Source organism: Onthophagus taurus, chromosome 8, assembly GCF_036711975.1.
Source record: "Onthophagus taurus isolate NC chromosome 8, IU_Otau_3.0, whole genome shotgun sequence".
Classification (NCBI taxonomy): Eukaryota; Metazoa; Arthropoda; class Insecta; order Coleoptera; family Scarabaeidae; genus Onthophagus; species Onthophagus taurus.
In genome coordinates, this window is record NC_091973.1 from 15,070,131 (window position 1) to 15,142,219 (window position 72,089).

At 34.3% G+C, this 72,089-nt stretch overlaps 1 protein-coding gene and 3 long non-coding RNA genes across 10 annotated transcripts; 3 read left to right on the plus strand and 1 right to left on the minus strand.

Annotated features, from left to right (window-relative positions):
• Positions 1 to 29,553: 29,553 nt before the first annotated feature.
• On the plus strand, positions 29,554 to 30,646 carry LOC139431119 (uncharacterized). The gene is made up of 3 exons (XR_011641432.1): positions 29,554 to 30,001; positions 30,093 to 30,217; positions 30,580 to 30,646. It is a non-coding gene; the product is annotated as an uncharacterized lncRNA (long non-coding RNA).
• A 16,926-nt stretch (positions 30,647 to 47,572) lies between these two features.
• On the minus strand, positions 47,573 to 56,325 carry LOC111418015 (uncharacterized). 7 transcript variants are annotated; one of them, XR_011641402.1, is made up of 9 exons: positions 53,287 to 56,325; positions 52,351 to 53,230; positions 52,017 to 52,246; positions 51,064 to 51,962; positions 50,769 to 50,953; positions 49,853 to 50,454; positions 49,565 to 49,792; positions 49,134 to 49,491; positions 47,573 to 49,073 (listed from the first exon to the last, which is right to left on the minus strand). It is a non-coding gene; the product is annotated as an uncharacterized lncRNA (long non-coding RNA). The 7 variants fall into 7 exon arrangements; XR_011641403.1 differs by having other exon boundaries at positions 51,064 to 51,393; positions 51,650 to 51,962; positions 52,351 to 56,325; XR_011641405.1 differs by having other exon boundaries at positions 49,853 to 50,284; positions 50,338 to 50,454; positions 52,351 to 56,325.
• Positions 56,326 to 60,310: 3,985 nt separating this feature from the next.
• LOC111418018 (uncharacterized) lies at positions 60,311 to 60,715 on the plus strand. Its single transcript, XM_023050452.2, has one exon. The coding sequence runs from the start codon at positions 60,311 to 60,313 to the stop codon at positions 60,713 to 60,715; it is 405 nt and encodes a 134-aa protein (XP_022906220.2).
• A 4,931-nt stretch (positions 60,716 to 65,646) lies between these two features.
• LOC139431107 (uncharacterized) lies at positions 65,647 to 66,008 on the plus strand. The gene is made up of 2 exons (XR_011641407.1): positions 65,647 to 65,702; positions 65,761 to 66,008. It is a non-coding gene; the product is annotated as an uncharacterized lncRNA (long non-coding RNA).
• Positions 66,009 to 72,089: the final 6,081 nt, after the last annotated feature.

Below are 72,089 nucleotides of genomic sequence, written 5' to 3' on the forward strand. Positions count from 1 at the left end.
TAGATGGCACCATTTATTTCAAAATTTTTAAGTTGTAAACTCGTAGAGTTTAAAGAAGGCAATAGATGGCGCCATGTATTTCAAGTCCGTAAATCTGTAAATCCCAGAGTTACGTCCAGTTCTATCAGAACTTGCGTGACTTGCTTATTCAGCCATTTCAACATTTTTATTTACTTCATCAATCTTTTATCTGTGTCTTATTTAATTATTGTGTAGTTTTGCCTGTTTAGCGTTTGATTATTACATAGATTTGTTTAGTAGTTTATTTGTTTGTTGTCTTAGAATTAGTTAGTTTTTAAGGCCTAGTAGAGTTTTATAGTAGTAGAGTTTTATAGTAGCATTTAGTTGTAATGGATAGATAGCAATTGCTACATTTGCGGACGTTCGGTAGAGGAAGTGGTGAAATTATTTTCTTTTCCATTAAATATCAATAAGTAAATTTATAAATTTAAGTTAGATAGATTTTTTGTACTAAATGAAAATTTACTTTGATACTTTAGACAGCGATAATGGAATGAGTGTCTTGGTGTACCAGCAGAAAACACGTACTCTACACGTATGACAATTTGCAACAATCACTTTACAATGGAAAGCTTTATGTTGAATAAGACCCCCTTGACCTTAAAAAGAGATGCAAAGCCTTTAAGAGTGATTAGGAGTGTAAATTCCAATTTCTTACTTCTAATTGCTTCCATTTACATTTAGAATGAAATTTACAGTTCTAATTACATTTTCTTTATTCAGGAAGCACACATTGTAACGAGTGAATCGCTTAGACAGCCTGAACTGGAGCAAGATAATTTAACGGATTCTGTCATAGTAAGTTTTACTTTTATTTTCATTTTATCGGTAACATTGATAGGATACAATATTATGTTGAGAGCTGTCAGAAACAAATATTAATTAATTTCTGTGCTGGTTATTGTTATTTTTTAACTTTTTAACATTATCACTTTTTACTCAAGAAGGTTTTTTTACTTTGTAATGTATTTAATAATAATAATAATATATGTTTATTGATGATGCAACAAAAGTGCAACAAACCAAAAAAAAAAAATATCTGTAGCATAGAGGTAAACTGTCGTATGTCCATATTTGAGCAAATTTTAGATTATATCATTTTACCTCTCAAAAATCTTCAAATTTTGCTGTGGCAAATTATGGTATGTCCAACTCTGCTAGTTTTCCATATATTTACGTTAGAAACAGTAGCATCTCCTGTAATGCAATGAAGTAAACCATATTATGTCCTTTTGCGGTAGTATGCATGAGTGGCGTGTCTTATTTTCGTAATGGTAAACTGCCGTATCTCCAAGTGTGTGTAAATTTTTTTCTACGCTCGTTTAAAAATCAGGTTTAATAATGAGAAGAGGACAAAAAATTGTGAAAATGGCGTTGCAAGTGGCAAAAGATAGTGAAAGTAAATACGGTAAGCATAATATTTTGGATTCACAAATATAAACCAAGAATTTTTAAAAGTAAACAAAAATTTGAGGTTAGAAAGCATGAAAAATTAAAGAAACTTAAACAACTGCAACTGAATTAGAATTTCAAGAACAAATTAATATTGTATAGCGTTGAAATAGTTTTAATTCTATAACAATTAAAATAATAACAGAATAATAATTATTTAGATACTTTATGGAGATACTACTGTTTACCTTTACCAATAAACTTAATTTCAGAAACTATAACGGTTGACTCTCAAATTAAGAAAAACGCTGTTTCTAATAATATCAATCAGATCGAGCTGATGGGGGATAAGAGATATGGTAAGCTAATTTTGAAAAAAAAAATCAGTGAACCTTGAAGATAATTTGCCGCTTACTGAAGAAGCAGGTTGTACCTCCAATTCGGCAATATTAGACACTACTGAATTTGAATCTGAACCGGAGGATAATTTGACACTTACGTACTGGATCAAAAAATCAAATAATTCCTTCAATTGTCGGACTAACTCACTATGCATAGAAGTAGAAAAAGGTGAGTAGTAAAATTACAAAATAAAAATAAAATATTATATAATTTTATAGCTATTGCAACTTTATTCTTAAAACAAAATATTATATTGCAGAAGCTACTGACGATCAAAATGAAATGGAATATGAACCATTTGATGACAGCGATGCAGATCCTGACTACGTGTTAAGCGAGCAAGAATCGAATGCTGAAGTAGAACAAGACAAGGCTGAAAATTTTAAAGAAATCTTGAAGAAGGCTCCAACAAAAGAGAAAAGGAAACAAGTAAAAAATATCGACAAGTGGAAAGCAACCAATAGAACAAAGGAAACTTTATCTGGAGAGCAACATGTTTCTAAGACCGGAAATATTAGAAAAGAGAAATTTCTGAAACCAGCTTGCCGACCCTGTAAGAAAAAATGTTCAGAACAAATAAATGAATATGAACGAAAAGAAATATTTCGCAATTACTGGGATGAGCCGAAAACTTGGGATCTGAAAAGACAGTTCATACGGAGCCATGTAAAAAGTGAACCCATTAGGCGAGAAAGGCGAAAAGATTTTAGCAGGTCTGGCAAAAAACAAACAATTCGATATCATTTTGATACGAATGGGAGAAGAGTTGAAGTTTGCAAAGTGTTTTTTCTGAATACATTAGGGGTTTCAGAAACAGTAGTAAGGACGGCTCTAAGAAAAGGAACAACCGGAGGTTTTGTTCATCAGGATATGCGACGTAGGCATACACCTCCAAACAAACTTCAGGAAACCTAACTTGACCGAGTTAGAGCTCATATAACTTCGTTTCCAGTATATGAAAGTCGCTATACACGAGAAAAAAGTGCAAAAAAATATTTGGGAACTGAACTTAATACTAAAAAAATGTACGAACTTGTTGCGAGTGTATAATTTTTAGTTAATGTTATTCTCTTCTATTAATGTTATTCTCTTCTCTTAATGTTATTCTCTTCTCTTTATTTTAAAGTCAGTCATTTTCTTTTCTATTAATAAACCAAAATTGTGTAACATGATTCTTTTCCTTAGTTAGCAATATTGGTCGACAATCCTATCTTTCCTTTCTTTCTTTTATTCCTTGTCTCTATTTCGCAATTACGAATTTAGGTAATTTTAAGTTAGTTGTAAGCAAGTTGTTAATGTAATAAGAAGTAAGCACGTCAATAAACTGTGTAGCGTTAGTTCTGTCCATACTTTTAAAAAATCCTCGTCAGCATCCCAAAATCTACGTTGGGTAAACCATCCCCAACATATTTTGGTGTCAGGTGTGGGGTGTGCAAAATATAAGAGGTGATACTGTGTAAAGGAAGACACTGTATGCCATCTAAAATACAAATCGGAATTAAGAGGCATAGGTGATACCCCTATATTCTCCTACGGCATATGCGATGCAAAATTCTTCATTGGAAACGAAATCGTCCCTCATACAATTCATTTAGTCCCTGACGATTTCCCTATTACGTCTTACGGAATATTGGGAAAAGATTTTTTTATGAAATATAAAGCAAAAATCGACTACGAACGAAGACAGGTAGATTTTAAGATTTCCGTTCAAACTATCTTCCTACCTATGGTAGAAGTGGCATCGAATAATGTGGTAAAGTTACCGGCAAGAACTGAGTCGATAGTTCACGTCAAAACAAGTGCAACATCTGAATCTCTATGTCTTTCAAATTAAATTAAAAATGGATGTTTCATCGGAAACTGCATAATCAAACCAGAAAACGGTTATTGTTATGTTCCAATTGTAAACAGTAATGAACACGAAGTTCAAATTGGAAATCCTAATATTGAATTTATCGATCTTACTCATTTTGACATACTAAGTTTTAATTCCTCTGATACTACCTGCGAAAGGCTACAAATCTTAAAAAATTCTATTCGAACAGATCATATGACTCCTGAAGAATGTGAAAGCATTCTAAAAATCTGTAAACAATTTCATAGTATTTTTCTTTTAGAAGGTGATTCTCTTCCATATACGAGTGTAGTTAATCATTCTATACCGACTCAAGATGAAATTCCAGTAAATATTAGACCCTATCGATTGCCTCATCATCAACAAGAACAAATAAAAACGCAAATTGATTCCATGTTACAAAATAACATAATCACTGAATCCCAGTCACCATATAATTCTCCTCTTTTGGTAGTTCCTAAGAAGAATGATCTTCATGGTAATAAACAGTGGCGAGTAGTGGTTGATTTTCGAAAGCTGAATGAAAAAACAATATCCTCAGTTCATCCGTTACCAAACATCACCGAGATTTTGGATCAACTCGGAAATTCAAAATTTTTCAGTTCATTGGATTTGGCTTCTGGATATCACCAAGTGCGCATGTCACCTTCGGTTAAGCATAAAACCGCTTTTTCCACGGCATATGGCCATTATGAATTTAACCGTATGCCATTTGGACTCAAGGGAGCACCAGCTACTTTTCAAAAATTGATGAATTCTGTATTAGTAGGGTTACAAGGAATCAAATGTTTTGTATTCTTAGATGATATAATTATCTATGGGAAAACACTTCAAGAACACAACCAAAAATTAACTGAAGTATTCGAACGATTAAAAAAAAGTAATTTACGTTTAAAACCGGAAAAGTGTGAATTCCTGCGGCCAGAGTTAATTTATTTAGGCCATATAATAACCGAAAATGGTACATACCCGAATCCGACTAAAATTGATTGCGTTAAGAATTACCCTGTACCACAAAACTCCAAAGAAATAAAATCGTTTTTGGGATTAGCAGGTTATTATAGGCGTTACATACAAAATTTCGCTAAAATTTCTTTACCATTAACAGAATTGCTCAAGAAAAATGTTGAATTCAATTGGTCACCCTCTTGTCACCCTTACTACTGATGCCAGTAATTTTGCTGTGGGCGCAATTCTTTCCCAGGGAAAAATTGGGAAAGACTTACCTATAGCATATGCTTCTCGTACACTGGCTAGAGCAGAGAGAAATTACAGTACAACGGAACGTGAATTGTTGGCAATCTGTTGGGCTGTAAAGCATTTCAGGCCGTACCTTATTGGAAAAAAGTTTTGTGTCATTACCGATCATAAACCTTTAACGTGGTTATTTTCCGTAAAAGATCCAGGGAGCAGACTTTTAAAATTCAGGTTGAAACTGGAGGAATACGAGTATGAAATTATACATAAACCGGGGAAACAAAACACAAACGCCGATGCTCTTAGCCATATATATACTATCTTCTATATCGCTGACTAAGGCAGCAAAAGAGTGTAAACACTAGAGTGCAGATATATATATATCTGTCTTTGTCGTACCCCCGTCGACTCAAGAGACATGTGTGAACACGTGATGAGTACGCTTTTATCTTATTGGACGGTGAATTATAAATTAATAGCAGCTGATGACCTTGATGTTTATAAATCAACAAATAATCGTCTTTTATTTTGTTACCCTTTTGTAATCTAATCAAAAATAATTGGTATAACCCACAAGTCTGGTAAGTACATGGCGCAAACATAAACAAACAAGCAGCTAATTATTAATAATGAAAATTTTAAGATAGAATGTTATGTACTTTAAATAGTAAGTATATATTTTATATCTTTCATTAATGTAACAACTTCTTTAAATAGCGTGAGCCCACAAATTATGTTAAAAATTATATATTTTTTTTAATGAACAATCTACATAAAGTTGATATTTAATGCAATATTTAACCTCAATTTCACACAAAAGTACATATACTCTAATTTATTTGATGCATCAGTGATAATTTATAGTTAAAGTAAACCATCTATAATAATAATTGCATTTTAAAGCTGCATAAAATACGCGCGAAACACTTCACACTCTTTAAAATTTACGATTCGCGCTAGCGCTTTCACGACACCGGGGTACGACAAAGACAAAACATATATCATTCCGTCTTCTTTTGATGAAAACGCTCGCCACTCATTGCTTAGATAGGGAGTCAGCGATATAGAAGATAGTATATATATGCTCTTAGCCGTATTCCAACTCTTATTAATGCCATTACACGGAGTCAATCAAAACCCAACTACGAAGATTTTATTTCTAAATCAAATAACAGATTAATTTTAAACGAGAAAATAAAAGACAGTCATTAAAATATTGAATCCGCTTCTGCGTCTTGTGTACGGGTACATTTCATAACAACTAATCCTCGTGTAAACGGTATCATGTTCGAGAAAATGCAACTCGATGCAGAAACGATTGATAAGTTTAATTCTACAACTGTAGTACAACAATCCGTAACTCGAGTCAACATGAAGGATATTGAATTCCTATTAATAACGACAAAAGAAAAACTTACTAACGAGGAAATGTTTGATTCAGTCAAAATTCTTGCGGATTACGTTCAAAGAAATAATTTAATTAATTTAGCCTTGGTAAACTTCACTAAGTATCCACCTTATAATAATTTTAAAATCGATATCATACGATCAATGTTACGGTATATCTTTCAAACGATAACTAGCGTAACTTTAACAATTTATCACAATAATGTCAGTGACATCGGGACAGAGGAAGAGAAACTAATGATTTTTAAAGAATACCATACAAACCCTTTAGGAGGACATCAAGGTATCACAAAGACTTATAAACGCATTAGAAAACATTACCAATGCGGTAAATGTCAGCAAAATAATTCAGGTAAACATACGAGAATGCCTTTAGCGATAACAACAACATCTACTAAACCTTTTGAAAAGGTTTTCTTAGACATCATGGGTCCTTACCCGGAAACGGAAGCGCGAAACAAATATATTTTGACATTCGAAGATGATTTAACGAAATTTTGTGAAGCAATTCCCCTTCCAAATCAGGAAAGTTACACTATTGCGGAAGCATTTGTTACATCAATAATTTGTAAATTTGGCACGCCAAACTGCGTATTAACAGATCAAGGTGCAAATTTTTTAAGTTCAATATTTAAGGAGACATGTAAAATTTTAAAGATTACTAAAATCCAAACAACAGCATACCACCCACAGTCAAACGGCAGTCTCGAACGTTCGCACCGAAATTTAACAGAATATTTAAGAAATTTTGTTGACAAGGATAAAAACAACTGGGATACATGGCTTCCTTATGCATTATTTACATACAATACTTCCGTACATTCTGCTACGAATTTTACACCGTTTCATTTATTATTTGGTCATGAAGCAGAAATTCCCTCTTGCTTAAAGAAAATACCCGAAATATGTTACAATTACGATTTGTACCAAAATGAATTAAAAGCTAGATTGCAGCACTGTCATGAATTAGCGAGAGAAAATATGATAAAAAATAAAGAAATATCTAAAACACATTACGATAAATCAGTAAACCCATTGACGGTAAAATTAGGTGACAAAGTTTTGTTACGTAACGAAAAACGGAAAAATAAACTTGACAAATTATATAACGGTCCTTATAATGTCATCGAAATTAACTCTCCAGAAAAAAGTTAAAGTGCATAATAACAGATTAAAATTGTTTCAAACTATTAATCAAAGATAATCATTTCAAATGCTGATACTAATCCTAATCTCTATAGTGGTCGCCACGCCGGAGCAGGGATTTGAGATAAATCGAATAGAATCAAATCCTGGCCTCTATTTTGAATAAATACACGCCTTATCTCTTTACAACACTGTTTGGAAACTGTATAACTCAATAGATCTTAGAAGTTATAAAGAACTGTATCAACTAGTCACTGTTAGTTCCTTAAAAACCAATGAAATTTGTAATAGTAATAGAGAGGTACTTCCTGATCAATTTTGTTATACATTTACTTCTGTAATGAATGCGACTCTTGAAAGATTAAAACAGAATTATCTTCTTGTAGCTGACCTTTTAGCCACTTCTAATAATAATGTAAGAAACAAACGGGGTGCAGTTAATCTTATTGATAGAGCAGCCAAATTGCTTTTCGGTACATTGGATGCTGAAGACGGTGCTATGTTCAATAAAAAGATTAATTATTTAGAAGAAAATCAAAATAAACTCATTGAGTTATCAAAATATCAAGTGTCGACTTTCGAAAGTGCCATGAATGCCTTGAATACTACTAAGAATAATCCTATTTACCGGAAATTACAAACTAAACTAGAACATATTACAGATTATATCGAAAAAATATCAAATTCTGTTAATAATGCCACCGCAAAAATAAAGCTTTATCAAACTATTGACGAAAGTGTACTACTTTTCGATTTACTTGCAAATCATTTTAGTCAATATCAAGGTAATTTACTGGAAATGCTTATAAATGCGCATCAAGGAATTATCCACCCTTTGTTATTAAGTCCAGCAAAATTAGTTTCGGAACTACAGATAATTCAAAATTTAATTCTCATAGATTCGACTTTTCCAGTCACTCTCATTTTAGCAAATTCTCATGAATTGTACAAACTTTTGAAACTGTCAGTATATCGAAATGGAGAAATGATATATTTCATAGTGCGTGTACCATTAACCAACCGCGACGTTTATGATTTAGTAAAAGTGACAAGTCTCCCAGTGCGTTTAGATAAAGATTTATTTAGTTTTATTGTGCCGTCGAAATCGTATTTAGTAATAGATAATAATAAGCAACAATTTTTTCAAACTGATATAGATTATGTTAAGTCATGTATTACTTTAAATGAAAAATTACTTTGTGAACAAAAAGAACCTTTACATTTCGTAGCTGCCAGTGAGAACTGCGAAATATGAATTTATAGTAAAAATAAAATATCAGAATCATGCGACAAACGATTAATACATTTATTACACCCTTTATTCGTAAAAAATGAAGCTCCAAATTCTTGGATTTTTGCAGCCCCTAAGGCGACATCCCTACAAATAAATTGTAAATTTAGTAAATCGTCGATTGAATTAAATAACACAGGAATTTTAAATCTACAACCAAAATGTGTAGCTTATGCTGACAATGTAATTTTACAATCATTTAACGAAATTAAGCAAATTACAAATTTTATCACTCCTTTTATTCCAAAAATTAATATGACTGAAGCATTTTGGAAGTCAAAGATAAATTTTGCTAATGTTCCCAAGTACAATTATTCGTTAATGTCAAATAACTTAATAAGTTTAAGTAAATTTAGTGTTAGTTTAAGTCATTTAAAAGATAAGCAAAAAGAATTAGTTCCAAATGTTCACGATGTACATCATTATGTATCCATTTATGTATTATTGATAACTTTTATAATTGCTACCATTGTAATAATAGTATTGCGAAAATTAAAAAAAGAAAATCTGTAGACGTAGTACAGCCTACTCAAAATTCTGCCGAATCCGTATATACAATAGAAATTTGCAGCAACCCTTCCTACAAATTTCCTAATTAAGGGGGGACGTATTGCGAGTGTATAATTTTTAGTTAATGTTATTCTCTTCTATTAATGTTATTCTCTTCTCTTAATGTTATTCTCTTCTCTTAATGTTATTCTCTTCTCTTTATTTTAAAGTCAGTCATTTTCTTTTCTATTAATTAACCAAAATTGTGTAACATGATTCTTTTCCTTAGTTAGCAATATTGGTCGACAATCCTATCTTTCCTTTCTTTCTTTTATTCTTTGTCTCTATTTCGCAATTACGCATTTAGGTAATTTTAAGTTAGTTGTAAGCAAGTTGTTAATGTAATAAGAAGTAAGCACGTCAATAAACTGTGTAGCGTTAGTTCTGTCCATACTTTTAAAAAATCCTCGTCAGCATCCCAAAATCTACGTTGGGTAAACCATCCCCAACAAACTCTACAAGCGAAAGTGTCTTGAAGATGGTACTCCAAAAAATGAAGTAGTCAAGCATTGGGCTTACAAACGCGTTTTTGATAGAGAGTTTAATTTAGGTTTTAAGAAACCCTCTAATGACACATGTGATGCTGGTGATAGTTTCATTTCAAAACTAAAGGACGATTCTCTGGACCAAAACAACAAGGAAGATGTTCAGCAGGCGTACCGTGATCATCTTGAAGAAGCCGAGAGACGCTACCTCGAAAAAAGGAATGACAAACTCATGAGCAGAAGCACCAACAAAACAAAAGTAATAATGTTGGACTTGCAAAAATGCTTACCTACACCGTATCTGTCAAATTGTCAAAGTTTCTACTTGTTAAAATTGTGGACACTCAATCTGACAATATATGATGCTACAGAAAAAAAATCATACTGTGTAACTTGGGACGAGTCAAAAGCTGGAAGAGGCGGAAACGAAATAGCCTCGGCGTTATTGAAATGGGCTGCTAGTGTTCTTTCTGGAAGTGAGTTAGAACATTTGATAATATGGTCCGATAACTGCCCAAGCCAAAACAGAAACATAATGGTGTTAATCAGTTACTTTAGGCTTTTAAATGTATGCCCTTCTCTAAGAACTGTTACTCATAAATTTTTATTGCGTGGACATACCCACATGGAAGCCGACCATACTCATGCATTAATTGAAAGAACCGTCAAAAAACAACCACCAATGCAAATTGTGACTCCTTGGGATTGGGAGCAGCTGATTCGAAGTTCTGGTGCGACAGTCTTTAGTATGGAAGTAGAGGATTTTAAAAATTTTGCTGCATTATATAGCTTTCCAGGGGCTCCCTTTAAAAATAAAAAAATAAATACCAATAAGGAAAACTTTCTGATATCTACCGTTGTTTGGATGGAAGCACGTGCTGAGACACCATCAAATATTTTCTACAAAACAAAATTGGAAGAAGAAACTTTCAAGATAGTGAATTTTTCCAGCTCCGTTAGACAGCGTTTAACATTACCTGCTTGCTTACCTACAATACGAGACACTCCAAAAGGTGTAAGCAAAAAAAAAAAGGAACATTTGGTCACCTTACTCAAGTGGGTCCCGACCACCTTTCATTCTTATTATCAAAATATACCTACAGCTTCAACTAACGATGATGATGAAGGATGAACTTCACGTTGTCGATTTTTTTAATGAATTTTTTCTTGCTGTTGTACTTTCTAAAGTTTTTTTTAAGTTTAATATAATACTTTGCAACACAAAATGAGTAATAAGTTTTTTGAGGGTTTGTTTTTTAATCGAGGTAAACAACCTTATGTCCACTAAATCATATTTTATGACTAGTGCATAAAAGTGTACATTAAGTACATGATTGTGTAGCCCAGATAATATTTAGATTAAGTTCAAAAGGTCTGTTTTGTATAAGCTTTTGTAAACTTGTAAACTTCATTCATTCATGCAAAAAATCTTTAAAATTGATTTTCTCAGCTTTTCATAAATTGGACATACGACAGTTTACCTCTATGCTACAGATATACATATAAGTAAATAAAATCATGAACACTATAAAATTATCAACAAAACCGCCGGATTTGTGTATAAAATAACACTTTATATATTTATAGGAGTTAAATATAACTAAAGATGCTGCATACCTTCCTCCGCTACAAATCCAACAACAGAGTCAGTATTTAAGAAGAGCCAGTCTAGTGCAACAAAAAAAAAAATCACTGCGACGAATTTTAAAGAACAAAGAAAAACAGATCCGGAGACTTAAAAAGAATTATGAAAATAAAACTACATTACTGAGAGATATGTTAAGCACACCAGAATCTTTTACTCAGGTTTTTAAAGGTAATAGTATTTACTTTCCAATTATTTTATCACGAATTGAGGCAACATGTTTAAGTCTTAGTTGTGATCATAGTTAAAGTAATGTAATCGTGATTATGATAAATGACGAACTAAGAACTTAAAATTATGACTAAGACTAATACATGTTACATGAATCTAACATAATACAAGCTGAGTTAAGTAAATGTGTTGTCAAATTTTAAACACAACATATTTAAACAAAATGCAAGCAACTTTTCCACTGTAATTGTTTGTACAGATAAGAAAATTTCCTTCAGAATGCAGGTCAGGACGCTTCAGCTTTCAGACATTGCTGTTTACTTAAATAAATAGTTTGTTATTTTTTATCAGTTGTCTTTTATAACTTATCATGTTTAATAAAATTCCTGATTAAATCCAATTTTTGCAAATAAATTAAACAATTAAATTTGATTCATCTTTAATTTGCATTGTTATTTAATGGAATTAAGTGAATTAATCTATCTGTAATCCTCAAACTTTAGTATCTCGCTCTTTGGTTTTTATTTAGAGAACATTTTTGTTCAAAATACACTCAAAATGTTTTGCATCTTTCAATTAGACTATGTTTAAATAATCATAACATTTTTGATACAGGTATGTCTAATACTGCTGCCTAATTATTTATTTCGCAAATAAAATGCGGTAAACGCTCTGGTCATGGACGTAGATGGACACTTGACGATAAGATTATGTGTTTGGCTATATATAAGAAGAGCCCTAAGTGTTACAAATTTCTATAACGCTTGTTTGCACTCCCATCACAACGTACACTTATGTCATTGTTAGATAAAATTCCATTCAACGTTGGAATTAACGACCACATTTTTGCACATTTGGGTGCTTGCTTGGCAAAATTACCAGAAAATGAAAGGCTTTGCTCATTGGTTTTTGATGAAATGGCTCTTAAAGAACATTTGCAATACAATAGCAAAACGGATTCTCTAGAAGGAGTTGAAGATTATGGCAGCGAAAGAAGTGAAAATGTAGCCAATTATGTTATTGTATTTATGGCTCAGGGGATAATTAAACCATGGAAACAACCACTGACCTTTTATTTCAGTCAAGAGGGCGTTGATTCGAGCAGACTAAAAGTTTGATTGAAAGAAGTAATATTTAATATGTTTAAACATAAAATCCCCATTATGGCTACAATATGCGACCTTGGAACTGCAAATGTAAGAGCTCTTAAAGACCTAGGATCAACAATTTCAACTCCATTTTTTATTTATGAAGGGAGGACTATTCACAATATCTTTGATGTACCCCATTTATTAAAAAGCACACGAAATTTATTCAAAAAGTACAATATACAGTTACCATCATCAGAAGTACTGCCCTCAATGTCATCAGATGCAGAAAGTTTGCAAGCTAGATGGTCTGATATCCAAAAAGCGTATGAAGTAGACACTCATACACCTCTAGTTTTTCGAAGTCTTTACAAATTAAAGGATTATTACTTTTCACCTTTACAGCACAATGCTATGAAAGTTAAAATTGCAGCACAGACACTCAGCAGAAGCAGTTCAGTATATATTTACCAGTTAGTTCAAAAAGGTAACATTATAAACAAATGTGACACATTTTATTACTTGCTTGTTTGTTTCAGACATACTTCTAGTACGAGCAATGGCAACAGCATGTTTTATTGCATTAATAGATGAATTATTTGATAGTTGTAATGGGAGTGCAATAACTGCCCCTGACGGCAAGCCGTATAATCCTAGGCAAAGTGTATGGAAACCACCTACTCAGTTAGGATGGCTACACACCTTAAAAGCATTTGGCAACATTTGGAAAGATTTACAATCTGCTGGTCTTGAATCATTTCGTCCAAGGTACCTAAACCAAGATGGGTTAGAAAATTTCTTTGGTTCCATCAGATCCAGTTGTGGATATAATGAAAATCCTACTGTAACTCAGTTCATAGGCGCATTTAAAACACAAGTGGTGAATGGTTTGGCAAAAGGAAATTTAAAAGGAACTAATTGCGAGGAAGACAGCCTTGAGCTTTTGAGCAATTTTAAAGAATTTTTAGAAACACCAACACCACAGCCAATTAAGGAAGAAGAACCTACAACAACTTCCGTTAATGAATTAACAATGCAAGCCCTGCCTCAAGAAGTATTAACTACAAATGACATTCAAGACTTAATTTGCATATGTATCAGGATATATTGTGAAGCGAATTTTCAAATCCTTCAATTGCGATGTGTGCAAACAGAGACTTCGAACCAGTTTCTGAAGAAGGTTGCAACATGGCATCCGAAACGTCAAACCTTTTATTAAAAGACGCACGGCAAAACCCGAAAGTTTCTAGTGTTAGTTCTAGTTTTAGTTCTAATCTTAGTTTAATTCACACCGGCCGTGAAAGCCTTCGTACTTATGTGCATGTCTATTTTAACATCTGATGACTTGGAACCATTTAATGCTTTTATTTCGGCCAAGGAACTCTCTGACGATACTAAACGATTATTTTATCCATCCGAATCTTTAGTAGTTACAGTAGGTCTTGCAATCACAGAAGTAGAACGTATATTAACAACATACAGGAAATGCAAGAACATAACGAATATTGGTAAAGGAATAATTAATGAAAAGGTCGATTTCTCATTCTTAAATAAATGTCTTGAACACGCAGTATATATCAGAGCCGCAATTATAACCAGCGTGTGTAGAATAGGTTCGTAAATATCTAAAATACAATACCCAATAGTGTTAATAAAATTTGTTAATACCATTATTTTGTTTTTACAGGTGTACCTTGGTATTGTACGAGGGCAGTACGAGATATGAAAAGTGCTAAGAGGCAGGGCACAAACCGACAGAGGTCGACGTTTCAACATATATAAATTTAATTTTAGTATAAGTTTAATTTTTAAGATAATTTTTAAGTTCCGCTTTGTCTTATTTGTCATATTATCATGGTCTTGATCGCTCTGTTATAATTTATTTTGTTTGCTGAAATATTGTTCCTTTTCGCTTTGTTTTGATTCTCGTCTTGGTCGCTCTGTTACTTTGTTCTGCTCGCTAAAATATTGTTCCTTTTGGTTTGTTTTAATTCTGGTCTTGGTCGCTTTGTTACTTGATTCTACTCGCTGAAATATTGTTCCTTTTCGCTTTGTTTTAATTCTCGTCTTGGTCGCTCTGTTACTTTGTTCTGCTCGCTAAAATATGGTTCCTTTTGGTTTGTTTTAATTCTGGTCTTGGTCGCTTTGTTACTTTATTCTACTCGCTGAAATATTGTTCCTTTTCGCTTTGTTTTAATTCTCGTCTTGGTCGCTCTGTTACTTTGTTCTGCTCGCTAAAATATTGTTCCTTTTGGTTTGTTTTAATTCTGGTCTTGGTCGCTTTGTTACTTTATTCTGCTCGCTGAAATATTGTTCCTTTTCGCTTTGTTTTAATTCTCGTCTTGGTTGCTCTGTTACTTTGTTCTGCTCGCTAAAATATTGTTCCTTTTGGTTTGTTTTAATTCTGGTCTTGGTCGCTTTGTTACTTTATTCTGCTCGCTAAAATATTGTTCCTTTTGGTTTGTTTTAATTCTGGTCTTGGTCGCTTTGTTACTTTATTCTGCTCGCTAAAATATTGTTCCTTTTGGTTTGTTTTAATTCTGGTCTTGGTCGCTTTGTTACTTGATTCTACTCGCTGAAATATTGTTCCTTTTCGCTTTGTTTTAATTCTCGTCTTGGTCGCTCTGTTACTTTGTTCTGCTCGCTAAAATATGGTTCCTTTTGGTTTGTTTTAATTCTGGTCTTGGTCGCTTTGTTACTTTATTCTACTCGCTGAAATATTGTTCCTTTTCGCTTTGTTTTAATTCTCGTCTTGGTCGCTCTGTTACTTTGTTCTGCTCGCTAAAATATTGTTCCTTTTGGTTTGTTTTAATTCTGGTCTTGGTCGCTTTGTTACTTTATTCTGCTCGCTGAAATATTGTTCCTTTTCGCTTTGTTTTAATTCTCGTCTTGGTTGCTCTGTTACTTTGTTCTGCTCGCTAAAATATTGTTCCTTTTGGTTTGTTTTAATTCTGGTCTTGGTCGCTTTGTTACTTTATTCTGCTCGCTAAAATATTGTTCCTTTTGGTTTGTTTTAATTCTGGTCTTGGTCGCTTTGTTACTTTATTCTGCTCGCTGAAATATTGTTCCTTTTCGCTTTGTTTTAATTCTCGTCTTGGTCGCTCTGTTACTTTGTTCTGCTCGCTAAAATATTGTTCCTTTTGAAACAATATTAAAAAATTGTAAAGAGTAATGAGATTTATATTTAAACGAGCATTCAAATTCCCGCTCGTATTTATCGATCCACTACACTACCGCCATCTAGATCGATTCAATTTATGTGAGAGAGAAAATACCATACGAAGTTTTGATTAGTTAAACAAGGATAGATAGGAGTGCCACTTTTATTAGCCGGAGTCCGGCCTCTGTATACTCTGTGTGTCTCTGGGTAGTATTGTTTGAGCGTTGGTGGATGTGTATTCGCTTTTATAAACAATGAGTAGTTACGAGCGTGAGCAAGAGAGTCTGAAACAATTGTGGGAAGAAATGTTATCGGCTGAAGAAGATAATGATGGAGATTTTTCACCTGATGTTAGTGAATATGAACAAGAAAGTGCATCATCTTCTGATAGCGATACCGATTATTGTCCAAAACCTAAAAAGCGTACATGTAGGCAATTTCAAACTGTGAACTACTATTTACTATTACCTACTATTTCTATTTCAAGAACAGTACATGAAACATTGGTGGAACCGCAACCATTTACATCTGTAATGGAAAGTAAAGTATTTGTAGTTGGCGAATATTGCACAATAATTAATCAAGTCAATAAACTCAAAAAAACGCACGAGTAGGCATACTTGTGCGAGGAGTGCGATATTCGCCAATTCAACAAATAAATTGTGATTGTTATATTGGTAATTAGAAGTAAGCTAAACTTAGACCTGTAATGTAGTCGTCGTAAGAATAAATAAAGAAAGTAAAGAAAAAAAGTTATTTTAAATAAATTACACTCCAAACCCATAAAGAAATCATACAGAAATGAAAAGAAGAGTTTAAACATTACATGGCGATCCTGCCAGTTCAATTATAAATTGGCATTAGAAAAAAAAAACAGATTAGGATAAAAAGTCAACGAAACAGTATAAAAAGTAAAATGAAAAAAAATTAAATTATCAACATACATACATACAATGGGGTACAATCAGTCAAAAGAAGAGAAGGAAGTCATTATAACTCAAGCCGGTAACAGCGGAGGTACCACGACCACAACCCCTGGGACAACATTTACAATGTGGGAAATAGGAGTTTTCCTTGTGGGATTGCTGCTCATCATTATACTTGGTCGTTTTGTGTGGATAAAATGCAACAAGAGGATGGAGAAGAAAATTCGAAGAGAGATCACCAGGAGCCAGGAACTAATGGAACTCAACGTTCGTAGAGATTAACTCGTGAATTTGGGTGCCGAGTGGTCTTTGTAACGGTCAGTAAACAATTGTTTATTATTTTATGGATATTTTAAAAGAAATTAAGAATTTATTAGATGATGTTAAGGCATTTAAAGTTAATAGAATTAAAGATAATCAAGATAAGCGTAATAATAAAGAATTAATAAATCGTCGAATTAGTCAAGTAGCTGGTTTTAGTTCAAGGTTAGATAATTTAAAATGTTTAGCTATAAAGGATGTTCAAAAGATAGACATAGTTTCTGAAATTAAGAATTATAATAAAGCAATAGAATTATTACTTGAGGAAATTAGAAAAATTCTTAACGAGAGGTTAGAAAATATTGAAACCAATATGGGAGAATCATTTTGTTTAAAAACTGCTGGTAGCCTTCTTCCAGTTACGAATGGAGAAGAAAATACCACTAAAGCGTTAATTGATTCAATGATGTTGTATTCAGAAATGTTGAAACCCGAGCATACAAAATTTTTAATTAAATTCGTATTGAAAACGCGTCTTTCAGAAAACGCAAAAATAAGACTCAATAAAAGTTATGATTCTTTAGAGGCACTTGCTGAAGACCTTAGAATTATCACTCAGAAATCAGCAGCCGTTCTCTCAAACCAACTTCACCAAATTCGGCAATTAGAAAAGTCAATTGATGATTTTGGAAGCGAAGTAGAACAATTACTTAGCGAGTTAACTTCAGCTCAAGCGGGAAGCGATGATACTTTGTTGAAATCATTGCGGAGTATAAATGAACAAATCGCTATTAATTCTTTTTGTAACGGCATAAGAAGTCACGATGTTCGAATGATTGTCAAAGCTCGTCATTGTGCTACTTTGAAAGAGGCAATTAATACCGCTAAAGATGAGGAAAAAAGTAAACCTTCAACATCAAATGTTTTTCATTTTAATAATCGAGGAAATTTTCGAGGAAATGGTAACTATGCGAGTAGAAATCGCCCAAATTTTCGTAAACCATTTAATTTCAATTATAGAGGGTTTAACAATAGGTCAAAAGTAGATTATCATCAAACCTACCAAACCAATCGCGATCAAAACTCTGTGCGATCAAGACCTTATAACAATCGGGGTAATTATAATACTTCTCGGGGTCGAGGTAATTTTCGAGGTCGCGGAAATTATCCTAGAAATGTATATGTCGCGGAAACCCCAGATAATAATGTAGATTCACCTGCTGAGAACAATCAAACCGAACCCGATCGATTTTTTCGTAACTATTTCTGATAATGTAATTTTAAGTATGAACGGTATGAACTACATTTGCATTTCATATAAAAATAAAAAACTAAATTTTCTCATTGACACTGGTGCCACTGTAAGTGTGATTTTTAAAGATATTTTAGAACCTTATGAAAAAATTGATTTTAACAAAAAGATTACAATTAATGGAATTGGTGGTTCCACTAAATCTTTAGGATCAGTTACTCTTAATATAGATATATTAAATAATAAACTTAAACATGAATTTTTGGTAATGAACAACTTTTGTAGAAATATGAATGGAATAATTGGTTCTGATTTTCTAGTAAAATATGCTGCAACTATAGATTTCGGAAAATTTTTAATGTTTATTTGGCATGATTCAAAACAAATTAGTATTCCATTAGAATCAATATATGAAAATTATACCACAATTCCTTCGCGTTGCGAAATAATAAAATATTGTTGGGTCCATGATCCTGATGATTGTGTTGTCTTACCTTGCAAAATTGCGGAAGGAGTTTTCACAGCTGGTGTTATTGCGAAACCTAAATCACACGTCATACCTGTTCGTATTTTAAACACAAACGATAATGATGTTAAAATTAGAAATTTTAGACCGTGCACTTCTAAATTAAATAATTTTGAATTATATTCTTTCGATTGCAATGAAATTACGTTAGATAGGGTTAACAAAGTATTAGATTTAATAGACGTTAAAGAATTAAACAAGGAAGAAAAGACGTCAATACAAAAAATTTGCGCAAAATACGCAGTCACTTTTCTATTAGAAAACGATCCCATAAGCGTGACAAACATTCTCAAAGAAAATATTCGATTAAAACAAAACGTACAACCAATATATGTTAAACCGTATCGGTTACCTCATAGCCAAAAGGTAGAAATCGACAAGCAAATTGATAAAATGTTGAACGAGGGTGTTATTGAGGAAACCAAATCAAGTTGGTCCTCACCTCTTTTAATCAAGTTAATTTAAAACTTAATCCGACAAAATGTAATTTTTTAAAAAAAGAAGTTTTGTATTTAGGACATTATATTTCTGCAGAAGGTATTCAACCAGATCCGAATAAAATCAGTGTAATAAGAAATTATCCGATTCCTAAGTCAGCAGACGAAACAAAACGATTCGTAGCGTTTGTTAACTATTACAGGAAATTTATTAAAAATTTTGCGAAAATCGTTACACCTTTAAACAGATTAGCTCGGAAGGCAGTCAAATTTGTTTGGGATGAAGATTGTCAATCGTCATTTGAAACACTTAAACAATATCTAATAAATCCACCCTTATTGCAATATCCGAACTTCTCCCCGGAAAATGAATTTATTCTAAGGACGGACGCTTCTGGTTATGCAATTGGGGCAGTTTTATGTAATTCTAACAATAAACCAATTGCATACGCCAGCAGAGCCCTAAACAAATCCTAAATTAATTATGCCACTATCGAAAAAGAACTTTTAGCTATTGTTTGGTCAGTGAAACATTTTCGTCCTTACCTTTTTGGACGTAAATTTCAAATATACACAGACCATCGACCATTAGTATATTTGTTTGGTATGAATAATCCGTCGTCTAGACTAACAAAATTTAGGTTGGTACTGGAGGAATTTGATTTCGAGGTGAATTTTGTGAAGGGAAAAGATAACGCACCTGCTGATGCTTTATCAAGAATTAAAATTGATTCAAACGATCTAAAAGAATTAGCAAATAATGTTTTTATAGTTACCAGAGCACAAAGTAAGAAAAATTGAAATTTGTCTACTCGTTTTAGAGGATCTTCAATTGATGAAAGCAATGACGGGACTGGCCATCCTAGCATTGTTGAAGTATTGAAACCGCCCCTCAATTCGGTAGAAATTCGAGAATTAAATAATAAAACGTACTTAAATAAAAACATAATTAAATTGGGTAATATATATTATGATATCAAAATAAAAGTAATTTATATTAAAAGTTGTCTATCAGCTTCTGCCCTAGACGCAGAGTTGAGACACTTGAATGATATTTGTAGAAAATACGTAATCCCAAAATTGTATGTGTATAAATGTGAACAAAATGAGAAATTAATTGCTCTATTTTCAAAAGCATCGATAAAGCTTCAACAATACAATATAAAAATTTGCGTTATTGCTAAAGCAGAAAGAATTAAATGTAAACAAACGCGTCAATTAATCCTTAACGATTTTCGTTTGCTTCCTACCGGAGGACATTCAGGAATTAATCGAATGTACGCTAACATCAAAAAATATTATTTTTGGGAAAATCTGAAAAATGATGTATCTAACTTCGTGAAGAGGTGTGATGATTGCCAAAGGTACAAGCATTCAAAACCTAATGTGGAACCTTTGTCAATCACCACTACTTCTTTGTCGGCGTTTCAAAAAATTTATTTGGATTTGGTGGGTCCACTTGTTCAGGATAACGATGATAATAGATACATCTTAACAATACAATGTGAACTCACTAAATTCGTAGAAGCTTACCCATTGATAAACAAGGAAGCCTTAACGGTAGCACAGTCTTTCGTAAATAATTTCATTTTAAAATTAGGCATTCCAACGGAAGAAGCAGAGCAGGGTCAAAACGTAGACACGGTGCAGGATATTATAGAGTACGAATTCGTACGCAGTTTTATGATGATTTTCAAAAAACTCCATATGAATTTTATCAAATGATGATTTCGGACATTGTTATAGATTTATTTGTAACACAGACAAACTTGTATGCCCAACAACAAATGAATCACCAAAATATTAAAAACAAATCGAGGACTAAAACTTGGAAAGATACAAATCCAAACGAAATGAAAAACTTCATTGGAATTGTAATGTGGATGGGGTTACTACAACTGCCAAATATTTCGTCATATTGGTCTACAGATGAAATATATCAGAATGCAGTACGCAAGGTCATGCCAAGAAATCGTTTTCAAATTTTATTGAAAATGTGGCACTTTGCTGATAACGATCATCCAAATGACAGTAGATTATATAAAATTTCAGGCCTACTGGAGAAACTCAAACATAATTTTCAAGCTCCAATTATACCAGCAGAATACATCTGTATTGACGAGACTTTAGTTCCATTTAAAGGTAGACTAAAATTTAAACAGTATATAAAAAACAAAAGGTAATAAATTTAATTAAAGTTCTTAAATTATGTCTAGAACGAGGATATCTATTTGATTTCAACGTTTATTGCGGCCAAGAAGTGAAACGTACAGAGAATTGTACGGTTCCCAGTCAAGTTGTTATGAACTTAACGAAAGGCTTACTGAACAGTGGTCGAACTTTAGTTGTTGACAATTACTATTCCTCTGTTGAACTAACCCACAAATTACTGAAACAAAAAACATTTACGATTGGGACACTCCGTAGCGATAGAAAGAACAACCCAAAAACTGTTATAACAAAAAAATTAAAAAAAGGAGAAACCATTGCAGAAGAATCCAACACAGGAATTTTCGAAAAATGAAAGGATAAAAGAGATCTTCTCATGATAAATACAAAATTTAAGCTAGAAATGCAGGAAATTCAAAAAAGGGGTACCACGATTCAGAAAGCAAAGACGGTAATAGAATATAATAAGTACAAGGCCTTTATAGACATTTCACGTAAGTTTAGCAATAAGTACCTAATTCAAATAAAACCCTACAGTATATTATTTTTAGACCAAATGAAGTCGTATAACTCTTCTTTGCGTCGAGGTGTGAAATGGTATAAGAAATTGGCGATTGAACTTGTCGTAGGAGCAACCCTCGTAAATTCTTATATCATGCATCAGAATATAACAAATGATAAGATGTCCATCACAAAATTTCGAGAGCAAGTTGTAAAAGGTAATCATGAAAATTTATTAATTTGTAACGTAACTAAAACGATTATACCCATTTTAGACCTCACAGGACGAAATGAAAGAGTACCATTAGCTAATCCTCCACGCTTAGTAAATCACATCCTTACCGAGACCGAAAACCGCCGAGTATGTGTAGCATGCTATGCTGATATGTCCTCCCGTGAAGGGCGCATTGTGGCGAAGAATCGGGGAAAAAGAACACGACTCCATTGCCAACAATGTTTAAAATATTATTGTATGTCATGTTTTTTCGATAAACATTCAGCTACAATTAGTAATTAACTGTAATAAAATTTAACACAATATCGCTTTATTAATTTTCTCATAAATATCAGTGTATCTACAAAAATATGTGCGCTAAACCAAAACCAACCGCACAGAAATAATGCCAAGAACGTCTCTAAACAGCATGTATGCATCGCATACACCCTGAGCGACATAGTATTTAATGAATTATCTAGTAAGTTACTCGTGACTATTAGAATGGGGTACAGCATTTGTCCCCCATGGCACTTTACGTGTTAAAAGTGTTCTTTATACTGTCTAGAATGAGAATCCATTGATAGAAAACATTTGCAGAATGTTTTTCTGCCTAAAAAATTGATTTTTGTAACACACCTCACCGGAAATTTCAAGATTTCTGTAACCACTTTTTGTTTCATTTTTTATCCATTGTACAGCCTGATTCGGAGTAAGCGTCTTATTTTTTTTTAGCCACACTATGGGTACTATTTTTGTCCAAATAAATAAATAAGGAGATGTTTATTACAAAATAAAGTTTATTAAATGTGTCTAGCGCTACTTGATATTTGGACAAAAATAACATCGAGTGTAAAACATTCATGCGCTACTAGATTAAAATGTGTGCTTTTTGATCGGGAAAGAAATGAATTTTTAAGAAAAACAAAATACTATCGTATAAAGAATGCTTTTAGGATCTCAATAATGAAAAAAAAATTTTAGCATTCCATTTAAAAAAAAAAGTTGACAGTCGCCATTTTGATATAATTCGTCCAATTGAAAATGTGATATCACCATGTAGAGAATGTCCTAAAATATATTAGTGCCAAATATTTTGAAAGTAGTACCCATAGTGTGGCTAAAAAAAAATAAGGCGCTTACTCTGAATCAGGCTGTATATGACATAAAACATAAAATATCAGTTTTCAACAACGCTATTGAAGTAGGCTTTCGGGTACCTGAATAAAGAATAGCATCACAAAAACTCATTTTCGTAGAAAACTTTACCCGACTTCTATCGAACAAAGGGGTAATTCCAAATATGCTAAAAAAGGTTGTGGGTGGTGGGAATGTTTGGTATACATTTTTGCACTTTTTACTTATCTGTATCACTTTGCTTTCTGCAAATTTCAACGGCGTAACTTGATAACGAGTAGTGTTTACGAAGTGTGTTTTTTATTATTGCAAATATAGTTGTCAAAAAAGGACAGCGAGGTAGTTCATATCGTGCAGTGACACGTTTAGTGCGTGGCAGAAAAGTTTCAAATCGTTATGTTTTGAAACGTCAATGTTGACGCAGCTTTTGGTTACCGTTTCATTGATTTTGTTTCTGTTTTTACTGCAATTTCGAACTTTGTTGTTTGTAAAGAGTGTGGAACACAAATTAAGTTTTTAGAAACAGCTCAACGTGGTTTGTGTTTCAAAGTGTCCGTTATATGTGATATGTGTTCGCCGCGTTATATATTATCGTCCCCTTTGATAGACAATCATGCCTATGATATCAATCGAAGATTAGTATTTGTTATGACACTACTTGGTATTTTAGCTGACATCTATGTGAATCATTATGAAACCAAAATTTTCACCGGTAAATACGATTTGTTTAATAAAGACATCAAATTCTACTGTAGATATATCGATGACATTCTAATTGTTTATGAGGGTAACAGAGCAAATTTTCACGTACTTAGTAACATAATTAACAATTTATGCGCTCTAAACTTCACCACAGAACTCGAATCTAATTTGAAAATTAATTTCCTGGATTTAGAGATAAGAAAAAACAACCTAACCAATAAGCTTGAGTTTAACATCTTCAGACAACCTACATGTACTGACTCTATCATCCCTAAACGCTCACACAGTAGTACTCAACACAAGTATGCATCATTTAGATTTCCTTTCAATAGATTAATAAATATCCCATTAAATACCAATGACTACATATTGGAACTAAAGAAAATTCTAAAAATAGGTTTTAACAATGGTTATAATATGTGCGAAATGCAAAATATATATTTTAATGTCTACAATAGACAAGATCTACCCTCATTACAGATATCAAAATTGTTACATTACTTTGCCTTTTCACCCCTCGCTAATAGAATTAAAAAGAAACTTAAACAAATTAAACATTAATTTGGCCTTCACATCTAATAGCAAATTAGGTCAGCAGTTAATTAATACCAACCACAAATTTGACAATCTAGAGTTAAGTGGACTTTATAAAATTACCTGTGAAAATTGTACTAAATTCTATATAGGACAAACAGGGCGTAATTTAAAAACCATAGCCAAAGAACATTTATCAAGAATCTCTTCCACATTTTGTAAACATTTAAAAGATGAAAACCACAATTCTAGCATTAACAACATACATCTAATAAAAAGAATAAACAAATCTAGAGAGCTAGACCTAACTGAAGAGTTCCAGATTTTTAAGCATAAAAGACACAAAGAAGATCTAATTCTTAACGAAATTACAGAATTTAACAACAACAGATACTTTATAAATTTTATTTCTTCAAATGTATAACCTGTTTATTTGTTCCTTTCATAACTGGTCGTCGTTACGTTGAGTTGCTAGTGCTGTTAATTGTTTAGTGTCTTGATCTCTACAATATTTTCAAAGAAACAAGTAAGTTCACGCCATATTTGTTCTGGTTCATTTTGGTTGTGTTTCTCAATATATATTATTTTATTTTTATTTACAGCTCTGGATAGCTTCCCTGCCCTTTTTTAAATAATTGTGACTAATTACTGATGATATTGTCGAGATCCAGGAGACTGGATAGTGTACTTTCTTTAATAAATTTAAGACGGTAATTATTTTTATTATTTTTTGTTTAGCTTACAAATGAATGTTTTTCAATACAGTCGTGCCTGAAGACGAGATATTTTCTCGAAACATATGTAGCACCAATTTCATTTAATAAATAATTTTTCATCGTACTTATTCGAAAGTTTATTGTTATTAATGGTATTAGAATGTTTTGCGCATTTATGTGTTTAAGGCGCGTTCTCACGAGTCAAGTTTAGTTGATCGATTTTAGTTGATCAACAAAAGTTGAATAAAAACTGTAGTGAGAACCTTTCTTTCAATAGAGTTGATCAACTTTCTAGTTGATCAAGAAAAGTTTAATCCAGTCAAACTTTTGTCGTTCAAGTGAGGAGTCATCACAAATTGCTTTCAAGTTGAAACTTGTCTTGAAACGTGTGAACTACGCTTGCACAGGCCGCGTCACACGTGCTTGTGTTATTTTTGATATAAGATATTATTTAAAATTACCAATAATAAAATAGTTTAAAAGAATGAGTCTCAAGTGGTCTGAAAGTGTTATGATGAAATTTTTAGAACTATATCATAAGCATGATTGTCTTTGGAACCACCGAACGGATAAATATAAAAATAAAGATGCACGACAAAATACTTTGGGTTCTATTGTCAAGGAAATGGAAATTTCTGGTCTTACTATTGCTGATCTGAAGAACAAAATCAAGACTATTAGAACGATGTATAAAAAAGAACATTCATTGGTTTGCAAATCAATAAAAAGTGGAATGGGAACAGAGGAACTGTACGTGCCAAAATTATTTTGGTATAAAAGAGCAGATATATTTCTAAACGGTGTTACAAATACAAGAGTCACTTCATCAAATTTAGTAAGTATACTTTTCATTCTTTATTTTTTTTACATTAACTATTAATTATTCATCGTCGGGTATTATATTCAGTTGCCAGGGCACAGCACCATGTCCGGAAAAATATTCGGCATATTCATCACGCACATGAGACGCTAATGTTGTGTAGTTGCGACTTCCTAAATTAACTTGCAAATCAACTAAACCATTGGCTTCAGTACTTTGTATTCTCCAAGAACCTAGTATAATTTGCCTGGTGTTCAGATCCTCATTATCATAAGAGCCTGTTGGTGTATATTTTTCACCAGAACTCATTTTTAGCCAATTATGTAATGCTAAAGCTGCTTTAACAATTGCGTCCACATTGGTAATTCTAACCGCTATAGGTCGTTCAAAGACTCTGAATCTAGAAACCAAAATTCCAAATGCATTTTCAACAATGCGACGAGCTCTTGATAAGCGATAGTTGAATATTTTTTGTTTTCTAGATAGATTAGTACTTCTTCCAAATGGTTTTAAAATGTAGGTTCTTAAGGGGAAAGCATTGTCAGCTACAAATACTCCACCTTTTGGAAAATTCAACTTATTCCTAATATCTATGCTGCATTGAAAGAAGATTTTGCAAAAACGGCAGCATCATTTGCTCGTCCATTTGTGCCTATATCGAAATAGCGAAAACAATAGTTTGCGTCAACGCACGCAAACAAAATTAAGCTATATGTGCCTTTGTAATTAAAATACTCTGATCCACTGTGAGGGGCATTTCGTATCACGATATGTTTTCCATCTAACGCACCACAATAGTTAGGAAAATTCCATCGAAAGTAGTATTCCCTTTGAATTGTCTTCCATTCATCCTCATTTTGTGGCACCTGTAACAAAAAAAAAATATTTTTTCATGTTGCTGCATATTTAATACATGTTTTAATAATATGAAGTATATTAATATAATTGAAAGAGTTATCCATGTTGCAAGAATAATGATCAAATAAAAACTATATAAAAACTTCTAACTTGCGTTTATTTATATAAAGCCGTACTAGTTTCGGGTTACCCCATCATCAGCGACAATTATAAAGAGTACGAAAAATAAGATAACAATCAAAAAGTGATAAATATAATAGAGTGATGTTAACTCGATAAAAAATATATTTTTTTTTTTTTAGTATAAAATAAATTTTTGTTGAAATAAAAGTTAGAAATTAAGTTAAAAATAAGACGTTCAAAAAATTTATTTAAAGAAACGCGAAAAAACCTTAAACTAATCTTAAATCGAACTATATAACAAAATTAATCTAAACTTAGAGGCAAGAAACAATCAAAATGGAAAACTTTTTATGGAAAAAGTTTTTTAAATTTAAATAGAGTTGACCACGTGGAAAATGAGGAAAAGTGAAAAAAATCAAAAAACTGAAAAATACTTACAGTCAATGAAGCTATAAAAGGTGCAGACTGGAAATCAAGAGAAAGTAAAGCATTTTGCTATCTAAAAATTCATTAATATTTGTATAAAAGAAGATTTAATACCAAATTTTGCGAAGTTAAAATGTAACATACTCAAAGAAACAACTAAACGTAACATCATTAGAAATATACTGCGGGATGAGAGGAGGCGACACTACAAGAGGCAAAACATCACATACGAACAAATGGCAAGAACACAGAGAACCCTTAGCAAGAATCTCCATTACATAGAATTGGATGAAATAATCCAAGAATCCATCAACGAGGCCAACATCACGAAGAGAGACGATCTACGTAGGAAAATGAGGAAGATAGATAGTTTAAGGAAAGATAGGGATAAGGTCAGGACTGATGATTACAAAGAAAAACAATTTAATAGTTTAAACAAAAAATCACAATTCACCAACTTAACTAACATCACCTTCACCGAAGAAGAGGTTACTCTCATTGAGAAGGGTTATAAGTTTGCTCTTTCTAGTAAACCTAATTTAACTGATATCGCTGTTGATTTTGATGTCATCATAAAAAACCAACCCGAATTCGATGAGATTAAAAATCAATTAATATCATTTGTTAAAAAGAAAGAGATTCAACAGAAATTTAGTAAAAGTAAAAATAAAGATAAAAATAATTTTAACTCTTCACAGTGGAAGATCATAAAAAGCATAAAAGCAAAACTCGATAAGGGTGATGGTATTTTAGTTAAAGCTGACAAGGGCGCCGGCGTTGTGATTATTAGTAAGAGTGATTACATTGATAAAACTCATGATTTTATGTTAGCAAACAGCTATGTCAAACTTAACATCAACCCACTTGAGAGAACTATACGAAAGACCAGAGAAATAATAAACCAATGTAAGGAGACTCTGATTGAATACACACCCTCTCTGCAGAACCAAACTTTTTTTAATAGTTCACTTTTTATTCACATGAACCCTACTATACCTAGGTTGTACTCGCTTCCCAAACTACATAAGATAAACATGCCCATTCGGCCTATCACTTCATTTAATAACTCACCCACAGAAAAGATATCATGTTTTTTACTAAAGATTTTCAAAACTATAAATTTCAAACCTAAATTCTCGATTAATAATTCATTGAACAAACTGAACATTTAAATTATAAAAATAGAATCCTAATATCCTTTGATGTAACAAATTTGTATTCCAATGTCCCAATTGATTTTACTTTAAACCTAGTTTCTAAAATTTTTAAAGATTTTTTCAATAATAATAATACTACAGAACATTTAAATAAATTACTTAAACATGTCGTGTCTCAAAACTATTGTTCTTTTAACAATGAATTTTACCATATCAGTGAAGGACTTCCTATGGGCATGCCCTTGTCCGGTCTTCTCTCAGACATCTTCCTTGATCATGTTGAAAATAAATATATAATTAACAACAATAATCCTTTTCAAAACCATACTTATAAATGGATTCGATATGTGGATGATGTCTTTTGTGTTTGGGAGGGGAGTGCTGCCGAGCTAAACGATTTTCATAACTACCTTAACAGCTTATTTCCTAACCTTAACTTTACACTAGAAATTGAAGAGAATAAAACTCTCAACTTTCTTGATCTTACTGTTACCAGAGATAACTCTGATTCCATTACTTATGACATTTTTAGGAAGCCAACAGTTATTCCTACCACAATTCCATTTGATTCTGCCCACCCCATGTCACATAAATTAGCTAATTTCAGATACTTGATTAATAGAGCCCTTAATTACCCTTTATCAGAGATCAACAGAATAAAGGAATTTAATTATATCTATAACTTAGCTTATCATTTCGGTTTTCCTTCTAATATCATTAGTAAATTACATAATAAAATACAACAACAAAAAGATCCTTTATTCACTAAAACTGATAACATTTCCATTTATAAACCCATTTCTTTCAATCATATTACTATGGAGTCTAAACATATTTTCAAAAAATTTAATATAACCTTAGCCTTTTCTAACAGTAATTCTCTTCTTAAACTTTTATCCAATTATCATTATAAACAATTTGATGTTCTCAAGGAGAGTTTACGGAATTTATGTGGGTCAAACTGGCCGTAGACTGAAAAACAGAATTAATGAACACAAAACTAAAATTCAATCAAATATTTACAAACATAGAGTTGAAACGGGACATAACATTAATTTTGATAATGTTTCACTTACTCATAAATGCCAAAAAAGCTATAGACTTGATCTATTGGAATTGTTAGAAATCCATAGACATAATAATAATAATAACTTTACTTTGCTTAATGACCAAATTCAGAATTTATACAAACCTATATTCACATACCTTCAATCTAAATAATTTACATTCTAAAACTCTTTTTCTTTATGTTTTAAATTTTAAATTTTTTCACAGAGCGATTATTTCCCTCATCTTTTTCTCTTTTATTTTTATCTCTCTTATCCAGTTTAACAATTGCTCTGGCTTGATTTCCTCAGTCTCGCCTCATCTCATCCCACCAACACATCTTTAATACGATCTTAAAGATTTATTCGAATTTCTAATTTTTTAACGTAAGTTTATTCATTTTTATACTTTATTTTTTATTTTGGCCCTTTTAATTTTTTAAAGGTTTTCATTTTTCCCCTTTTTTATTATTTTTAGATTCCACATTTTTAACGTCGCCATTTGTATTTTCAACTTTATCTTCATTTTGTTTATCCATCAGATAGCAAAATGCTTTACTTTCTCTTGATTTCCAGTCTGCACCTTTTATAGCTTCATTGACTGTAAGTATTTTTCAGTTTTTTGATTTTTTTCACTTTTCCTCATTTTCCTCGTGGTCAACTCTATTTAAATTTAAAAAAATTTTTCCATAAAAAGTTTTCCATTGTGATTGTTTCTTGCCTCTAAGTTTAGATTAATTTTGTTATATAGTTCGATTTAAGATTAGTTTAAGGTTTTTTCGCGTTTTTTTAAATAAATTCTTTGAACGTCTTATATTTTAACTTAACTTCTAACTTTTATTTCAACAAAAATTTATTTTATACTAAAAAAAAAAAAAATTGTTTATTATTTTTCATCGAGTTAGCATCACTCTATTATATTTATCACTTTTTGATTGTTATCTTATTTTTCGTACTCTTTATAGTTGTCGCTGATGATGGGGTAACCCGAAACTAGTACGACTTTATATAAATAAACGCAAGTTAGAAGTTTTTATATGGTTATTATATTAATATAGTTCTATTTCTCTTTTAGAATTTACAACCTGATGACGCTGAAAACGAAACCATCGAAAATGAAGCAGAAACCCAAGATGAAAATGTATTTCCTGCATCTGTTACTGTTGAAAATGGTAATACACAGAAGGACGTGATGCATTCAGAAAAGACAGAAACTGCCAATCAGTCTACTAAAAAACAATCAAAGACAACAAATGTCTTTCGTGTTCCTCTGAGCCGTAAACGGAAAATATCTGGAAATGAAAATATTTCAACTATATGCGCAGCAATTGATAAACTTGATGAAGTAGTGCAAAGAAATAAAAGTAATGTTGATGATGAATTCGACATATTTGCGAAATATATCGCTGTCCAGCTAAAACGACTAAAACTGAAAGTGTAATAAGACAAAAGCGATTGCAGGCCTTGAGACAGTTCCAGTATAATGCAACTACATCATCTGGGTTTCCACCTTGTCAATATCAGAACACTCCATCACCAGCGTTTTCACCTTCTCAGTATCATTCATCTCCATCGCCATCGCTTTCAAACAACATGGACGGAGAATATTGGTCGTCGTCGGTTTCAAATCAATTGTGCGATAGACAACAATGCCGGGAGGATTTGAGTCATATAATATAGTTACCGAAGCTTTAAAAAGTCTTAGACTAAATTTTGTACTTTAAAATTAAATACATTTTTATACTTACTTTAATAAAATCTTGCAAAGTATCGTATATTGCCGTACAAACTTCTCCCAAAAAATTTGAAATGGTAATTTTAGGTACTCGGTATACGGAAGCAAGCGTGGAAAATGAATCCCCCGTAGCTAAATATCTTAAAGTTACTTGCAGCTTTAATTTTGGTGGGATTGCTTGTCGCATCACTGTGTCTTGTTTCTTTATGCAATCATGAACTTTCGACAACAGTTCGTCAAATTTTTCTTCAGACATTCTTAAATAATTTCTATATTCGTCTTTGTCCTCTAATGCTAGCTTCTTCAGCAAGGTTTCCGATGCTCCCAAATTATTTCTCCTTAAAATCCACTGCCTCACCCAAAAACGACGTTTCTTACGACTTTTGTTCATATTACATAAAATTATTTTCAGTTCTTCTATTAACAAAACTGCAGTCATCTGTACACATTCACGCACAACTACATTCGATGCCATTTTAAAACTGAAACGGTCGATTAGTTTCTATTGAAGTGTATGAACAAAATTTTATTCAAGTCGTATTCAAGTTTTGTTGATAAACTTTAGTCGATCAACTAAACTTGAATCGTTAGAACGCGCCTTTACCGAAACCAGTTTTCCATTCCTTCTATGATAAAGTCATTGCGTAAATTGCACTTGCAACAAGAGCCGTGCGCGACAGATGTTTTTCTTAGCAAAGAAATAGAATTGTCAATTCAAAACAATCAAATTGGGGGAATAACAGTTTCCGGTGACGGCACATGGAAAAAGAGAGGATTTTCATCTCTACTTGGTGTGACAACATTGATCGGATGGTGTACTGGTCACAATTGTCGATCTTGAAGTAAAGTCAAAAATTTGTAAAAAGTGTAGTTACTGGAAAGGTAAAGAAGATACTGTGGAATTTCAAGATTTGGTCGAAGATCATAAAGAAATATGTGATATAAACCAGGTCGGATCTTCAGGAAAAATGGAAGTGGACTCCGTCGTAGAGATGTTTCAATGATCCGAAGAAAAACATAATTTGAAGTCCTACTGTTTTTACGTAGGAGACGGACACAGCAAAACCTTCAAAGGTATTATGGACGCTCAGCCTTATAACAGTGTAATAGTAACCAAAAAAGAATGCGTCGATCACGTTCAGAAACGAATGAGCACACGGTTACGAAATCTAAAAGGAAACACCCGCGGATTAGGAGGCAAAGGAAAATTAACAGGAAAATTAATTGATGAACTTTCCTTATATTATGGATTGGCTATTCGCAGAAATTGCGATTCCGTGAAGGACATGAAAAAAGAGATCTGGGCTACTTTGTATCATAAAATTTCAACAGATGAAACTCACAAGCCAGCAATCGGCAATGATGGTATCAACGCAGTGAAACCTGTGTACGAAGAACTATCAAGGGAAGATCTTTTGAAGCCGCGTACACACCGGCCCAACGAACGCCAACGAATGGGGTTTGCTGGCCTTCGTTGGCTCGGTTAGGGCGGTTTAGCGAACGCCAACGAACTTTCGTTGTCGTTCGTTCGCAAACCGAAGGGTAGCGGTAACTTCAAAGGAATCGGGCAATACAAGCGAACGCGGTGTGGACGGGCGCCGAACGCTAGACACGTAAACACCGCGAACTTTCGAACATAACCTAACATTTTTGAATAGCGACGGTTAGGTGTAGTTGGGTGTAGTACTGACAAGGAGACATCGCAGTTGACTCTTCACCAATTTTGATGAATTTTTTTATGGTGAATCTATATTGAATATAAGTAAGTTCCCCCAGAGCTTTTGATCCAATGGCCCTTCTAAAGGGAGTTATTAATTTTTTAAAGTTACGATTTTTGAGAGTTGTTGTTATAAGCTATAAAGCGAAGAAGTGTTCCGTAGAGCGCTGAATGAATGCCGCGCTCCTGTGCAGGAAACCCAGGATCGGGATTCGGATGTACGATTTTTTTTTGTTTTAATTATTTATTGTAATACTCCTAATCTATTGTTTTATTTATATCAATATATACGTAATTATATTTATATATAATTGTAATTTTTTAATTACTTTATTATTATCACTATTTGGAATTTTTTAATAATTCCTTTTAATAAAACCTCATAACACGTTTTAAAGAATTTGTGTGAGTCATAAAGATTATAAATTAAAGACAAAAAGAAATGATGAGTGGAAGGAAATTTCTGGTATTTTCAACTGCAATGTTGAAGATGTTAGGAAGAAAATTGAGTCTTTATTGACATCATTTTGAAGGGAGCGATAACGATGCGAAGAGAGTAAGAAATCAGGCGTTGGAACTAAATGTATATACAAGTCAAAATGGTTTGCTTTCGAGAAAATGAAATTTTTATTGGATAAATTTACTCCGTGTCAAATATTTGATTCAATGGTAAGTACAATAGAAAAAAGAACTTATATTTGCATACATATTTCACTTTAATTAGTCTTCTAGCCATAGCTGGATCGGATACAGGAAAAAAGTATTCGAGTACAGATACTTACAATGTATCCGAATACTTCTTTAAAAAAGCACGGATATTTTCTCCATAAAAGTATCCAGATACATGTATCAGTTCAGGCAGTTTTCGGATACATTCTCGGATATTTTTAAAATGACTTAGTTAAACTGCTATATTGTCATCCATATTTTACTTATAGTGACTCCTAATCTTTTCACCTATACTATTATATTTCTCCTATAAGTATCCGGATACAGAGTATCGGATACTCAAAAAGTATTTGGATATTGTACCCGGACACAGAAGTATCCGGATACTACCCAACTGTGCTTCTAGCAGATGATTTTCCGGTTTCTTAAATTAAAAGAAAACAGACATTATTTTTTTTTTGTTTTTAATCAAAATTATTACAAATTTAATTTTTTTACAACAAAAGAGAATGTTTTTGCTATTAAGAAATGGTAAAAAGAAAAGAATAACTTTGTATATAAATATAACATATCTCTTCTGAATTTTATCCACAATTATTTTGCCATGGAACTTGACCAATTGAGGAAAAATATTCCGTAAATTCATTACGTATTCGTTCATTAGTAAGGGCAGATCTGCGCGGTATGTTAGATAATGGTAAAAATGAAGTCAGTGGATCTTCGTCATTCTCTCTTGTCCATGTACCCAATGTGATATGTCCGTTTTCATCATGAGCAAAAGTTTCTCTGGGAGAATATGTTTGCCTGGAAAGTTTGCTCTTCCTTAAAAAATTATGTAAGTAGACACAAGTAATTATTATGGTAGAAGCCCGTTCTGCCTGAAGAAGCAAAGGTTTTCGAAGAACTCTAAACACAGATGATAATATTCCAAAGGCATTTTCGACAACTCTGCGTGCCCGACTCAATCTGTAGTTAAATACTCTTTTTATTGACCCAGCTTCTTGATGTCCTGATAAGGTTTCATGATATGCTTTTGAAGAGGAAAAGCGTCATCAGCAACTAATGTATAGGGAATCTCCATCTGTCGATTAGGAAGAGCGGTATCTGGTGGCAATTCTAATTGGTGTTGTTGCAGTTTTTCGTAAAATTTTGTGTTTCTGGAAACACCACCATCCGATATTATTATATATAAAACAATAATCTGCGTCCACTGTTCCCATCAAAACGATACTAAAATCAGATTTGTAATTGAAATAGTCACTGCCTCCATGAATGGGATTTTGTATCAGGCAATCCTTTCCATCTAGAGCACCGATGCAATGTGGAAAATTCCATTTCTGTTCAAACATTTCTGCAATTTGTTTCCATTCTTTACTATTTGAGGGCGTCTGCATAAGAAAAAAAATGTATTAACATAAATAACTAAATAATGTATGTGTTTCAGAGCGAATCAACGGAAGAACCAGCACACGAAAATGATTCAGATACATCTACACCACAATCAACCAAAACATTTAAATCACCAAAGAGATTGAAAATATCTAAAGCGACTTCGTCCAATCAACGCATTGAAGAAGCCTATATTAATTTACAGGAGGCAATTAAAAGACGAAGCGAAAGGGATCCTAGCACCACGTTTGGAGAGCATATTGCTAACAAACATCGAACGTACAGGGTGTCCCAATTTCGATGTCCGCATAGGCTATCTCCGAAACTAAAAGAGATAGAAAAAAAGTAGCTTACATGCCATGATCTCGTTTTTCGAGAAAATGCGAATGCCGAAAACTCCGAACAGCTATTGTCTTTTGGTAATGTTTATTTGGCATGATTCAAAACAAATTAGTATTCCATTAGAATCAATATATGAAAATTATACCACAATTCCTTCGCGTTGCGAAATAATAAAATATTGTTGGGTCGATGATCCTGATGATTGTGCTGTCTTACCTTGCAAAATTGCGGAAGGAGTTTTCACAGCTGGTGTTATTGCGAAACCTAAATCACACGTCATACCTGTTCGTATTTTAAACACAAACGATAATGATGTTAAAATTAGAAATTTTAGACCGTGCACTTCTAAATTAAATAATTTTGAATTATATTCTTTCGATTGCAATGAAATTACGTTAGATAGGGTTAACAAAGTATTAGATTTAATAGACGTTAAAGAATTAAACAAGGAAGAAAAGACGTCAATACAAAAAATTTGCGCAAAATACGCAGTCACTTTTCTATTAGAAAACGATCCCATAAGCGTGACAAACATTCTCAAAGAAAATATTCGATTAAAACAAAACGTACAACCAATATATGTTAAACCGTATCGGTTACCTCATAGCCAAAAGGTAGAAATCGACAAGCAAATTGATAAAATGTTGAACGAGGGTGTTATTGAGGAAACCAAATCAAGTTGGTCCTCACCTCTTTTAATTGTTCCCAAGAAATCAGATTCCAACGGAGAAAAAAAGTGGAGAGTTGTCATAGATTATAGACTTTTAAATAAAAACATAGAGGATGACCGATTTCCATTGCCAAACATAACCGAGATTTTGGATTCATTAGCCGGAGCAGTTTATTTTTCGCATTTAGACCTTTCCCAAGGTTATTATCAAATCGAGCTTGATAAAGAAAGCAGAAAGTATACAGCTTTCACAACCAATAAGGGTCAGTTTCAGATGACTAGGCTTCCTATGGGTTTAAAAACCAGCTCGAGTTCATTTTCAAGGGCAATGACAATAGCCATGTCTGGGTTAAATTTTGAATCTTGCTTTGTATACTTAGATGACCTAATTGTATTCGGAAATGGATTACAGAACCATAACCAGAAAGTTCTTGAGAAATTGCGTCAAGTTAATTTAAAACTTAATCCGACAAAATGTAAATTTTTAAAAAAAGAAGTTTTGTATTTAGGACATTATATTTCTGCAGAAGGTATTCAACCAGATCCGAATAATAATAATAATAATAATAGACTTTATTGCCAAACCACACAGCAATTACAGAAATAAAACAATATAATGTAGCAAGATAATATAACCAAAAATAAAAACAATAAATGATTCGAAAGAAAAAAAAAGATACAAAATAAAACTATCTAAACAAAAGAGAGCTATTATAGCATAGTGCGGCAAGCAATTCACGAGGCGCAGATTCAGGAAAATAAAATCCTGTTCTTCCATCTGGACCTCGATAACAAAAAGAGGTATTAAACATTAATAATTGAAGACGTAACAAACACAAAAAAAAAAAAAATTTTTAAATTAGTTGTAAATAATAAACTAATTAACTAAACTCGATTCCGTGACATGCGCAACGCAACTCGATATCGGGACCCCTTGCAACAGAGAAGCACACTGACATCTGAATAATCTTTCAAATAACCGAGACCTGTACGTCGATACACTTAACTTCCTATCAGCCATCGAAATAAGGTTATAGGATTTGTAAACATGGTATGAGAAAGATCTCTCAAACAAACTCGTGCGATGGACAGGTGGAGAAATAAAGGAAATAAACCTAGTCAATCGATTATGAACGTTACTTCTAAAATTAATCTTCCTATATAAATAACTTGGAGTCTTACTCAACATTAGTTTATGATAAACCACCAATGTCTGAAGCACTCTTCTGTTCCCCATCGACAACCATCCAGCGTCAACTAACTTATGAGATATCTTATCATATTTTCGTATGCCATAAATAAAACGTAAACAGCAGTTTTGAATTTTTTGGATTCTATTTGAATCAAAAGCAGTTAACGCTGGATGGTATACAGGAACCATGTAATTAAATTGAGACAAAACAAGAGCATCGCATAACATCCGCTTGACATGGGTAAGTAATTATCTATGGGTAAGTAAGACCTATGCGGAAAAAGTAGCCTGAGGGCGAAATAAGCGTTTTTAACATATTTACTGACCTGAGACGAATATCTAAAAGAACTATCAATTTCCAAACCGAGACTTTTATGACTATCAACTACAGGTAATTTCGTACCATTCATGACAATACCAATGGGCCGAGCCACTTTTGAAGTGAATTTTGTATTCCCAAAGATCATGACCGCCGATTTATCAGGATTGATCCTCAGACAGTGTGCAGTGGATGCCTCATAAACACAATGGAGATCAGTATTGATGCGACGAATAGCCTCCCGCCATTGGGAGGGATGAAAGGAGTGAACCAACTGCGTATCATCCGCGTAAACATACTGTGTACCATGTTGAATCCGATCAAAAAGATGAGCTGTATAAATGGAGAACAAAATCGGTCCCAGAATAGAGCCCTGTGGAACCCCGGAGATAACCTCACGACACTCGGATGTCACCCCATCAATAACAACCGTCTGTGATCTACCATTCAGATATGCACTAATTAAGTTTAGAGCAGTCGAATCAAAGCCAATTGACGAAAGAATCGACAAAAGAATGGTATAATTCACAGTATCAAATGCACGACTAAAGTCTAGCAGAGTGAGAATAGCAACGTTACCCGATCAATCGCAGTAATCAACTCATCCATAAGCGCCATCATTGAAGTAGTAGTACTAAAACTCATTCTAAAACCTGATTGAAATTCCGGAAGTAAATTAAATTCATGAAGATATTCCACAAGTTGCTGTTTTAGTATCTTCTCCAGAATCTTTGAAAAAGCTTTGAAAATCAGTGTAATAAGAAATTATCCGATTCCTAAGTCAGCAGACGAAACAAAACGATTCGTAGCGTTTGTTAACTATTACAGGAAATTTATTAAAAATTTTGCGGAAATCGTTACACCTTTAAACAGATTAGCTCGGAAGGCAGTCAAATTTGTTTGGGATGAAGATTGTCAATCGTCATTTGAAACACTTAAACAATATCTAATAAATCCACCCTTATTGCAATATCCGAACTTCTCCCCGGAAAATGAATTTATTCTAAGGACGGACGCTTCTGGTTATGCAATTGGGGCAGTTTTATGTAATTCTAACAATAAACCAATTGCATACGCCAGCAGAGCCCTAAACAAATCCGAAATTAATTATGCCACTATCGAAAAAGAACTTTTAACTATTGTTTGGTCAGTGAAACATTTTCGACCTTACCTTTTTGGACGTAAATTTCAAATATACACAGACCATCGACCATTAGTATATTTGTTTGGTATGAATAATCCGTCGTCTAGACTAACAAAATTTAGGTTGGTACTGGAGGAATTTGATTTCGAGGTGAATTTTGTGAAGGGAAAAGATAACGCACCTGCTGATGCTTTATCAAGAATTAAAATTGATTCAAACGATTTAAAAGAATTAGCAAATAATGTTTTTATAGTTACCAGAGCACAAAGTAAGAAAAATTTAAATTTGTCTACTCGTTTTAGAGGATCTTCAATTGATGAAAGCAATGACGGGACTGGCCATCCTAGCATTGTTGAAGTATTGAAACCGCCCCTCAATTCGGTAGAAATTCGAGAATTAAATAATAAAACGTACTTAAATAAAAACAATTAAATTGGGTACTATACAGGGTGTTCCGGTGACTGGGGGCATAAAATTAACCTCATATACTAGAGCAAAAATGATGACGATTTGTGAAAAAAAATTATTATAAAAGTCTTCAAATGGCCAAGATATGGGCCATCAAAGTTCAGAAATTTTAACACATTTTTCTAAATATTTTCAATACCATTTATGGTAGAGCGTTGAAATTTGGTACAGGGTAAACAAATATCAAGCAAAATCATTGAACCAATTTTGATATCAAAATTTTCAAAGAGTGATAAAAGTTTATAAAATGAATTTTCTATTAAAAAGTACAAAAATAAATGTAGGGTTACGAGCGAACAAAAACGTTCTGAGCAAACAAATTTTAGGGACAGCCTGTATAGCATGGTTGCCGCTGCCCGATCAAAGTCAAAATTGGTTCAATGATTTTGCTTGATATTTGTGTACCCTGTACCAAATTTCAACGCTCTATCATAAATGGTATAGAAAATATTTAGAAAAATGTGTTAAAATTTCTGCACTTTGATGGCCCATATCTTGGCCATTTGAAGACTTTTATACTAATTTTTCTTCACGAATCGTCATCATTTTTGCTCTAGTATATGAGGTTAATTTTATGCCCCGAGTCACCGGAACACCCTATATATTATGATATCAAAATAAAAGTAATTTATATGAAAAGTTGTCTATCAGCTTCTGCCCTAGACGCAGAGTTGAACCACTTGAATGATATTTGTAGAAAATACGTAATTCCAAAATTGTACGTGTATAAATGTGAACAAAATGAGAAATTACTTGCTCTATTTTCAAAAGCATCGATAAAGCTTCAACAATACAATATAAAAATTTGCGTTATTGCTAAAGCAGAAAGAATTAAATGTAAACAAACGCGTCAATTAATCCTTAACGATTTTCATTTGCTTCCTACCGGAGGACATTCAGGAATTAATCGAATGTACGCTAACATCAAAAAATATTATTTTTGGGAAAATCTGAGAAATGATGTATCTAACTTCGTGAAGAGGTGTGATGATTGCCAAAGGTACAAGCATTCAAAACCTAATGTGGAACCTTTGTCAATCACCACTACTTCTTTGTCGGCGTTTCAAAAAATTTATTTGGATTTGGTGGGTCCACTTGTTCAGGATAACGATGATAATAGATACATCTTAACAATACAATGTGAACTAACTAAATTCGTAGAAGCTTACCCATTGATAAACAAGGAAGCCTTAACGGTAGCACAGTCTTTCGTAAATAATTTCATTTTAAAATTAGGCATTCCAACGGAAATTGTTACAGATCAGGGTAAAGAATTTCTGGCAAATGTCTTTAAAGAGTCCGCAAAACTTTTAAATAAACAAACAAATAAATTTCCATATACATGGAGTACATGGGTGCCCTTTTGGTGCTTTTCATTTAATAATACAGTGCATACGGAGACGAAATATACGCCGTATGAGTTGGTATTTGGGAAAAAATGTAATTTACCGTCAAATTTATTAACAAAAATTGATCCCATATATAATTTCAACGATTACCCAACAGAATTAAAATTTCGCTTACAAAGCGCTTGGGACGATGTGCGAAATAACCTCATTGAATCAAAAAAATAAAAGAAAACTTAGGATAGATAATAGTATTAATAGTGTTAGATATAAGTTTAATGATAAAATGCTCTTAAAAAGTGAAGGTGTTAGTAAATTAGAACCTTTATACATCGGACCTTAGAAAGTCATTCGTGAAAATTCACCCAATGTAATTATTAAAGTAAAAAATAAAACTGTGGAAGTGCATAAAAACCGCGTAAAACCATATCATAGTTAAATAGATTTGGTTGTTATTTAGTTTTAAATTAGAAACCCGGGACGTAGATTTAAGAATATTAGATGTAATAGGAAGGTGTAATGGAAAGAAACCTCAAATTAACGTTGAAGAAAGAAAATAATAATATTCGCGATAGTTATTATTCTCTTCTGTTAGCGAGGAAGGTGTAATGGAAAGTAAAGTATTTGTAGTTGGCGAATATTGCACAATAATTAATCAAGTCAATAAACTCAAAAAAACGCACGAGTAGGCATATTTGTGCGAGGAGTGCGATATTCGCCAATTCAACAAATAAATTGTGATTGTTATATTGGTAATTAGAAGTAAGATAATCTTAGACCTGTAATGTAGTCGTCGTAAGAATAAATAAAGAAAGTAAAGAAAAAAAGTTATTTTAAATAAATTACACTCCAAACCCATAAAGAAATCATACAGAAATGAAAAGAAGAGTTTAAACATTACAGACAGAATTATTATGGTAGAAGCCCGTTCTGGCTGAAGAAGCAAAGGTTTTCGAAGAACTCTAAACACAGATGATAATATTCCAAAGGCATTTTCAACAACTCTGCGTGCCCGACTCAATCTGTAGTTAAATACTCTTTTTATTGACCCAGCTTCTTGATGTCCTGATAAGATTTCATGATATGCTTTTGCAGAGGAAAAGCGTCATCAGCAACTAATGTATAGGGAATCTCCATCTGTCGATTAGGAAGAGCGGTATCTGGTGGCAATTCTAATTGGTGTTGTTGCAGTTTTTCGTAAAATTTTGTGTTTCTGAAAACACCACCATCCGATATTCTGCTTTGGGATCCTACGCTTACATATATAAAACAATAATCTGCGGCCACTATTCCCATCAAAACGATACTAAAATCAGATTTGTAATTGAAATAGTCACTGCCTCCATGAATGGGATTTTGTATCAGGCAATCCTTTCCATCTAGAGCACCGATGCAATGTGGAAAATTCCATTTCTGTTCAAACATTTCTGCAATTTGTTTCCATTCTTTACTATTTGAGGGCGTCTGCATAAGAAAAAAAATGTATTAACATAAATAACTAAATAATGTATGTGTTTCAGAGCGAATCAACGGAAGAACCAGCACACGAAAATGATTCAGATACATCTACAACACAATCAACCAAAACATTTAAATCGTCAAAGAGATTGAAAGTGTCTAAAGCGACTTCGTCCAATCAACGCATTGAAGAAGCCTATATTAATTTATAGGAGGCAATTAAAAGACGAAGCGAAAGGGATCCTAGCACCACGTTTGGAGAGCATATTACTAACAAACATCGATCGTACAGGGTGTCCCAATTTCGATGTCCGCATAGGCTATCTCCGAAACTAAAAGAGATAGAAAAAAAGTAGCTTACATGCCATGATCTCGTTTTTCGAGAAAATGCTAATGCCGAAAACTCCTATCGTCTTTTGTTTTCGCCCTATCAGCAAAAACTGAAAATTTTGCGAAAACGACAATCGCGAATATCTCACTTATTATTAAAGATGGAGTATTATAAATAAAACATTATATGGGCAACTTTTTACGAAGAATTCAGTGGCGTAGGTAGAACTTTTTTCCCATCTTTTTTGTTTTTTTGTTACTTACTGCTAAATTCTTGTTTTTAGTTTATAATATTGTATATTTTTAGTGGATGCTTCGCTGGGCTTGTCCCGTTTGCATCCCGAATAAAAAATAAAGTAAATCTTTTATTTTCGAGATTTTAGACGTAACTTTATTTTTTTAAATGGAAACCATAGTTGGCTATGACCTAAAATAATTTGTTATTTTCTTCTGATAACAAATATATATAGTTTGTGTGGTATATTTCTTATAGTTATTGAATAATTAACAAAAATTCATTTTGTTCTATCTAAAACTAATATATGTATTTAAAAGTTAATGTTGCTATGGTGATAACCATACATACTATGATGGAACATAATGTATTCATTTTTTTTGTTCTTTCTAATACTATTGTATGTATTTAAAACTTAATGTTGTTATGGTGATAACCATACCATGATGGAAAACATTGTTTCCAATTATTACCAAAGTTTGTAGTAGTATTTAAAAATTCACTAACAACTCTGGCATTATGTGCTGGTGCTCCGTCATATTGAAAATATATCATTTGAGTAAATATGTCTCAATGGCAAATTGTCGACCAAAGGCTCAATGTGCTGCCTTAATATATTGAGGTATTTACCTGAGTTTAAGTTTTTATGGTAGATACTATATGCCAAAATTCTATTATCTAAAAGGGCACACCATACATGGAAACCCAACCTTCTTTGAACACTCAGAGATTGATCCAGATGACATTTTGAACAAACAGCAGATTATTTATTTTTTCTAAATATCATCTACAAAATTCTAATCTTAGATTGACATCTCCGGCACGTAAATAATGAGTTAGTCCCGCTTTGTATGGTTTATACATATTTTTCTTTCATATTCGGGAGCAGCGGCTTTTGGGTCAAACGTCTTGTTCAATTTCTCTGCAAGATGTTGATGGATTTATTGCAAGTGAAGCCAACACATTGACTTCATCCTCTTGCAGGTCATTTTGGTATGTTTTTGCACGTGGTTTGGGAAAGAACCAAAAATCTATTAAATTTTCTGCTAACCGGCTGAAGGTTCTTACATTCGGTTGTCTTCTTTCCGGATACCTTGTGAAATATAATTCCGCGGGTAACGTCGCATTCTTATCTGCTAACATATAGCATTCCATCATGTTACATTTTTCATAATTTTCGAAATTCATTGTAAAGTTTTATTTAGTTTTGTTATACTTTGACACCTAACATGCTGGTGCATCGTACCAGCACATAATGCCAGAGTTGTTATGGAATTTTTAAATACAAACTTTGGCAATTATTTGATACATCATGTTCCATCATAGTATGTATGGTTATCACCATAGCAACATTAACTTTTAAATACAAACATTAGTTTTAGATAGAACAAAATGAATTGTTGTTAATTATTCAATAACTATAAGAAATATACCCCACAAACTATATATATTTGTTATCAGAAGAAAATAACAAATTATTTTAGGTCGTAGCCAACTATGGGTTTCATTTAAAAAAATAAAGTTACGTCTAAAATCTCGAAAATAAAAGATGGGAAAAAAATTCTACCTACGCCACTGAATTCTTCGTAAAAAGTTGCCCATATAATGTCTTATTTATAATACTCCATCTTTGAAAATAAATGAGATATTCGCGAATGTCATTTTCGCAAAATTTTCAGTTTTTGCCGATAGAGCGAAAACAAAAGACGATAGCTGTTCGGAGTTTTCGGACAGCTATCGTCTTCGATTTTCTCGAAAAACAAGATCATGACATGTAAGCTACTTTTTTTCTATCTCTTTTAGTTTCGGAGATAGCCTATGCGGACATCGAAATTGGGACACCCTGTACACACAGCACACAAAAAATGTTATTGAACACCTAATTGGGAATATGATTTTTGAGGCAGACATGGGTAAATATGAGAGCAGTCATAGGCATTACGTGGCTTCCCCAATACAGTCTCCGCCAGCTCCATGGGAGTCTCCATATCAATATGATACAACTTCACTGCCGGCGCGGCCGCTTTCACAAGCTCCAACACTTATACAATATACAAGACAAAATTTCGCGCAAGACGTAGATCATAGCAGTAATAGTACTAACAGTTCTCTTAACTCGATTTTATAATGCTAAATTAAGTTGACATACATTTAAGATAACTGTTTACATAATAAATACAGAAATACCATTAATAAGCGTTTTTATATAACTTCACTTACCCGAATGCAATACTTCAAAGCCTTTATAATAACTTCACGCACTTCTGGAACTATTAAAGATATTGCTTGCTTAGAAACTTTAAAAAGATATGAAAGGCTGCTGTAGGAGTCTCCGGAAGAAAAATCAAAAATCGTAAGGTTATGGTTAATCTTTCAATTGCTGGAATAGCTTCACGATAATTAGTATTTTGGTTACATATTTCAGGTCCAATTTCATTCAACAGCCACTCAAAGTCTTCACTAGACATTTTGGTAAAGTTGTTGAATAAACCACTCTCTTTTTCGACTTGTAAGTCGGTGATCATTCTAGTTGCACTATAGAATTTTCTGACCTCCACTTTCGTTTTTTTTTTGATTTCTTCATTGAGTAATTAGAATATGGAACTGGCAATTATAAAACATCCTCTTCGACGTCCATTTTATGCACCATTTATGAAGAGAATCACAAATTATGGGATGGATTTTTACCCGATTTGGTCTTCGCAATCAATACCGCAAAACACGACACTACCGGATATTCCCCAGTATTTTTAAACTTTGGAAGAGAATTAGAAGTCCCGAAAGGTCTTTACCGGATAAATGAACCAGAGTCAAAGGAATTGGAAAATGAAGACATGAGACATGACCGAACTTTACATGCCTCAAAATTTCAGAAAATGAAGGACATTAGCGATTTTGTCCGAATGAGCATAGCCCGAGGGTTTAACGAACAAAGCCATTATTATAACCTCCGAAGACGAGACTGGCGACCGAAATTAAAAGAACTAGTAATGAAGAGAGCACATCATCTCTCGTCCCAACAGAAACGTTTTGCGGCGAAACTAGCTCCGAAATACTCCGGTCCTTATGTGGTGTCTCGCATCCTATCACCCGTTGTATATGAAGTCCAAAATGTCTGTGGAAACCGATCCTACCGAGTCCATGTCAAAGATCTAAAACCGAATATTTACCGTACTCTAGATGCCGAAAAGGGTACAACGACCGAAAGGCGAGCCGCAATTTGCAATGGATCCGACCATCGACCGGGCGAGGCAGAGGAGTTGGGAAACTCAGAGGGAAGAGAGGGCCAAGGAGATCGCCAAAGAGCTCCAGGGAAGAATCGAGGCCAAGAGGAGGAAGAGGGTGATAATGCCGTGTCAGATATTACTCTCACGGTTGAATTTGAACGGCACAGAGCCATTTGAACCTTCCCCGTCAACTTCTGTCACCGATTTAAATACCCTGAACACTCCCTCCTCTGACGATAACCCGATCAAACAAAACACCGAACCGAAAGAGATCGGGGTCTCTTTGACTGATGCGGATTTGGCGGAGGCGATCCTTAGCGGCGAACCACTGACTTCCGCCTATACCAACGCACTAAAAAGGTTCAGACTGGAGGGGAAGACAGGAAGAATTCGGCAGCTTCTAACAGCCCGGGATGGCCGAACCGCCAGAGCCACCGTTCCCCGTTAATTACCGTAATATAATCCGTTGTGTTGTGCTGTTATCCGCCACCAGTCTTCCCTATAAAATAATTTGCCTTGAAATTACAAGTAATAACTGTTCTCTTCTACAGAACATGTATTGCAGCTCCTGCAAGGTATGGAGTGATAACTTTTCTCTTCTACAGAACATGTATTGCAGCTCCTGCAAGGTATAGAGTAATAACTTTTCTCTTCTACAGAACATGTATTGCAGCTCCTGCAAGGTATGGAGGATACCGACAAGAAAGACTGAAATATTTTTTTTTGGTACATAGTCGTCCATGATTTTTATTTTCTTTTAATTTTTCTTTGGGTTTAGATAACCGCATTCATTTTTTTTCTCTCCGTTTATTTTTAGGTCTTATTCCCCGAATTTTGTTTCATTTATTTTAATAACCGAATGATTCATTATTTTATCTTTTTCATTTCCGAGAATTTATCATCTTCTTTTGAATTCTGACCGTACCGCCAAACAGTTAGGTTCACTAACTAAGTTCCAGCGTTAAAGAAGAAAAAAAAACGCTTACATTTTTTTTTATCCGAACAAAAGGGGATGTGTAACGAAGTTACATTATTTTTATAATTCAAAAACCGAAAATCCCGAAATATTACCGAAAATTAAACATATCCGAGTATACTTCCCACACTACTTCGATACGTTACAGTTTCCACCCGATTTGTAGAAATTCCGAAAAAGATATCTTATCACCTTATCATCTCCCGTTTATGCAACCCAATTCACATTTTATTAATTTCGATAATATTCTTAATTAAACCTTGATTTTCTCCGTTTTCCATTTCAAAACCGTTATCTTAAATTCCAACAACGTTCCCTGACCGAATCATCAATAAATGAAAGTAATTAATAAAATTGCTGAATCACGAAAACATGTGCTCTCCGAAAAATTATTATCAAATAATTAAATAATTCCGAAATTAACAAATTTTCAAACAAGATACGACAAGCCACATGTTCCTATCAGTCAAGCCGACCGTCCCGAGGAAGTTTCAGCAGCAAGCGAGCTACCGTCGAGCTACCGTATAGCGACTATTTTTTATGTTGCGGAATTAGAAAACGATCAAACCGATTTCAAACATTTACAAATATCATGAAATAACCGTTAAACGATTTTAAAGATGATCCGCTGTTCAGAACGCGCCAGCACGCGCGGACAATTCAAATTTTGAGCAACGCGCTCACACGCGCGAAGGGAGAGTAATTAAAACTCATAGTCTCTAGTACATTTTAAATTTATTTGGTCACACTCCGCTATTTTTTTTCTCTTTTATTGTATATATTATAAATAATTATTGTTAACATGTAAGTATGTATCGCGTCTTTAATTCCTTGTATATATTTCTGTAAACCTGTTTTGTCCAAAATCTGTATAAAAGTATGCCCGTCCGAAAATAAACCCTCTTTGTTTTCACAGTGTTTTATTCTACCACCAAAATCGAGAGACTTGGAGAAAGTGGTTAAGTAAGACTATTTAATTCAATTTCTTTAAGTAGAAGAATTGCGCGCTAAGTTAGAAACATTATTTTTTGGTCCTTCGAGCCGGATTCTCGCGATATATTTTTGATTTTGTGAACTTTACGTGAAATTCGATCGGTTTTGCGCGACGGCCATTACCGTCGCCGTGTGCTCGATTTAGGTTTAAATTTATTTCTTCATTCTTATAAACATCAATAAAATTTTACTACATTTTCCGACCCTGTCTTCCGTGCGGTGATTCTTAAAAAAAAAACTAAACTACTACTAAACTACTGCTAAACTACAACTAAACTACTACTACAAACATAAAATAAACTATATATCTCTAATTAATCTACATAAATTCGTCTTGCAACTTCATCATGCCGAAATCCATTCCCGAAAAAGATCTCGAACCGGTTTTCGAACGGCAGAACGAGCTACTGAATTCAATATCGCGTGCTTCGGACAATGCTAAAAAATTAGCGATTCCTAAACGCACCATGGGTGCCCTAAACGCTCGGCTAGAACGCGTAAATGAGTGCTGGATCGAATTTAAAGAAAACCATTTACAATTGAGTCAATACCGCGCTAATTACTCAGACACGGTGTATTTCACAGACGAATTGTATGTTGTATGCGAAGAGAACTACATCGATTCAAAGGGTGTCCTTGTTTAATCTTAATTAAACAAAAAAGATTTTTTTTAATATTAGAAACAAATTAGGAAATAAATTAAAATAGTGATAACGCAAGGTTCGAACCGACCCAGTTAGCGGTCGCAACAACACCTGACGAAGCGCTGCAGCTCAGCAGGTTCATCGATCAATTGCCGATTAAGGATCGATATCGGCAGTGCTCAAACAATAATCGAGGACGTAAAATAATTGTTAAATTTAATTTTTGTAAATAAGACGCGATTGTTTTGGAATCAATCGCACATTGTAGTTTTAAGGTTTTGTATATAAACTGAAAATTTTTATAATAAAACTCAGTATGAATTAATTATCTACTCGATTTACTTCACCACCTCCCTACAACAGATAACCAGGCATAGTCCGGATCTGTTCATAGATATGATACGCGAGATCGAAACACCCGCTAGTGTCACGTCGAACGCTACCGCGACCACAGAAGCTGTACCGTCGCGCGCGCGACAGGTTCCGCGAATAAATCTTCCGACATTTGGCGGTTCCTATTCTGAGTGGACTCAATTTCGTGACCTCTTCGTCACACTATGGTCAGTGACAATACCGATCTAACCGGAGTGGAGAAATTTCAATATCTGAAAATGAGCCTCACTAAAGAACCTGGTCAATTAGTTAAGAACTTGTCAGTTACTCACGACAATTTTAACCGGGCGTAGAATCTTCTTGTTGATAGATATGAAAATCTACGGGTACTGATTGACAATCAAATCTCCGCGTTATTTTCGGCAAAACCTCTAAGAACTGAGTCTTCTGTAGAGTTGAATTGATTGATTGGGGAAGTTAAAGAAGCTCTCGGAGCTCTGGAGTCCTTGGGTTGTCCTGTCGATAAATAGGATTACCTCTTGGTATACTTAATCGTCAGAAAATTAGATACCGATTCTATAAAAGAATGGGAAAAATCGGTCAGCGATCATCGTACCCCTTCAAAATTCGACGATTTCATGGACTTTCTGTCGGTGCGTGTTTTGACCCTAGAAGCAATCGAAAATCTTTCTGAAAAAAGTAAAAATTCGTATTTTTGTACAAGCTCTAGACAAAAAACTGTTAATTTTAAATCACATAATACCTCACCGGGAACAATCAGATGTGCATTGTGTGAACAATGCAAATGAACATCGTCTATATCGTTGCTCTCAGTTTATTACAAAGACACCTCGTCAACGATGTGAATATGTGATGACCAATAAACTTTGTTTCAATTGCCTGAGTCATCATTCCGTATCCGCGTGTCGCGTCTTCGCTAGGTGCCTGAACTGCAGACAACCTCATCACACAATATTACACGATTTTCCACCTGAAAAGCTTTTACAAATTAATTCTAACCTTACAAAAAAATCGGCAATCGTAAATTCACCTCAGCCATCGACCAGTCATTCGGTTCATGCATGTCACATCAGTGCTCCAGTTCTTTTGGCTACGGCGTTGATCCAAATCAGTTCAATTCGCATTAATAGACCAGGGCTCAGAAGTGTTCTTTGTTAGTGAATCGTTGGTGCAACGATTGCATCTTCCGCGTCGCGCTGCTAACATTCCCATCACCGGTGTTGGTTCCGGGAAAACATGTACTACCAATGGAATGGTATCGGTTCGGTTGACGTCGCGATGTGATCCATCTATCTCCTTGAAGGAAAAAACCTTGATTCTACCTCGGCTCACTACTTACGTCCCAAAACGGCATTCTAAATCCATTCCTGCTGATGTTGTTGATCTTCCGTTGGCTGATCCCGAATTCAATTCGAACCGCAAAATCGATTTAATTTTGGGAGTGCAATTTTACACAAAAATCCTACAAAGCAACATTCGCATATTTAACAACGGGCTCATGGTTGCTCAGCAGACCTTATTCGGATGGATTCTTTTCGGTTCCATGGGAGAAACTTCTCCAGCGGCAGATTCGAGTTCGTACGGTTTTCAATGCTCTGTAGATCGGGAGTTGCTAGAGGCGGTACAGCGTTTCTGGAAACAAGAAGAAGATTCGTGCTCAACACCTCATTTATCTTCTGATGAACGCGCGTGCGAGGAACATTTTTCACGGTCGTATTCTCGCGATGAAAACGGTCGATTCATAGTGCGTTTGCCTTTTAAAAAATCCCCTAGTTGTCTCGGAACGTCGTACGACACCGCCGTAAATTCCTTTCGTAGGATGGAACAAAGATTCGCAAAAAACGAGCAACTTTCTATCGCCTATCATGAATTTATGCAAGATTACGAGTCTCTCGGACATATGTGCATTGCTTCAAAGACTTTAAGTACTTTAAATTACTATTTACCACATCACGGAGTTATTCGCGATTCTAGTTCCACCACTAAACTCCGGGTTGTCTTCAATGGTTCATCCTCATCATCTTCGGGAGTTTCGTTGAACGATTGTTTACATATTGGCCCAAAACTTCAATCGGAACTCATTGACGTTCTTCTTCGGTGGCGACGACACAAACTCGTTTTTCTCTGCGACCTAGAAAAAATGTATCGACAAATTAAAATACATAAAGACGATCAACGGTTTCAACGAGTCGTTTGGCGAGAAAATCCGTCAGAAAATATCAAAAGTTACGAGTTACTTACAGTTACTTACGGTTTATCGTGTGCGCCTTTTCTGGCAATTCGTTGCCTACGGCAGCTCGCTGACGAACATTTATCCATCCATCCACGCGGTGCAGAGATACTACTAAATGACACCTACGTCGATGACATTCTTTCGGGTGCGGAAAGTGCGAACGAAGCAACCAACGTAATCGCGCAACTAAATCATATTCTTACGGCCGGCGGTTTTCATGCACGTAAATGGATGTCTAATAATCCAGAAATACTTCAACAATTACCGCCGAGTGACGTTTCTTTAACCAAAACCGTGTCCATCAACGACCATGATTCTCCTAAGGCTTTAGGACTGACCTGGAATAATGATACTGATCAATTCTTGTTCGTGATCAGTAGCCCTGACGAAGTTAAGATCAAAATTACAAAAAGAACGGAATTTTATCATTTGTTGCACGACTTTACGATCCCCTCGGGTTTCTTTCGCCATTTATTATCGTCGCAAAAATTTTCATGCAGGAGCTCTGAGTTCGCGGTCTCGACTGGGATGAACATCTTCCCACCGATTTGCGTGAAAAATGGATTTCATTTTTACAAAACCTTCACCACGTACCCACAATTCGCGTCCCGCGTTGGCTTGGTACCGATCGTGCTTTCGCGAGCGTTGAATTTCACGGATTTTCTGATGCTTCGAGCAACGCGTACGGCGCCGTTGTCTATCTACGAGTCGAAAAATTGGCGGAGGTGCGGGTAATAATTCTAAGCTCTAAAACCAAAGTGTCCCCTCTAAAGGTTGTGTCAATTCCGCGACTCGGTGGTTTTAGTGCGGTTGGTTAAACGCGTCGCGAGTGCTCTGGAGCTCGGTAACCATCCAATACATCTGTGGACGGACTCTATGGTCGCGCTTTCTTGGATTCGTAGTCACCCTAGTAGATGGAACGACTTCGTTAGAAATCGAGTCATCGAAATACAAGATCTACCTGAAGCACGTTGGTCTTACGTTCCTAGTGAAGACAATCCTGCGGACCTTGCTTCACGTGGCGTTCCGATTCGTCGCTTGCAGGATGAATCGCTCTGGTGGTCTGGTCCTCATTGGGTCAACAAGTCATCAGATTGCTGGCCATCTCATCCTCTTCCGATGCCATCTGATGTCGATCAAGAAAAGCGCGACACCGTTTCCATTCATCTTACCACTACCACCAGCTGGGATCTGAAATCAAAATATTCCTCACTACACAAACTTTTACGAATTACCTCATGGTGTTTTCGTGCAGTCACAAAAACTAAAACCGAATTTGTTTCAGATATTCTTACCTCAGCTGAAATAAAACGTTCCCTTCTGTTTTGGGTTAAAGATACACAGCAGGAACATTTCCATACAGAAATTTGCACCCTCCAAGAAGGAAGAACAGTGAACAAAACAAGGTGCTTATACAGACTCACCCCTTTTCTTGACAGTGAAGGAATTCTAAGAATAACTGGGCGTCTCCGGTTCGCATTGTTGGATTGGGATGAGAAACATCCAATGATTCTTCCAAAGGAATCACATTTGACCGGTCTCATCATCGATGCTCATCACCGAAGGACGGAGGAACGCAGCTCACTCTCTCATCCATTCGGAGACAATTTTGGGTTGTTGGAGGTCGTGTACCGATTCGCTCATTCATACAGCGATGCGTAACATGTGCCAAACAACGCATAGAGGCTAGCCAACAACTGATGGGTCAGCTTCCCCCATCTCGGGTCATTCCATCAAGGCCATTTCTTCACAGAGGAGTCGATTATGCTGGACCATTTCAATTAAAAACATTGCGAGGACGAGGTGGTAAAATCTACAAAAGTTACCTAATATTGTTTGTTTGTTTAGCTACTTCTGCCATCCATCTGGAAGTAGCTACCGATTATACAGCCAATGGATTTATATCGGCTTACAAACGATTCACAGGGCGCCATGGTCTGTGTCAGTGCCTTTACAGTAACTGCGAAACCAACCTCGTCGGTGCTGATAGGGAGCTCAGATCCCGTTTAATGCTGCTTCTAGGGAGTGGAAGCGGGTGGTCAATCTCTTGTGTGAGGATGGAACGAGATGGAAGTTTAATCCACCAGCAGCACCTCATTTTGGAGGGAAGTGGGAAGCTGGAGTCCGATCCATAAAAACTCACCTTAGAAAAGTCGTTGGTTCTAGTCTTCTCGCCTATGAAGAGTTTACCACAGTCATTATACAGATCGAGGCTGTTTTAAACTCACGACCATTGTGTACCGTTACTGATGATCCTACCAACTACGATGTCTTAACACCAGGACACTTTCTGGGCGTCAGGGAACGCCCAGACTTCATACCTATATCATCGGAAGTCAACATCGAAGTGGCTGTCGCTGAAATAGTAGAAAACAAAACACTACTAATAGCTATATACCGTTCTCCACTGGGAGACCTAAACATTTTTACTGAAAAATTACAGGATCTAATGGAAAATTTGCAGCATGAACAGAACAAAACCATATTTATAATGGGGTATTTTAATCTAGATTTTTCACGTAATGGAACAGATAAAAATGCAGAAATCACTCGGGATATATTAGCTTCTTTTAACTTTCATCCACTTTTTAACGAACCATCCAGGCTCAACAGTGTCAGGTGCTTCGATAATCTATTCATAAATACGTAACTATCTCAGTACGTTGCAAATACTATCAATCTCCATATGTCGGACCATCTTGCGCAAATGCTCGAGTTCACCATAACAGAGCTAAAACACCCTGGAAAAAACAAAACAAAACAAAGATCCTTTGCTCCTTCAAATATTTATCGTTTCAGAGAAAAATTAAGAGAAATGAGTATACTTGTTGACAATCACATAACAGAGACCGCGCAAAGTCTCTTTTCCATATTTTATACCTTACTCATGGCGAAATTTGACGAGTGTTTCCCTGAAAATACATATTACAACGCAAAGATAAAAAATATACAATAAACACACCTGAGTTAAACGCATTGAAAAATTCTCTTGATGCCATGTATATCGTAGCAAAGGCAGGAGGTAGTCCAGAAGCATACAATATCTATAGGAAATTAAAATATACTTACATAAAAACTGTGACAACAGAAAAACAAAAACAAAAAGAAAACTTTATATCAAATTCGTCAAATAAATCGAAAGCAATCTGGAATGTCATAAATAGTGAACGCGTTGGTAAGAAATTGGCAGGCGGAGAGGAATCAACACTATCGGCAGAGGAGATGAACACTTTTTTTATAAATTTGAGTATAAAGCAAAAAATGATCACCATAATACACATCTATACGGTACTTTACTTCAAAACCATAAAATAGATAATAAAAGATCATTCTACTTTAAATAAATAACGCCAATTGAAATCATAGATATTGTGCAATCCCTAAAAAACAAAAACGCTAAAGACACCTACCACTTTAGTACCAACCTCCTAAAACAAGTTGTCGATGTGATAGCGTCACCTCTATCCAAGGTTTTAAACAAATGCGTGAATGAAGGATGTTTTCCAAATAAACTAAAAATTGCAAAAATTCTACCAGTACACAAAAAAGGTGATAGCAATCAATGTGACAATTTCAGACCGATATCTATATTACCAGCTTTCTCAAAAATATTTGAGCAAATTATAGCAAATCGTTTGATTGACTACCTAGAAAAATTTTACCTATTAACAACTTACCAACATGGATACAGACGGAAAAAATCGGTAACAACAGCGATGATGAATGTCATAAATTTTATTACAGAAGCACTTGATAACAAACAACTAGTGGAAATCAACTTATTAGATCTTACCAAGGCGTTTGATACTGTAACCCACAACATACTTTTAGACAAGCTGGAATATTATGGCATAAGAGGAGTACAACTAGAACTCCTAAACTCATACCTCTCCGAACGCCAACAATACGTTCAATGGAAAGATAAAAATTCCAAGTTATTAAACATAAAACAAGGTGTGCCCCAAGGATCAATTTTAGGGCCCTTACTATTCATTATATATGTTAATGATTTGCCTGCCACAGTCAATGAAGAAATTGGCTTATATACGGACGATACATCAATCATCGTAAAAAGTAAAGACAAGCGTGAACTAAAACAGAAGTCTATCAATGCAATGTATGAAGCGCAGTTATGGTTTGAAAGTAATAATCTGCAACTAAATCACAATAAAACAGAAAGCATAATATTCAGCACAAAAGCAGAAAATCGTGTCGGTAAGGCGAGGTTCCTCGGGTTACATCTCGATGGACGGCTGGATTGGCACCATCATATTGAGGCCCTATCAAAGAAGTTATCAACAGCAGTTTTCACCATAAGACGTTTGAAAACATAGTTACACACCAAGCCGCCAAAATGTCGTATTTCAACCTCTTCCAGTCCGTGGCATCATACGGAATTCTATTCTGGGGACAGTCAACTAAGTTCCAATGAATATTTAAAATACAAAAGTCAGCAATTAGGGCTCTCTGTAATCTGTGACGGCGTGATAGCTGTAAGGAGTATTTCATTAGAGAAGAAGTACTTACCCTACCAAGTATATACATACATACGGTGTTAATGTACGTGTACGATAATAGGAACACTTTCCAAACGCTCGGCGAATCACATAGTTATGCAACTAGATCTTGCTATCAACTTGCTACACCATATCACCGACTCTCAAGAACACAACAATCGATGGACTATTGGGGTCCAAAATTTTTCAACATAGTTCCACCCTCCATTGCGGCAATGTCAAGAAGTAAATTCAATATAATTATAAAAAAACACCTAATTGAAAGTGCATATTACACTTTTGAGGAAGTTATTAGGGAGGCAGTGAATGAAATTGATAAGAATTAACATTGATAATACATTTTTTTGTTTTCTTGTTTGTGGACTTTTTATTGTAAATTTGTTGTTACAGTAAATAAAGATATTTGTATTTGTATTTGATGTAACAAACCGCCCTGTATATTAAATTGAAGGAATGTTTGTGGGTATGCACATTGAGGGTGTATCGTTCCGTGAAATTGCGCGTCGTCTCGAGCGGTCGTTATCGGCAGTGCAACGGGCATGGCGAGAATGGTCTGAGGCAGGACATAGGTACCTTCAGCCGCGACCGGGACGGTCCTGCGAGTTATAGGTGCCCTCCAAGAGTAAATGCTGTATAAGCATTTCCAAAAAGTATATAATCCCGAGCGTAATTACGAAAGAGAGACTAAGCTATCATCGCGACGTCGCCGCACTTCGTAAAATTCGAAACTTTGATTTAAGATAAACAAGTTAATTTACAATTATAAAAATAAATAGCAAACTTAAACTTTTGTAGTAAGTAAACTTAGTTTTTAATAAAATAATCTTTTAAAAAAAAAACAAAATTCTGATCTTAGAATTTTAACTGGCGCAGTCAGTAGGATAACTACAACGTGTTCGCGAGTAAAAATCTTCGTGAGTTCGCGGTCCGTTTCTACGGTTTGTGTAGTGTTCGAAACATATTGTGAACAATCGTACAACCCTTATTGGATTACAACAAATAGGTACAGCAGGACATCGGTTATGATTTCTCTACAGCATATAATCTGCATGTGAGTAAATCTTATTGATTGTTTCCCTTGCCCCTTGTTCTTTTGTTCCTTGTATGAGTGACCTCAGTGAACTCATAAACGCAGTAAGTGATATATCATTGGCTGACAAAATGCCTTATACACCAAAAGATATCACCAACGTTTATCAAGACACCATACCAGTATACGATGGAGACGTAACCACTCTCAACGCCTTCATATCAGCTTGCGAATTTCTGGTAGACACTTTTTATAATCCTATCTTAGAAAGAAGCCCGCAAATTATCGACGAACCAATCGATAAACAAAAGGTGCAGTTCCACAATAATGTAGGAAGAGGAGAAGAAATAACAACTTCAATGGAACTATTAGGAAGTAAAGTAAATAAAGACAACAGAAAAATAATAACTGCTCGAATTCCAAAAGACAACAACGAAAAATTGATATTGGATCTTATGAAAGAATACATGGCGTCAAATGAAAAGTATTATTTGTACTTTAGTAGCGAATCACTTTACAGAGATTTCTGCAGTGTTTACGCGAAATACTTTAATGACAACGGTCAAACACTAATCAGATGTATGAAGCGTGTAACTGTTGTAAGCGATAAAGGCGAACAAATAGAACACGTAGAAAATCACCACGTCGGAAAATCAAATCATAGAGGTATAGAAGAAACATTGGCATATTTAAAAAGAAGATATTGGTGGAACAACATGAGAGAAACAGTCACGAATTACATTAAGCAATGTGAAATTTGTAATCGTGCTATATATGAGAGACACCCTTCGCAACCACCCCTACAAATTACACAAACTCCAGACAGACCATTTAAAAAATTATTCATGGACACATTTTCAATTAGTAACAGAAAATATTTAACGATCATTGATGTATTTTCAAGAATGGCACAAGCTATTCCCTTGAAGAGCGCTAATGCCACCGATGTAGCCGACGCCTTAACCACGTATTTTCAATTTTATGGAACACCAGAAGAGATCAGTTGTGACAAAGGTACCGAATTCAACAACTCCACTATTAAACAATTATTAGAAGCACACAAAATATCAATCCATTTCGGAACCCCATTAAATCCAAATTCCCAAGGAAACATTGAACGATTTCATTCTACGTTGATTGAACACGTGCGATGTCTTCGTGAAACAAACAAAGATCAACCAACACACGATCTTATAAAGCTAGCAGTTATTGCATATAACAACAGCATCTCAAAACCTATCGGAGCCACTCCACTAGAAGTTGTTTTTGGTCACACATCGCCAAGAGATCCCATGGATTTACTGCATTCAAAAGATTACTTTGCGGATTACATTCAAAATCACAAAGAACGACTTAAACATCTATATAAAACCATAGAAGAAAAAATAAAGCATACAAAGAAAAATACGTGAATAAACGAAAAGAAAAGATCAAAGGAAAACCATTCAAAGTAAATGAATTTTTGTACATAAGAAACATAGGAAGAAATAAACTTCAAAACCCCTATTTAGGTCCTTATAGAATTACGAAAGTAAATGACTACGAGACTGTCATAGTAAAAACTAAATCAGGAGAAAAACGATGTCATACAAGAACTCTAAAACATTCCATTATTACAGATACCTCGGATTCATGTTCCGTGGCCAATGGTGCGACGTTACAATAACTAACATAGAAGATAACACAGGACTCCTACCAGTATTACTGGGCAGAGCTCAAAACGCTCATAGTTATTGGAGCCTAACAACCGTCTACGATCTAGCGCAATTATTGCACGAAGTGGAGACAACCAAACGACATTATCGAGATTGTTTAAAAATGATCAACCCAACGGAATCATCCTATGAAAGAGAAATGTACAATTTTATATCCATAATGAAAACAGGAATGGAACAAATGACAAGACAAGTCGAGGATATATCCCCGAAGAATCATTTAAAATCAAAAAGAGGAGCAATTAATATTGCGGGAAGTATAATAAAGGCCATTACAGGAAACCTAGACGAAGAAGATGCCCTTCGTTACGATCAAGCGATACAGGAACTCCAATCGTCTCAGAAGAAAATTAAAACCATCGTCGATAAACAAATTACTTTATCGACCAAAGCCTTGACAAAATTTGACAACTCGATAAAGATTCTTAAATCAAATCAAGTGGTCCTTACATCTAGAATACTACAAATGGGAGCCGCAATGAAAAACGCATTTTATTTCGCTTTGGAATCTCGAAAATTTATGTCAATGTATGCTATCATTAATCAATTAATATACATGATCGACAGACTTAATAGCATCTTATCTACCGTAACAAATTCCATAGTATTCGCAAAAGCAGGAATATTTCATCCATCTATTCTCGACAAAAATACATTGCATCATGAACTGGTACATATTGAAGAACAACTTACAGATGACAAATTACCAATAAATCCCGACGAAGAAGGCATGTACTACATAGAACAAATAATTACACTTAAAGCATTTATGAAAGATTCTAAAATATTTTATGTTCTTATGATTCCTATCGTTGAAAAGTTACCCTATTCCCTATATGAACTATTTCCACTTCCAAAAAGATACAATTTGTCTACCTTCGCCTCGATAACTCCCAAAACTCCTTATTTAGCAATCAATAATGAAAAGTTTATAGCTACTCACACTGCATGCAGAGAAGTTTTACCGTCAGAATTTATATGTCACGAAACCAGTCATCAAATTAGTCTTGAAGAAACTCCATGCGAAGTACGATTAATTCTGATTATGGGACAATATGAAAATTGTGAAACAAAAATGGACGAAGTATTAACCCCGAGAATTACAAGAATAAGATGAGGTGTTACGGTCCGTTGTACTTCGCTACGCTCGGCAGCGCCCAGGTCTGCTATACATGCACAACAACGTCCGACCGCACATCGGGCGTGTTGTACAGACCTTTGTGGAAGAGCACCGTATACGAATGCTTCTATGGCCAGCTCGGTTTCCGGATCTGAATCCAATCGAACATGTGTGGGACATGACTGGTCGGAGACTTCAACGTTATCCGGCTTCCCCGGCTAACGTTGAGGAGCTATGGAAGCGAGTTGAGGTGGCATGATTGGCCACCCCTCTCGCTACAATACAGCGACCTATAGACTCCATGCCACATCGTGTAGCAATGGTACGCGAAGCTTACTCTCGATATTGATACTCTCGCTATTGATGTTTCTCCTCCCAGCAGAGTTGTGCCGCTCTCCATGTGAGAGTAAGTTACACTACTTTAGTACTACTTCCATACCAAATTTTATTGCGCTAGACACACGCGTTCAGATTATAGAGGGTGTGCTCGTGAATTATTTCCAACAGTGTATATTGGTGGTTATAGACTGTTTCTCCAAGTTTCTCTGGACGCATCCGTTAAAAAGTAAAAATTCTACGGACGTCACCACCGCGCTACGCTCAATTCTCACAGACGGTCACGTGTCTCGAAATCTTCAAACCGACCAGGGCAAAGAGTTCTACAACAGTCACTTTAAACGGTTGACGTCGGATTTTAAAATTAATCATTTTTCAACGTATAGCGTTATGAAAACGTCGATGGCTGAACGTGTAATTCGAACCGTTAAACAGAGGATCTACAAGTTCTTCAGTCTATATGGAAATCATAAATGGGCGCACCTATTAAAGGACATAACATCTCGATATAACAGTACAAAACATACAACTACGAAAATGAAACCATCTGAAATAAATTCGAAATCCGTAGAGAATAAACTTGTCAATACAGTGTACAATTATATTAAAATTGCCGGCAGAGGAAAGTTTAGAGTTGGAGATACCGTTCGTATCAGTAAATATGAACATGTGTTTGATAAAGGATATCTGCCCAACTGGACCGCCGAATTGTTTAAAATCGTTAAAGTGAAAATCATAGATCCAATTTCATATTTATTGGAGGACATTCGCGGCCAGCCGATTAAAGATGCTTTTTGCGAATTCGAACTTCAAAGGACCGCTAAACCCAACGTTTACCTCATTGAAAAGGTGTTGAAAAGGAAGAAGGATATGTTGTACGTAAAATGGTTGGGGTTCGATTCATCGCATAATTCTTGGATATCAAATAAAGATATATCATAAAATTTCTTTATATCGTTGTGAATTATTTTTTTAAATAAAATTTAATTTTCAAACGTTTGTGTTGTCGAATTTCACTCAAGTTTTTTTCCTTAAGAAACCACATTTGTTGAGGGTTTGCTGTTGCATAAAACCTTATGCTATATCGTTTTAATAAAATCGAACATAATAATTCAAAAAATTTATAAAACTGGAAAACCAAGTTTTTTTCTTTAAGAAACCACATTTGATAAGGGTTTACTGCATAAACCGTTATACATTATCGTTTTACCGCATTTCCAATTTAACTATGTACAACCAAAGAGGTGAGCTCTAAATTGTTAAAGTTTAGCTTAAGTTTTGAGTTTAAAATTCATATTTTTTCAGTTAAAATAATGGTGTAGGAGTAAGTCTCACTACAGAGGTTTAATTTCATTGTTCTAATTGATTTCTGTCTTTAATATTAGAGATTACAAAACAGCATATTCATGTCGAGGCTGTTGCCTCGATACCAGGCGTCTTTTATCAAGACAACGGGAATTACTTATGTATTTTATATAAATTGAAATGTGTGTTTATTCATTTTAAATTATTATATTTATATTAATTTTCATTTTTAATTTATTTAGATTAAATTGATGGCCTGATTTTAATTTGTTGTATTTGTCAAATTTCTATACCCTACATATAACTTTAAAGTTCATATTTAATTAGCTGTTTACAAATAAGCATTAAGTTATTGTGAAATTTATTCGAGTCGACGGAAAAATGGGTGACAAGACACGTTCTGCAATTGAAAAAAAGATGCGACATATTTACGTATCTTAAGTGAAAGTATCGCTAAAGAGGTGGAGCGAGTTTTAGACCAAAAAATCTCAAAACTTGAAGAGAAGGTGGCCCAGTTGGAGAAAGACAACAGTCGGTTCCAGCAGAAGGCAGCGGAGAGGTGGAGCTGCGAAATGAGGAGTTAGTTGAACGATGTGACTCGCTCTAGCAGTATTCTCGTCGCACGAGTATACGTATAATGGGTATGGAGCGCTGTCCAGATGTTTGCGTAGAAAAGAATGTAATGCAAATTATTAATGAAAATTTGAAAATTAATTTTAAACCGGAATTGATTGACCGATGTCACCATGTCGGCAAACCTAGAAATGATCGTCACAACGTTATCGTTCGTTTTGTTTCATATAGAGAGCGGCGTTTAGTTCTACAAAATCGTAGATTTTTAAAGGGTTTTTACGGCCACTCGATTTAAGTTGTATCAACAAACTGTGGCGAAGTTTGGTATGAAATCTGTTTGAACGTTAGATAGTAAGGTTTACGCTCGTGTTAATGATAAAAAGATTAAAGTTTTAAATCATAAGATATTGGAAGAACTTTGAGCGAGCGATTTTTTGCGATTTATGATGACTTAACTTATGTAGATGAATATTTGAATTTACGTTTATTAATGCAATGTTTGCTTTTTTTTTTCTTTTTCTATTTTTGCTGCGGAGCGATTGTATGCTACTCTTTATTTAACGTATTGTTAACTCATATTAGATCTCAAACATAGCGTTTTTGTTTTTTTTTTGTTCTTGCTTGGTAGTTACACAATTGAATAGTTTAATTAGTGCATTTAGTTTGCTGTTTACTCTTTGTTATTGCCGCGAACGGCCATGATTTAAGGCAATGCCCCGAACATCGGTCGTATGAAAAATGCTAACTATGGGTTTAACGCTACTGCGACCGATGATCGGCGGACATTGAGGGACAATGGAAAAATCGCGAACCGGCCACCGTAGAGTTAAGAGTCATGTTTGTAGAAAGTAGTATTCGATTAAACATAATTTTGGGAAATAAGTGAAGTTTAATTGTTCAACCCCGCAACAATCCATCCTAACTCATAGCCTTGACGGAGGGTGACGACGATAAATAAAAGGGTAAGTAAGATTTTAATTATTTAATATCTACCCGATACCTCTCACAAAGAACAAAAGATCAAGCGAGTAACCCCTACTGCATAAGAAACAACCCCCGAACGTAACATTTGGTGGAGGCGCTTAGTGATCCAAATTTAAATTAATTTTTTTTTAAATTCAACTGTTATAATTTTTTTATACAGTGCTAGCGTAAAGTAACCCCCCCCCCCCCTTTTAACTTCTCAACGGATTGAGATATCAATATGAACAAAAACACGTCAATTTCTATACTTTATCAGCACAAATATTTTCTTATAGAAAATTTTGCTGTCACTTTTAGTTTTTCCGGAAAGTGGATCAACTTTGTTTTTTTAAATGGAACACCCATTATATTATGATACCTTCCGAAAGAATAAAACAATACGAATCCAACGATACCCCACAATCAAATATCGGTTTATTAGTTTTTTGCATAAAAATTAAACAAAATGCGGAATTTCGCCGGAAAAACCAACGTATCTTCGTTGACTACCTGTCGAGATACAATGGACCAGGTAAATGGTGGACGGTCAGTCTACGCTCGGGTTAAGCAGGGTTAAAATCGGCAATTTTTTTATGAAACAATGTAAGAAAAGAATAAAAAGAAAGTTCTTCTTAAAACTTGTAAGAAAAAATTGTCATAACAACAATTTTATAGTTTGTAGGTACCTTGAAATTTTGTATTTAAGTCGGCATGCAAATATTTTCTTCATTTCTATCTTTGAATTCTACCCGACCAAGTATAACCAAAGAATGGCGAGATCAAAAAGGCTAGAAGGAGTTTAGAGCACAAAATCGAAGCAATTTTAATATTCGCTCGTGCTGACACAAATCTACATGAAACAGAGCGACAATTTAATGAACGATTTCCTGAACATCCAATTAGTCGAATATATTTAAGAGAACTTGTAAATAAGTTTTTGGAAACTGGAAGCGTCGAAGACCGCAAAAGAACTGGTCGTCGTTCGATTTCTGAAGACACACAAGTGCAGATATTAACAGAAGTAGTTAATGTGAACATGATGTCGTCTGCTGCTATCGCATCAACGTGTGATGTGAGTCCAACAACGGCACGGAAATATTTAAAGAAGAATAAATATCATCCATATAAAATTAAAATGCTTCATGAATTAACAGAAGATGATCCTGATAGAAGAACAGAATTTTGTAAGCTAATGACAAATATGGTTGAACGAAATCCATCATACTTGAAACATATTTGTTTCAGTGATGAATGTACTTTATTTTTTGATGGAAAATTGCATCGGCAAAATGTACGTTACTGGAGTGATGTTAATCTACATGAATATCGCGAAGTTAACACTCCATTTCCCAAGAAAATAAATGTTTGGGCATGCATATTAGGAAATCACATCGTGGGACCAATATTCCTAACCGAAAATTTGACCGGAACATTGTATTTAAGATTATTAGAAGAAGATATTAATCCACGACTTTTGCAAATTGTGCAACAAAATCCTGACGATTTTGAAATGGAATTAGTGTTTCATCAAGACGGAGCACCTCCACATTATGCGGCAATGGTACGAAATTATTTTGATACAAATTTTAATGGACTGTGGATCGGTCGACGTGGGCCGATTGAATGGCCAACAAGATAATAATAATAATAATAATAAATGCCTTTATTAGAAAATAAGCTTAATTGTACAAAAAAAAAAAACATACAAAAGAAAATAGGCGAGTTCCAGCTTGTACTAGTTAGTACAGCTGCTCTAACTAACCTAAGAAACAAAAAAAGAAAAACATGACTCGGCCAAAAATTACAAAGCAACAGCTAGATACAACAACAAGATTGCAAAACATGTCAGATCAGCGTTTGCCCCCATGTAGACATTGTTCAAGAAAACAAGAATATTTCTGTGTAAGTTTAAACCTTCGTAGTGAGAACCCCTTGCAATTATCGTCCACCTCATTATATTTCGAAGTTATTTGAAATAAGTATGATCTCTGAAACAAAGACAAACGATAGAAGGGTGGCGACAGTCTTCCGCGAAATCGCGTATTTATTCGGTGGACATCATTTCGGAAAGTTATCAGTTGGTAGAGATACTGTGGTTCCTTGTAGTTTATAATTTTATGGTATAGGCACAAACACTGCACTTTCCTACGATGATACATATTTAGCCATCCCGCATCCTTCAGTTTATAAGATATTCTGTTATATTTTCTAATTCCATAAATATACCGAAGACACGAATTTTGCACTCGTTGAATACGTGTTACATCGCTAACGTCAATGCACGGATGGTAGACCTCAGCACAATAAGTGAATTGAGACAACACAGAGGCTTCGCACAACACCTTTTTCAGATGAATACCAAGGTAGTGTCTATGAGGAAACAACATCCTCAGATGATAATAAGCCCTGGATATACAGTTGGAGACATGCTTCTTATAGCGAAAACTGTTGTCCATAATCATACCCAAATTCTTTACCTCACTAACCAAAGGAATGTTACAACCATCAATTTGCAAATCAATGCTTTCCCGAAAACCATTACATATAGCGGAATTTCCAAAAAGTATAGCATTGGATTTACTCGGATTAAGATGTAGACCGTATTCCCGAGCCACTTTATGAATGTAATCGAGGTCTTTTTGCATATTCGTAATACCCAACGCGAAGTCGCGTGGATCAAAGGAAACATACATCTGCAAGTCATCCGCATACATATGGTACTCACAATGATTTAACCCCCTAACGATTTGAGATGTATATAAAGAAAATAGAATAGGCCCTAAAATAGTACCTTGTGGTACACCCTTGCTCAAACAGCGAAATTCAGACAAAGCATCACCGATTCTAACCGACTGATGCCTATTACTTAAATAATTTTCAATTAAGTTTAAAGCGGATTCGCTGAAGCCAATATACTTTAACAATTCCACAAGCAAATCATGACAAACACTATCAAAAGCTCTACTAAAATCCAACAAGACTACCAACGTACATAATCCTTTATCTCGAGCCTGTAAAATATCATTAGTTAACTTGAGAAGAGCAGTACTGCAGCTATGGTTTCTACGAAAACCAGATTGATGCTTCGGTAAAATATTATTAATTTGAACAAATTGATGCAACTGATTAAACATAATTCTTTCCAGAACTTTAGATAAAATTGGCAATATGCTAATCGGCCGCAGATCTTTAGGCTCAGATGGGTCACGTTTTTTCGGGATAGGAACCACAATTGACAACTTCCAACAGTCAGGTACATCCGAAGTTTCAATGCAAACATTGAGTAAATGTGTCAAGTAGGGTAATATAAATGGAAGACACATATTCAACATACTCATACTGATATTATCAGCACCGGCAGCTCTAGAAGAAATTGAGGAAATAGCTTTTATTACATCAGCTTCGGATACAAAGACAAACTTAAAATTAGTTTGAATCAAATTTAAAGGCGGTAAGTCATTAAAACTGAAACGCGTTGCAAGGTTCAAAGAAGGGACTGAATCAATAAAGAAATCGTTAACCTCATCTGGTCGATTCAAGTGAGCAGGGATTTGCTGTGAACATTTCGTACCACAAATACCCAAATGATTCAATTGTTTCCACAGTTCAGCACCCCGAGACGTCTGATATAAAAATTCCAGATATGATTTTCTTTCTCTTCTAATGCAGGTTGTAGTAAAATTCCTCAGCTCCTTATAAGCAACCCAATCAGCACCTGAACGAGTACGCTTGTATTTATTCTTTGCCCTATCACGTTCGTCCATAAGCAATTTAATATTTGGTGTTAACCAAGGTACGACCTTTTTGGTAAACCTCCTTACGGTTAAAGGGGCATGTCTGTCAAATAAAGCCAGCAGCAAGTTATTAAAGTTTTGAACTTTACAATTAATGTTATCCATGAAAAATATTTTGTGAAAAGGCACCGATTGCAGATCGCTAATGAAAGCACACTCATCGACACCACGCAGCATACGCACGGATAATAACCGAGGAGGAATCTTAGGTACTTTCAAATCTATTTCGCAAAAAATCAAATCATGATCAGACAAATCACACGGCAATACGCCACCAATAAAGATCAGCAGATCTGACACTTTTAGATTTCTTTTTATGGGGTTATTTAAAATCCAAGGTATATGAAAGTCCACTAGACAGTATTGAGGATTTAAAACAAAAAATTATTGACGTCTGCCAAAATATTGATCATCACATGTTAAGCCGTGTGAGAGAGGAAACACTGCAAAGATGGTACCACTGCCAAGAAGTTCAGGGTAATCATATCGAACAATTTATTTAATAGTTTGTTCTTAATAAATAACATATTCAATAACAACACTAAGCCAATTTTTCAACCGTTATGTATACTAGCAAAATCTTTGATACATTTTTTTTTATCTTATCATTTCTTATATTTACTTAGATTTTTTCTTTATAAATACTTTTTGATTAAATATGATTAATTCATAAATTTAATATAGGTACTTCCACCCAACGTTTATTTTATTTCTAAAAAAGATAAGTAATTGAACTAGCAATTTTAAATCCGTCTTAGCTCGAGCGTATACCGACCGTTAACCTACCGTCCACCACTTACCTGGTCGATTGCATTTCGACAGGTAGTCGACGAAGATACGTTGGTTTTTCCGGCGAAATTCCGCATTTTGTTTAATTTTTATTCGAAAAATTAATAAATCGATATTTGATTGTGAGGTACCGTTGGATTCGTATCGTTTTCATCTTTCTGAAGATACCATAATATACTAGGTGTTCCATTAAAAAAAACGAAGTTGATCAATTTTCCGGAAAAACTAAAAGTGATAGCAAAATTTTCCGTAAGAAAATATTTGTGCTGATAAAATATAAAAACTGACGTTTTTTTGTTCATATTGATATCTCAATCTGTTCGGAAGTTAAGAAGGGGGGGGTTACTTTACGCTAGCACTGTATATTTTTTTTTACGTTATGGCTCAGGAAACAGGTGCCAAACCGAAAAAGATTACCTACAGACGAGTAGCTAGTGTAGCTGATATACAGTTATAATTGGAAGACAGTGCTTTCAGTCGAAGTAGACGAACACCTAGATCCCCCCCATTAACAATGAGCACCCCACACTTAGAGAGCGAACCATTTTTTAGCTCAACTAGTGTGCCAAGTGAAACACAACCAATTTTTACGAGACCCCAAATCCCGCCACCACAACCACCATTAGTTTCTATTAGTAATGTCATAAGTAGTATATTGCCAGTTGAAATACCTTTTGATGATGCAGATACGTCTAGAGCTTTTAATAGAACAGTATCACAAAATTCGCCTGAACCCCCGTCTAATGTAAATGTTTATGAAACTCCAACTAGTTTCTCCCCCTAGTAATATTACACAAATTAATTCATTTTTACCCCATAATAGTACAATCTCACAATTACAACAAAATCGCGCTCCGATCACACCAAAATTTACACAACCACCATATTTCGATCCACGTAAAGATGACCCCATCAAATTTTTAAAACAATATCACTTGACAGCTCAAGCAAATGCGTGTAATGACGACTTAAAATTAATTTATATTAATAATTCTTTGTTGGGAACTGCGTCTGTTTGGTTCTGAAATTTTGCAAAATACAATCCAAATGCCGTTTGGGCAGATACGTTAAAAACTTTTAAATGTAAATTCATTGGACCTACTTATGAAGACAACTTAAATTATAGATTAATGACCACACACCAAAGACCCGACGAACCCCTTTTAGAATACTATTATGCGGTGATAGATTTGTGCGACGAAATTAATCCGGGAATGCTAGAATGTGAAGTAATGCATAGAATTGTTGTTGGGTTGTTACCTTATTATAAACATATGTTTCATATTAGTCGTCCTAAAAATTTAAACAAAATGGAACAAATAATATATACTATAGCGGAAACAGAACGGGGTAGTAATAATCATTATAATTATAATTTGCAATCAATAAGTCAATCACTTAATAATAACATAAATTTAAATCAAGAAAAAGAAATAAATTCCACAATAAGTAATATGACAACGGAAATTACGCAACTTGTGTTGAAAGAAATAAAATCAGAGTTGGCACGTATTAAACCGGATTCGTATCGATCAAATAACGAGCGAAGACCTCCAGTTAACAATAATCAGCAATTCCGTAATACACGAACAACGGATGGTCGTCCAATTTGTTATGTATGTAAAAAGCCTGGACACATTGCCGCGATTTGCAGATATCGTAATTCGAATAACCAAGGTCAGACTAACAGAAATAATTTAAACCAAAATGGACAGAGCACTCAGAGGTCCTAAACTCTGTCCTGTCAAAAAATAAGGATACTCGGACCTCCTTATCTTACCTTATTAATCAAACTGACAAATTAATGAGTCATATAATACCTTCTCTGAAAAACTGTTCTATACTAACTATTAAGGGTTTTGTAAATAACATATATACAAGAATTATAATAGATACTGGCTCGGAATATAATTTAGTCAATAAAGCGTGCGTCAAAAATTTTGAACAATCAGTTCAAGTGCCCAATTTACGATCAATTGGTAATTTATTGGTTTCACCCATTGGAATTACTGATGTTACGATCATAATTTTTGGAAAAGAGATTAAAACTCCGGCTTTAGTTATAGATACCCTGCCTACATGCCTGTTATTAGATTGTAAATTCTTGAAAGATAATAACGTTAAAATTAATTTTGAAAATAATACAGTTTCAATTGGTTCCGAGAATACAATTAAAGAGCATTTACTACCGTCGAATCAGCAAATAAATGTCTTAGATGAACAAAATTCCGAGAGGTTAAGCTTCGTTATCGCGAGTCCTCTAGAAGTATGCAACCTTCCAGTAAACACAACCCGAGTAACAGCTGGGATAGTTCGAAAAGACGTTGACTTGTTTTCTTTGCCGAGAGATTGGTGTCTAATAAATACTAGTACGTCACATTTAAAAACGTGTAGTAAAAAAGATAGACAGTTCAAAAACATATTTAAAACTATTAAAAATGTAAATCGTGTGATGGATGTTGGTGATATATTAACTGCAACAAATAATAGTTTTCACATGTGTTATTTAATAATTAAAGCAACAACTCGAGATAAACTTAACAGGGAATCTTTTCAAAATTCCTTAGAAAAATTAAAACGATATTTGTTAGACAATAATTTCAGTAAAGTCGCGTTCACCACTAACTTGGGCGGTCTCAAACCAAATAAACTTGAAAAAATATTTAACGTTTTATTTTCGGATACAAGTATAGAAACAGTTATTTGTAACAATAAAAACTGCTCTACGAATCAAATTCTAGAAACCGACATAAATGTCGAAAGCAACAACACTTGCGGGTGGGATAATTTACCAAAGAATGATATTATAGATAGTAATTATAAGAACAATATAATAAAAATAAAATTGAAGAACGATTACGTACTAAAACCTCAAAGTGAAACTTGTTGCATGGTAGAGTTTTCAGAAAACCATGAGAAAAACAATAAATTTTATACATTTGTCAGTAGATATAGTTTATTAGGAAAAAACCACTTAGAAATAGTTGATAATTTTCAAAACTTAGGGGAAGGGCATGTTAAAATTTATAATTATGGGTTAATACCACGTAAGTTAGTGAATAGGAGTGTTATTGGGTACTTAGATGGAAGTAGGAGTTCCGAACTCGAAGAATTAAATAATAATAGGGAAATAATAGATTCGTATTTAGCGATAGAGTTAAGTTCTAATATAGTTTATAACATTAATAAAGAGCTGGATAAAGTGTTGATAGATAGACTCAAAACATTACTTGACCAAAATTCTGACATAATGTCGTGTGATTCGTCGACACTGGGGTTAACTAAGCTAACTCAGCACAAAATTGAAACTGGAAATAAACCTCCAGTGAAAACACGTCCATATAGAGTTAGCTTTAAAGAACGGGACATTATTAAAGAACAGGTAGACGAAATGCTCAAGCAAGGAGTAATAAGACCACCAGATAGTGAATATGCGTCACCTGTCGTTCTGGTAAAGAAACCAGATAATTCATACAGATTTTGTGTAGATTATAGAAAATTAAATGCTACAACTACGAAATGTTCCTATCCACTTCCGTTAATCGATGACATACTGCACTTTCTAGCAGGTCACACTTATTTTACAGTACTAGATTTAAATAGTGGGTATTGGCAGTGTGAAGTAATGGAGAGTGACAGACATAAAACTGCTTTTATAACATCAGATGGACTTTATGAATTTAATAGATTGCCTTTCGGTCTTTCCAATGCTCCAGCAACTTTCCAAAGATTGACGGACACAATTTTTAAAGACTTAAAATGGAAACAAGTGGCGATTTATCTTGACGATATAATCGTAGTTAGCAAAACTTTTGAGGAACATCTTACAAATTTAAATACCGTATTTAGTCGCATTAGAGATGCCGGGCTAACTTTAAAAGTATCAAAATGTCACTTTTGTAATAACGAGCAAAAGATATTAGGTCACACAATCACCCAAACAGGTATTTTACCTGACAAAGCCAAGATTAATGCTATTTTAGATTTCCCAACACCAAAACGAGTTAGAGATGTTCAAAGTTTTTTGGGCCTTTGCAATTTTTACCGTAAATTTATTGAAAATTGTGGAAAATTAGCTGCACCATTGTATAAAGTAACCAGTTTAAAATCTAAATTTTATTGGGGAGAAAATCAAGATCAAGCGTTTAATAAACTTAAAGAAAAACTTGTTAAGCCTCCTCTATTACACCATTTTCGACAAGATGCTATTACTGAATTGCATATAGACGCTAGTGGAGAAGGTTCAGGGGCAATTTTGTTACAAGCCGATACAAATAACGATGACCTACACCCTGTCGCATACATTTCTCGCAACCTTACCGCTTCTGTACGAAATTACACGATCACTGAACAAGAGTGTTTAGCTGCTGTATGGGCAATTGAAAAATTACGTACCTGTCTGTGGGGTTTATCCATGTTTACTATAGTCACGGACCATCATTCACTTTGTTGGTTACACTCATTAAAAAGTCCAAACAAGAGATTACTACGTTGGTCACTAAAGCTTATGGAGTATAACATCATCCACAAAAAAGGAATTCACAATAAGGATGCTGATGCTCCTTCGAGATATCCGTGTAATATTGCGACAAATATCGACGAACTACAAGCCTTGGAGGTTCCAACATTTATAGCTACATCTATTGATCTACAAAAATTACAAGAAGAAAGTAGTAATAATAAAAGTAAGACAAAATGCTAAGGACAACATTCACCGACAACAAGAAAAAGACAAACGAAGATATGATGAGAAACATCGTGACGTAAGTCTTAACGTGGGAGACATAGTTCGTGTGAGAACACTACTCAGACAGGTTGGAAAAAGTGATAAGCTTCAACCGAAGTACTTTGGACCATACAAAATCGTAGAGAAAAGAAATAACTTGAACTAT

Excerpts from the sequence above, each read along its gene's own strand:
- LOC111418018 (XM_023050452.2), top strand. The coding sequence starts at position 60,311 with ATGAAACCATCTGAAATAAATTCGAAATCCGTAGAGAATAAACTTGTC.